Source organism: Prunus persica, chromosome G5 (genome assembly GCF_000346465.2).
Source record: "Prunus persica cultivar Lovell chromosome G5, Prunus_persica_NCBIv2, whole genome shotgun sequence".
Classification (NCBI taxonomy): Eukaryota; Viridiplantae; Streptophyta; class Magnoliopsida; order Rosales; family Rosaceae; genus Prunus; species Prunus persica.
The window spans coordinates 14,893,326-14,957,971 of record NC_034013.1 but is presented as its reverse complement, the minus strand read 5'-3'; the positions used below and the strand labels follow the sequence as shown (position 1 = coordinate 14,957,971).

Sequence of the window (64,646 nt, the reverse complement as noted above, 5' to 3'; positions counted from 1 at the left end):
TAAAGATTGGTCTCCCTAGCATGACCCTTTTAAAATAAGCCCCTGCATGCGGATAAACATAAGACTAGGCCCACAAATTTTGTGTTGGGTCAAAAAAATTTAATTGGATTGCTACGTGTATCGAAAAAGTGCCACGATTGTGGTCTCTATATTAATCAACAAGTTACCTTTCAATTGTCATATTCATCCTAGCATTATTATATTATCACCAACAAAGAAATTGAAAATTCTTAGCCTTGAGGACCATGATGAGGCTCAAGGATTTCAACACAAGCAATTGCTTAAGAAACAATAAAATTCTAATGTTGGTAAAATCCTAAAAACACCCCATCTACCTATTGAAACACACACAAAAAACAAATTATGTGGTGTTTTAAAAAATTATATAAAATAACAGAATGTTCATATCACGTCAACAACTCAACTGTTTTATTAAAGAAATTGACGGAATGAGATCACATGATATACAAAATGCAAATATAAGAGAGAAAACAGCACATGAAGCGTATCAATAATTGATGACAGAATAATTACTTATGTGCATGTTGTTTATAATTAATATATATAATATTTATAATGTATCAACCGTTAACAGTCATCGTAGAGAAAATTCCATTTCGGAAATTGAGTAAAGAACCCTAAGAAGCAAAATGAGCTGTGAGCCAGCCAATGATTAACAGCTGTATAAAGCACCTCAAACGCGTAGATCAATTTGACTAGACAGGAAACAATCGAAATGGAAAGATAATTAGAGGGTTTTTTCCTTTTTCGTTTATTTGGTTTGGATATTGATAATTAGTGTTTTAGTGGGCAACCACTTTTATTTTGGTGGGAGAACGGACAATGCACGCGGCTGCTCGACCACGTAATTCTCCTTTTGTCACGGTGTCACCCATCTCGATAAGATCAGTTATTTTTTTTAATTCTCTCTTTTTACTGTTTCACTTTTGTTCCGTTATGCTTTCACACCTTCTCGCTTACCGCCATTTTGAATGGTGGGAAAATATCCACGCGCGGGTAAGTCGGTGCATCAGGCGTGGAAATTTCACATGGACGACACCGTATGGTTGTGGAAAATCATTTCTACTCGACACGCTGTGATACTCGTGACATCCAAAAAAACTTTGGCTAAATTAAAAGGGCAGTCCTCGTATTTAAATTGTTTTTCGCTTGGATCCCTACGACTGTAATTTATTTATTTTTCAATGGAGCTCATGTGGTTGGTTAGTAAAAATTGCAATTAAGGTTAAAATACAATTTTCATCGAGTAAAACATTATCCATGCTATTATTAAAACGTTATCCATGCAATTATCAACAAGTTTGTTTGGAAGTAATTTTGGGAAGACCAGATCACTTATTGTAAGAAGTATCTCCCACGCGTTTTTTTTCTATAAAATCACTCTAAAACGAGATGAAAAAATTATACAAATTGTGTCATCAATATAATTTTTCACTGAGTTATTTTCTTTTACAGTTAATTTAATATTCAATTTAAAATTAGATTATGATAGGCTTGCTTCATGGCATAAATTTCAAAGCCAAAAAGGGATCCACAATTGACATAGACTATAGAGAGAGCTACCAACAAACCAAGGACTATAGAGAGCGCTACCAACAAACCAAGCTTAGTCAATTATATGTGCAACTTAATTAACAAGACAAAATTATGTTCAAAATTCAAACTTAATTGGAGCTCAATCAAACAATACATGCATGTGCGTCTTGGACTTGGTTGTTGACAAATTCAAGTGGCTTTGGCCTTGCTTGGTTGATTAGTCTTCCTAAGTTTATACTTAGGTCAAACCCCATAATTAAGTTACATTCCTAATTGAATATGTTAATCAACACATGAATACTTTCTAGACATGTTACGAAGTCATGTTGTTGACAAAAAACAAAAAAGAGTAATCAGTAAAAGATAAATTATTTTTTAGTGTTATCCTAACGTCATCATGCCGTGTTTAGAATTTATAAAAATTTATCCGTTCAGCAAAAAGTTGTAATTTTTATTTTATTACGTTGAAGCTTATCAAGTTTCAGCCTTGGATGAAAGGGTAACTTCAGGTAGAATAAGGAGGCAGTGGCATAAGGATGTAATTAAGAGAAAGCAGAGGTCCACCCTGGAGTTGCGCAAATCAATGCGGATAAAATCTAGGAGACAAAGATCTTTTCAATACCACTCTCTCTCTCTCTCTCTCTCTCTCTCTCTCTCACACACAGAGCTAGTGAAGCTTTTTCCCTCATCCTATTTTATCCTATCCATTCCTGTTCCTATTTGGATTTGGACCCATTCCCACCAGCTTCCAGCACGGCATTTTTCATCAATCCCATTCCATTCCGGCATGCCAAACTTTTCCAACCCTATTTCTTCTTCTTCCTTCCTTCGATTTCTCATTCTCGTACGGGCTTTTCACACTCGGAGACCGATTCCTCCGTTTGGACGAGGTACTTTGACATTTTATTTTCCACGTGGTGCACACTTGCTGCCTTGTGGTTGGTTCTACTTGGGGCCCACTTCACCCCCCAACTAAGATTTTTCCTCAGAGCCAGAGCCAGCCACCGACCTGCTTAATCTTACGTGGAATATTTTGGATTCAATTGTGTGGATGTATGTTTTTTTTTATATTTTAATAGAGAATTGTGTGGATATGTGTTTATAATATATACAGGTGTACTACTAACTAATTGCGGGGTCCTTAACCATTCACCTCTAACTTCTTTAATCTCATTAACTCATGTGGGGGAGGAGAAAAGCCAACTTTAATCCGTGAATTCAAGGATAATCACGGATAGATTTAGAATTTCAAAATGAGGTAGGTTACTTTATGGTGGGATGTTAGATTTTGGGATAGGTTAAATCTTAAAATCTTTATATTGATAGGAAAATATTGCTAATGTGAGTTAGATCAATTAACAAAAGTTTGTCCTCTAGCACTAGATTAAAGGCTCGTTTGAGAGTGCTTCTTTCCGAAGCGCTTATGTCAGTATCGCTTATGCCAGTAAAAGTGTTTTCCCAAAATATTATAATAAACATAAAAAATAAAAATTCACAGGATTTCAAAATAAAAACACGACTTAAAAAAGTTGTGAAATGTAAAGATAGTGATGGATTAATAGAAGTTTAAAGGTTTCCATGGGTGTTTTGGCATCTATTGGCCTTTTCGTGGGTAGAGTTTTGGTTTTAATAAGAGAGCAAAAAAAAAGAAGAAAGAAAGGGGATCTTGGCATTAAAAAATAAATAAATATGGATATTTTTGGCATTTAAAAAGTTTCATTAAAGGGAGCAAAATACTTCCCTTGTTTTTATCCTGCAGCGTTTTTAAGAAGAAACACCTCTTAAGTGCTTCTTCAAAAACCACTCCAAGTGCTTTTGGATCTCGCCAAAACACTTATGAATTTTGGCCAAATACCATTTTTAAAAGACAGAAGCACTTTTACTCATTTGAAAACGCTTTTTACTACTCCAAAAGCACTCCTAAACGAGCCTAATTTAGAGTAATCATATAATTGATGAAAGAAAGAGAACATTCATAAACTAGATTTTGATACATTGATTCATAAGATTGACTTGGTCATTACAATGGACTGGGACTCTATGAGAGAACATCCATATCTTTTTTCATTTATTGACGCTGAGAATATTCAGATTAAGAAGCAAATATATTTATAAAAAAACACAACTATAAACAAATATTATCCGTAGCCGAAAAATAAAAGACGGAAAGGAAAGATAGATTATCTCCAAAATAAATTGAATAAAACAACTGTATTATTGTATTGTAATATGGGAGAAGGAAGAGGATGATGGGGCCCGCGTTATCTGGTGGTCCCGGTGGCCGAGGAGTGTCGTGTCGTGTCGTGTCGAAGGGGAGGGAAGTGAATGCGTGTGGAGAAAGGGGGAGTGGGGAGGGTCTCCCTCTGCCTCGCAGTCCTTATCCGTTAAAAGACCGAAAAGTTGACAAACCCATGGGTCCCACCGGAGCCCCAAGCCCCATGGTAACTTCCCTTTCCAATCCCAAATCTTATCCTCTCTTTCCGGCTGACGTTGCCAAACTCTGGACACCTTTCTTGCTGACGTTTTCCTCTTTATTTATTCCACGTTGTTAAAAAGAAGAAGAAGAAAGTGGCATTTGGAGGTAATTAAAGAGATTAGAAAAATCAAACAAGACCAGCCCCAAGATAGGTATTGCTTCTCTTAACAACTTATCTCTTTATTTTCAGTAACACTCTTTTTATTTTTTTATTTTTTATTTTTTGTTTTAAAGGACTAGACAGTAGAGAGACTAACTTGGGGGTGGGGGTGGGGGTGCGGGTGGAGGTGGATTTGTCGGCTCAAGCATTGGGCTAGACAAAGTCAATGTGTTGGGCTAAATGACCCAACAGATTTTGACCTACATACAAGTTTGGGGACTTCTAATAAGTCTAGAAACAAGAACTCGAAAAAAGAAAAAGAAGAAAAAAAGGCACGTGTGTTGGCACGAACACGAGTTATTAAAATTTAAAGTGGTTCAAGATATTCAAGGTTTTGCCGTATTAACTTTAGAATAGATCATTCGGACATGGCACGACAAAATTGTTAAACGAGTGGGAAATTAATTTATATAACCTAGAGCATAAGTGGATCGGATTGAAGTTAATTGAGTCCACACATTAACACATTAGGAAACGGGAATGGTTGTTAGGAAACAGATAAATGAAATGAACAAGGAAATAAAAAGTAATTATCTTCTAGTGTTTTGACCTTGTCAAGTCTCCTCTCCATCCACCTAACTAGATCTAGATTATAGCCTTGTAGCAATAGCTACCTACCTATTTCATCGTTGACAACATCAACAACAAACAACAACAACAACAAAAAAAGTAGCCCCAATCATAACGCTCATAGAAAGGAATTGGGCTTAAAGTAAAGCAAATGTTTTCCGACTTTTCTTCCTTCAATGGAAGAAGACTTGTGAAATCAATCCGATTTGAGGGATGTTTGGCTTGGTTTGCTAACCTACGGGCGTTTGGTTCTTCATGGGGGTGATTGGTGGTTTGTCTATCTACAGTCATGGAGTTTCTCTTTACTGGTGGCGGCTCGGAGTTTCTCTTTGGTTGTGGCGAACATGTTTCCTGTGTTTTATTTTATGTATTTTATGTTTAATGTGGGCTTTATGCCTCTGTGGGCGTAATGCCTCTGTAGGCTATGTGGGCTATATATGCCTTTATGTGGGCTAAATGCCTTTTTGTTGGCTTATGACGTTTTAGTTTTTGGCTCAGGAACATGATCTTCATGCTATACTGTACTAGTGTTAGCTATATTTGTTCATGTTTGTTTCCTGTTTGTTTTCTAGCCGGTGCTTTTGTCCGGCTTTGTTTGTACTATTTTCTACCCTTTTTGGAGTTTGCAATGAATTGAAACTTCGACCCAAAAAAAAAAAAAAAAACCCTTTCCAAGTTGGAGAGGAGAGTTCCCTCCATGACCACATCAAAAGCCCAAAATCTCAAAAATCCAAAAGCCCAAAGCCCTCACTTGTTGGAACGTAATAACAACATTAACCGTCTCTCATTCCTCAATAAACACTTGAGTTAATGAAACTCAAAAGCTCAAACTCTCATTACTAATGAGCTTTTAGCTGACATGGATTTTGGGGCAAACAAGGAGCTCTTAATCTCAGCTTTGAGCTCCTCAGAGGACCCAAAACCCAGGTGGTGCAGCCATGCCAGGCCCTGGTCCGCACCTCCTGTACGCCATGGGAACTGGCCTGGCTCTGACCACTCTCAGCAATGGCAGGTTCAGCCCCCACCACACCCTCTTCTACACCATCAACGCCTTCTTTGGCCCTGACATCGGATCCTTCTCTGAGTGGCTCGACTCCACCCTCGGCTTCGGCTTCGGCTCCAAGCTAGCCGACTTAATCCACCATCCCTTTTACTATGTTCTCTTTCCGGGTCTTCCTCTGTGTTTGCTGTACTCTTTGGTCTCTAGAGTTTTGCTTCAAAGACGGCTTCTTGATTCGTTTTCTCGGGTGAGTAAGTTGTCTGTTTCTTCTCCTTTGTCTGGTTGCTGACACAAAGTATGGAAATGGAAAGAGTTTTTGATCTTGTATCTTTTGGGGTTTCTATTTTTGGAGTTTTGTCTGGACACTCATGAAATCATAAGAGCACCTTAATAAGGAAGATGGCTTCTATTCATTGTTGTTTTCCACCTGATATATATAGATCTTAGAAGAAAATCAAAGTAATGTTGTTTAATTATAAGTTTAATAATTAAAATATCCTTTGTTTCCTTATTGGGATTCTGCATCTGATTTTGAATTATGTAATTTATATGATCAAGCTAGTGTATAGTTAGTTTAGTGTAATGTGTTTGAGTTTATTAGCTGGAACCTGGAAGACCACCTGAAAAAGTGGTCATACACTTGATACTGGGGGAATTAGGTTGTCTTGTTAAGTGAGATTTGTTTTGGTTGTTTAAAATTATATGCTTTTAAGCAACTTCTTTATTGTAAAAGTATCATGAACATTGCGAAACTAAAACTTTGTTTTGATCATGAAACATAGCACAACTATTACTGAATGCGGTTTCGTAATTTATTGTGTTTTATGTTTCAGGTGCCCCTTACTAGGAAGCAGTGCTGGTTCTTGGTGTCAGCTGGTTCTTTTTCACACTTTTTCCTTGACCACTTGTTTGAGGTAATATAGAGACGTTAATGAGCTATTCTGCTGCTCAACGTTCCTTTCCATGCTTGGTATTGTGGTATGCTAGCTAGACTCTTGTTTTAGAATTAGAAAAGGTAAGAATGATTTTTCTTTGAAGGTTGTTCAATGGAGAAGCATTGAGCTTGGGATGATTAAGGGATTGATATTGCCATAGAGTATGTTTAGAGTCGTAGTTTAACATCCACTAGATAGATATGAAATATATAGGATGAGTGGATGTTTAAGAGTTGGCCCTATATGCAAGAATAGGTATATATATGAAGGCAAGTTCTTTTAGTTTTAGTTTTTGCATTTTTTCCCCACAGCTTGTATTTTGGATATGAGATTTCTTTTTTGTGAGAGTTAAGAATGATCGAATTGATGGACCATGTACGCCCTCTAAACTTCACAGGAGAATGGGCATTCAAAAATGTATACTTGGATTTTGAGCACTGGTTGGTGGAAGGGCCGGGCACCGGTTAACCCAGATGCTGTTGTTGTAGTTGGCCTTTTATGCATTTTCTTAATCGGCGGCTTTATTTACATCAACAGGTGTTTATTTGAGGCACTCTACATTTTGTTTCCTATTTCCCTAGCATTTTGCCGGTCCTAGACATTTATGTTGATCGATAGTTTTGGCATGCAGGGTTAAGCCTCACAAGTCTATTAATAAGCAATCATATCAATCAGTGACACTGATTTCCATTGTAGCAATCCTGTATTGCTTATGGTGTGCAAGCCAAATACACTGGGTTAATCCTCGTCGGCCAGCAGTTGGTGAAGAGGCTGATCTTGGGGTTCTTGTATTTCTAGCCATTTACTTCTTTCTTCCTCACCTTTTGTGTATATTGTCCATGCACCCTATAGATCTTCAAGCAGAGCAACTTCCACTGTAACAGTAACCATATTACTAAACAGAACATCCCACTTTTGCTGCCCAATAGTCGCGATTCACAACGAACGTTTTGGTCCTGTATGACACAAAGATTCTCAGGTCTTGCCACGGCGGTTAGTTTTGTTACATAGCTTTCTACTTTCATGTGTTGGGTTTTTTCAAAATTTGTATCTTATTACTATCTTGTATACTGTTATACATATAGAATTTGGAAGCGGCTATTGACTGTAGTTGTACCTTCATTTGTTTCTTTCGTTGATAGCCCTTTTGCATTAAATACTTGTTGAAGAAGTGAGTATTTAAATTTTTGGATATTTGGTAAAAACGAAACCCCATGAATCTACAGAAATGTATGGTTTTTCATTAGAATTATAGATCATACAAAGAGGGAAAAAGAAATGAATCAATTTCAGTTTATTTTGGTGTCCAATTGAGACCGTGTTCGATTCAAAGCAGAACTGACAGTCAGATGCGCCTGCATCACAGACGACATACAGGAGCTATCCTTGATTTCCTAGAGCCTTGTCTACAAAACAAGGCACTTGGAAGGCAGCGTTGTGCTTCTGCAAGAGTGAAAACAGAGGAAAGCAAATCCATTAGGGACCCAATAAAGCATCCAAAACAACAGAGAATAGGCCAAAACACAGTTACACAGTTATGGAAAGTAAAAATCAGCAGTACTTGTGTGTTGTAGAATTTTGGAGGTACCTTTAGCCACACCGTGGTTTTCCGAGTTTAACTGATTGATGGGATGTTTAAAGTCGACTGGTGGCACCCTTCGGTGGTGCACAGCGTGAACCCCATTACCACCATGAAATGCATCAGCAATAGTATAAAATAACCAGCCAAGTTCTAATTGCAAAGGACCTCTTGCCTTTCATATGCAGGAATTGTTGTCCAGGCATAGTTGACAGAGCCCTTAAATATTTTTCGGCAGTTTGCTATGGTATCTGCACAGTGAACAAAGTCTTTATGCCAGAAGCTGTCTGCCGGGGTAGACATAACATCCCCGGGGCGAAGAGCCCTTGCTCAGAAAGTTCTTTTGATGTAGGACCTGTGTGGCATTGAGCATAATGAATGCTTTGGGGATCTTCGAGTTGTGTTATTTTGAATATGATGGAAGTTCAATAATGAGAAAAGAGAAAATACCCATGTTTTGGAAAGCATCAAGCATGATGGCATCATATGTGCCCTGAGGAACAGTATTCATGAACTCAACTCCTGCACGTTTGTTAAAATTAAATAATCAAGCTCCATATAAAACAAGTAACAGAGACTCATCGGCAGGCCAAAAAATCAATGTCTTACCCATTTGATATGTGTACTTGCACTCTGGGATCCTCATATCCCACTGCTACCTCAGGGAGAAAGCGCGTATAAACCTGAAACATCATGAAAATCCCACAAGCAAGCTATAGACTATATATAGAGGATGTAACTATAAATCAAAATTATGAAATATGCCAGCCCGGCAAACAAGGAGGGATAAAAATATGAGTTTATTAGAAGAAATTTAGCTTGCTAACATCAATGATCATTATGTCTGTTTCACATATATGCCGAGATATTTCTCTCAAAATGCTACCCCTCCAACAAGCAACACCTGAAGAAAAAACCACAAATAAGTATGGAGCAAAATTGAGCAAATATATGGGCGTTAGTAAACTTAATAGTTGGTGTAAAAAATATAATGACATATATATGAGTTGAAGAAAACATTTCCTGGTAAACAAATTAATTCATCCCTCTCTGCTGTGGGTTGAAGAAAACCATCCAAGATAGCTACCTTGCCATGGTCTGAGAGGACTATAACCAAAAGAGACTACACAAATATACATATCACATTAGGAACCAATGTTATAAATACTTGATATTGTCAAGGAAAAACCTTTAATAATAATTTAAGGGTGGGGGTGGAGGTGGTGGTGGGTGGAGGTGGGGATGGAGGTGGTGGTGGGTGGAGGTGGAGATGGAGGTGGTGGTGGTGGTAGCCAATGTCATTTTTAAAAATTAATGATAGTATTATTATGATTAAAAAATATCATTCAAGGCTCATCTCTTTTTTTTTTTTTTTTTTAAAAGCAGCTTTGAAAAGCAATCTAGATGATGCTTTTAAAAGCTATTGTTAAACGGCCATCACTTTTAAAATAATCATGATATTTTATTTTCACCAAACAATTTAAAACCGCTTAACTTTAAAATGAAGCAAATTTTTAACCAAAAAAAGCAATCTAAAACGGTGCCTTCGTCCATATCTTTACAAGTTCGTTTGGCGTGTGAACTGGTTGATTACAATTCGCAAAGCTTCTTAAGAAAAGAAAGTTTTAAAATTTTGTAACCCAAAAAATAACTTTACCCTTTCAATAAAGTCTAATATGACTTTAAGGGCCAAGGGATCCCTAGAAAGGGGTTAAAAGGAAAAACTTTACCTATTGTTGGATACCTGAAACTGAAACATCTTTCGATCTATTCGATAAAAAAGAAGAAGAAAAAGAAACATCTTTTGATATGTGGCCAAATTACATGAAGAAAGAAATTGAGAAATTGAATATATAATTTGGCATTTAGAAATGTAGAGCAAACAATGAATGAATCGAGCAGACAAATGAACCCCACAAAAGCAAATCATGCATAAAGTTTGGAATTACAATCAAATTACACAATCATGATATGTGTTTGAGTTGGGAGAGATTTTGTTGTTGGGGGGCATGGAATTGCAAATGGATGGTGGAATAAAAAAATAATTCTAGTGATCGATAATATCGTCTTCTTCTTGAATATTCACTTGTTGTTTTGTGCCCTCATCATCAGCTGAAATCGTACCAACTCCATTGCTGCTCACTTTACACCCATTATTATTTTTATTATTATTCATCCCCTTCTTTGCAAACGATGGCAAACAAAATGCAGCAAAGTGCACCTGAAATTAATATATATGTAGAGAGAGAGAGAGGGGTTAATTAACTAAAATGAATAGAAATATTATAGTTATAAATTCAAGAGGTCACCTCTGGGTTGTAAAATTTCAAGGGTTCTTTTGCTACCCCATAACTATTGTTGTTGGGGTCTAATGGGTTGACCGGATTTCTGAAGTCAACGAATTGTCCCTCTGTGGAGCAAAGCAAGAAGCCAATCACCCCACTGAAATCAATTGAAATAGTAATTAATTAGGAAGTTAATATTTCAAATATCTATTAATATAATACTACTTAATTAACGAATAAAATAATAATTATATATGCATGCATAGCATGCCTTGGATATGCAGGAACAATGGTCCATGCATAATCAACAGAGCCTTTGAATTTCTGGCGACACTTTGCCGTCAGATGTTCAACGTCTAAGGAAGGAAACCATATGCTCTCTGCTTGGATGCACATCACTCCGCCCGGTCGGAGAGCTTTCGCCACCAACTCAAAGAAAGGACCTTCATGAAGCTCATGATCGGGCCCTGCATGCATGCATTGCAGATCATGCATATATAAATTATTATACATTATATTCATATATAAATATATAAACATGGTAAAATCACTCCCAAACAAGCGCTCGAGATCGAGAAAAAAATAAGAAATTAAGGGAAGTATGTACGTACTTATTGGATCAAATGCATCCACGATTATCGCATCATATGTTCCTTCTGGTACAGACTTGATAAATGCATTCCCTGGAAATTTAAGTTGATCATGATTAGAAAACATATTTAAAAGGATTGCTTATCAAAGAAACCCAATAATCACAGACTAGTTGTAGCCAACTTGCCATCTTTAACGTGAAGGGTCACACGAGGGTCCTCATATCCAATAGCAATACCAGGAAAATATTTCTTGTAGACCTGAAAAATTATTGGATTATACAAAATATTAAGTACTCACATTCATTCATTAAAGGCTATAATAAAATAATATGCATTTCCATAATTAAATTTTAGTGAAAAATTGCATATTCTTTTTTTACTCACATCAATCAACATAGTGTCTATTTCGCAAATATCGATTTGTTGAACAGAAGAGTGTCGAGAAATTTCCCTTAAGATACCGCCATCTCCACCCCCAATGAGTAATACCTGATCAAGTACACATAATTTGGGGGGCAAAATAATTGCTATTAGTTGAGTTTAATTATCTAGCAAAAGCACTTGTAATTTATTTATTATTGTTGTAATTAACTTCACCGGGACACATGTGAATGGGAATTATGTCATGAAATGTGTAAGATTGACACTTTTGCTTCTTTCTTTGACATGAGATTTTATGACACATGTTTAATTAATTACCTTGTTTGGATTTTGAATGGAGCAAAGAGGAAGATGGGTGATCATTTCTTGGTAAGCACACTCATCTTTCTCAGTCAGTTGGAGTGCTCCATCTAGAACAAAAACCTTGCCATATGCCGATGACTGCAAATTAGAAATCAACCATATTTGTAACGTAGGTGACATGTTATATTGTCAAACTGTTAATTTGAGGTCATATATTATTCAAACAGAAATGTTAATTTACCTGAAATACCATCATACTTTGGTACTCAGACCTTCCTTGAAATAAGATTTTTTCTACCTTCAGAAAGTGTGCTTGCCCTACAAAACAAATTCAAAGAAAGTTAATTTCACACATGTAATTAAATACTTAGCCGGCCTGAAGTAAACAATGAGGCAGCATTTGCTTTTGAACTAAACATTTCTACTTTGTGTGTGTTTACATTGAAGTGTAGAATAAAAGAAAGTTAAATCTGGACTGGACTGGACTGATTTCACATGCAACAAACGTTTAACACATTTCAGAAAACCTCAAGTCAAATATAATGGAAACCCACCTGGCCATATGGGACAATGCTCAGAAAACCATCCAGGAACCTTAGGATGATCAACAAGATCATCATCATCCTCATCATGATCTGCCGCAGACTTGAGAGGATAATTGACAGTCTTCTTCTCCATTTTGACGTCGTTTTGCCCTCAACACCTTTGATTTGTGGTTGGTTGTCAAAACTGCTCCCTGTCAATCTGTGAGGTGGCTGGCTCAGCTTGACAAATAAACAAACAACCTATAGATTTAGTGTTTCTGTGAGGTGGCCATATATTTGCATATTTATATACTAGCAAAATTCTTTTGCAAGGGAACTTATGTATGTATGACGTGGCTTTATCTCAGTGAAGATGAAAAGCCAATATGAACTCCTAATCTACTTTGAGAAAGTTGTGTAGAAAAGAGCAAAAGTAAAAATAAGTGATTTGGTAGAGTGGAAAAATATTAATATTTAGTTACTTATAGACGACCAAATTAGCCCATTGGGCCACGCTTCATTTTAACAAACTGACTTTTATAGTTTTTAATTGCTTTTTTCTTAATAACTATTTTAACCTTGTCATCTTCTACTTAACCTTTTTTTTTTTTTTTTAATGAACAAAAGTTTAGGGGAGGGGAGGCTACCCATTGCAAGGTTAGGGCATATTAAGATCTTTTTGAGGACTTACAGAGGGGATTTTAGTCCTTTTTTTGGTTTTTATAGATTACCCACTAAGAGGGACTGTTGGCAGCGGGACTCAAACCTATGCCTGGATAGTAAAGAGAACAATCTTTACCAACTCAACCAACTCTCATTGGCTATCTTCTACCTAACATTATGGTTAACCAAACGGGATCCTTGTCATCTTTACCAACTTATAATAACTCTACTTGTTCCCTCAGACAAGGTTTTGGTGTTCGAGTCCTAGCATCCATGTATTGTGTGAGTTTAGTATACTATTGCTCATCTCAATAACAAAAAAAACAAAAAAACTATTTGTACAATTTGTGAAATTCAAATATTAATAGCGTTAAATACTTTCAATTATCTCAATCACTACCTATTATGCTCGTCATCACCTAGATTGTCTTAGTTTCATTTGTCTCGTATAAATATTTGACTTTGGCACGTGGAGTCGTGTAAAAAAATGTGATAGAACTTATATTTTGGTGACTATCATATTGATAAGCTTAAGATAAGCAACCAAAAAGAAAAACAAATATCATAAGTTCCCCAACTCTGATCATAAAAGTTATTTAAAAAAAAGCAGAACATAAAATGGAAAAATAAAATAAAAATAAAATTTTGCCGCGCTTTTTCCGTCAATGGGATAACGGTCATGGGAACCCGAAAGCTCAGCCCTTCCTCTGCTGCTTCTTCTTCTTCTCCCCACATATCTCTCAAATTAATCTCTCCCTGATGGCCAAACCCCAAAAAGACAAAAACGCCCCAAAATGGTTAACACATTCCACCCGTACGCCGCCGCCTCCGCCCGCATCCGCAACATCTCGACCCCCTTCTCGATCCGGAAGGAGATCCCCTGGTGGTCCCAGATCCAAGACCCGGGATCCGAACGCGTGACCCTCTGGAACCACATCTTCTTCGTCATCTGCATCATGGGCCTCTTCCTCGACCCCATCTACTTCTTCCTCCCCAGCATCGGCGGCTCCTCCTGCATGAAAATCGACATGGGCCTCGGCATCATCGTCACCTTCCTCCGTACCGTCTTCGACTTCTTCTACATCTGCCATGTCGCCGTCAAGTTCCGGACTGCTTTCGTTGCTCCCGGGTCTCGGGTTTTCGGGCGAGGCCAGCTCGTCATGGACCCCCGGGCAATCGCCCTCCGCTACCTCAAATCCGACTTCTCTATCGACCTCGCCGCCTCCCTCCCTCTCCCACAGGTAACAATAATATTACATATATTTCTCTCTCTATTTTTATTTTAGGTAAATAGTCACTTTTCATCCTGGTAGTTTGACGACATTTTCACTCTTGTTCATGTGATTTTAATTATAACAATTTGACCCTTGGAATTTTGAATAGAATTAGATGAAAATTTGGATGTGTAGAATCAAACTACAATGGTTAAATTGACAAAATTAAAATTACAGGGACTAAACTAGAAAAACCGGCTAACTTCATGGACAAAAAGTGATATTTTTATATATATTACTAATTCCTATTATTTATGCAATTACTGTAATTGGAAATTTGTAATTTTGAATTTTTTTTAAAATTATTGTTGCAGATTATGATTTGGTTCATAATTCCAGCAGTGAAAACCCGAACAGCTGCCCATGCTAACCATACCCTTTCTCTGATTGTTCTGCTTCAATATGTTCCTAGATTTATTCAAATTTTCCCGCTAAACCGGCGGATTACTAAACGTACCGGTGTTGTAGCCAAGACTGCTTGGTCAGGGGCTGCATACAATCTCGTTCTGTTTTGTCTAATTGCACATGTAAGAATCCACCTAGCTGAGTTTTGGCCTTTTTAACTAATTCGTATTGTGTTACGTTGTTAGACTGTTAATTTAAATATCATTGGTTCAGTTAGCTCCGATTCGAATATTGCGTGGAGGGTGCCAAATTCATAGTCTGACAACGTATCATGCTAGTGCGCGTTGTTTAATTTGATGTGATTGCTATTATCGGTGTTGTTCTTCAGTGCAGATTGTTGGGTCTACGTGGTATGTGTTGTCCATTCGACGGCAGTATGAGTGCTGGAAGGGTGAATGCAGCAAGGAAATTAATAAAACACATTCTCCATCCTGTAAAATTTCGTTTCTTGATTGTAGCAGTGAAGGCAACCCCGAACGCGATGCTTGGCTCAAGATCTCAAAGGTGGCAGAAAGTTGCGATGCTAATGATGACAAAGATTTTGATTTTGGAATGTTTGCTGAGGCTTTCACTAACGAGGTTGCTGGTGCAGTGTTTATTGAAAAATACTTCTATTGCCTCTGGTGGGGTATGAGAAATTTATGGTATGCTTTGGTCTCACCTGTTCGTTTAAATTACTTAGCTCAAGCTCATATTAAGCTGTTTGTGCTAATTCGTTTCAACAATTGATATGCAGTTCATATGGACAAGATATTGAGACAAGCACTTCCGCCAGTGAAACCTCATTATGCATTCTCATTTCCATTCTTGGTCTCGTTCTCTTCTCACATCTCATGAGCCAGATGCAGGTATACATAATTTGCTTTTGCCATGTTTAAAGGCATCTGCAGCATACAGAGACAATTGTCTTCATTCATTAATCTAGTTGTAGTTTTTCCTTCACATAATTTGCATTTCTTAATTACTGTAACTCTGTTGGGGGGGGCATGGTGTTGACATAAATTTCTGATGATTTCTTCAAGACCTATCTGCAATCTGCAACGATTAGACTTGAAGAATGGAGGGTTAGAAAAAGAGACACAGAGGAGTGGATGAGGCATCGTCAACTCCCTCCAGAATTGCAAGAACGTGTTCGTCGTTTTGTTCAATATAAGTGGATTGCCACAAGAGGGGTAGATGAGAAAAACATTCTGGAGGCTTTGCCTACGGATCTCCGCCGTCAAATTCAAAGGCATTTGTGTCTTGCCCTTGTCCGCCGTGTAAGTGTTCAGTCTTAACTACTGATCAGATATCTGGTGACACTTCCTTAAATGCGCAATGCAGCTGAGTTTATAAGTTGGCATCAAATCATGTACTGATTGAAATCCATGAGATTAAAAGGTGGTTGAATTAAAATTCAATTCCAGGTACCCTTTTTCGCACAAATGGATGATCAGCTTCTGGATGCCATATGTGAACGCCTCGAGTCATCCTTGAATACCAGGAACACATACATCATCAGGGAAGGTGATCCTGTGAATGAGATGCTTTTCATCATCAGAGGGCAACTTGAGAGCTCCACAACTGATGGTGGAAGGACAGGGTTCTTCAACTCAATAACCCTCAGAGCCGGTGACTTCTGCGGCGAAGAGTTGCTTACATGGGCCTTGATGCCTACATCAAGCCTCAACCTTCCATGCTCAACTCGAACGGTGAAGTCTCTAACAGAAGTTGAGGCATTTGCACTGAGAGCTGAAGATCTCAAGTATGTTGCAAATCAATTCAAGCGCCTTCACAGTAAGAAACTGCAGCATGCTTTTAGGTACTATTCACACCAGTGGAGAACATGGGGGGCTTGTTTTATACAAGTTGCTTGGAGGAGGTTTAGGAAGAGAAAGTTGGCAATGGAATTGGCAAAGGAGGAGGAGTATTATTACACACATGTTTTGGACCAAGAAGAGCTTGGCAACAGCAATTCAGAATCAAGAATAGGAGGTGGCAGTACAGATTATGAGGGTAGAGGTGCTGAGAGATCATCATCAGTGGGAAATATTCTGCATAATATTCCACTTGGGCCTGCAATTTTGGCATCCAAATTTGCGGCAAACACCAGAAGAGGGATTCAGAAGGTGGCATCAGTACTTCACCACGATGAAAGCAGCTCCAGCATGCCCAAAAAACTGTTCAAGCCAGATGAGCCTGATTTTTCAGCAGACACTTGAGCTTATAATGATAATCATAGTCATTTTATTGCAACATTTTTGTTATTATTTTTTTGTAATCTATTCTATGTTGGCCATGTGATGTGCCTTCCTGTGCCTGCAATAATAACTTTTTATTTTGCATTTAATTTTACCATGGTAAGTTGGAACCAAACTAAAATTGAATTGACCCCAATTTTACATGAACATGATGAAGCGTGGAGATGATCCAAAGGATGCAGACCAGATTGATCAACAACCACAACTTTATACAACGAATTCGTCAAGCAATAATAAAATATGGGGTTTTTTGGGCACCAAAGCAAACCTTCATAATCAAAACTCAAAAGCAAGATGATTAATGCCCAGAGACCTTACAATGAATGCATGATGAAGTTTACTTAACTATCAAAGCATAATGTATTTCAAACTTGAAGCTTGAAACTTATCAATTCCTAAGGAATGACTTTTTCTGTTTTCGGCGATTCTCAGAAGAAAATAACTACCAATATAGTTTAGAAAATCAAGCAAATGAATTCAATTTCAAGCTTATGGTTATAATAGATTTACATTGAATGCATGAAGATAGCTTGGTGAAAACAATCAATGTGAGTCCAGCAGCTGTGAGGCATGTTAGTTATAACTTATAACTAAATGAGAAGAACAGAATCTGTCCAAAGTTGTACAAAACTGAAGAATGCTCGGATACAAGGGCTAGTGACTGCTTCAAAGCTTGCAATGGAGATGACAGAAGCTTCTCTTTTCCAAGGCTCTATTCTTCGAGAACAGAATCTGTCTTAGGTAAAGCGTAGAGCCGCGCGGCTCTAAATCCGAGTATAGCCGATCAGCTATACTATTTTTTTAAAAAGAGGGACCAGCCTGGTGCCTAGCGCCCATTTCGCCACGTGTCAAAATAGCGGTATAGCCGCTTGGCTATACTATTTTTATTATATTAAAAATCGGAGTACCGCCGGGCGGCTATACGTTTTTTATAATAAAAAAATCCGAGTAGAGCCGAGCGGCTATACTATTTTTGAATATTAAAACCCGTAGTATAGCCGCGCGGCTATACTATTGTTATTATAAAAATAGTGTAGTGCCGCGCGGCTGTACTATTTTGTCAAAAAAGGGACCACCTGTCGCCTAGGTCGCATTTTGCCACGTGTCAACAATAGTATAGCCGAACGGCTATACTACTTTTAAAATAAAAAAACATAGCCGCGCGGCGATACTATTTTTTCCTAATAAAAAATCACATAAAAAAGAAAAACGCGTCTCTGCAAAATATGCTCTACTTTTACCCCGCAAGCAATCCGATAAAAGAGAATCAACAGAGATCATTTGCAAGTTGAAGAGCTTCATCTTCTAAACTAAAAGTTTCGAGACAGAAAAAAGCACAGGTCCAAGAATTATGTCAAGGCATATGTTCGCAAGATTGGAAGGATAAACAGCATCTCACAGTCACTGATTTAGACCACAACCACCCTTGGGGCTGCTTGCTTATGAGGGTAGAGGTGCTGAGAGATCATCATCAGTGGGAAATATTCTGCATAATATTCCACTTGGGACTGCAATTTTAGCCTCCAAATTTGCAGCATAACACCAGAAGAGGGATTCAGAAGGTAACATCAGCACCTCACCCCATGATGAAAGCAGCTCCACCATGACCAAAAAAATATTCCAAGCCAGATGAGCCTGATTTTTCCGCAGACACTTAGAGTTTTATAACGATTATCAGAGTTATTAGGCCACAAGAAATACTAGATAGAGTGACCATTATTAGTTAGGACCAAGGCTTGTAACAAAGACTGACCAAGGCCCAAAGAATTCTTTTCTCCTCTTTTTTTTTCTTTTTATTTTTTTAAAATAATAATTCTGATAGTCTTTCTCATAAGATGAGGTATTGAAAAGGCAATGCCACCACCACCGCCAATCCATTTGGATGAGGTATTGAATGTTGTGGTGGAAATTTGGGCTCCAAATTCCTTTGAATTGTATCTTGATGAAGAAATATGAAGGTGGCATTGGCATTATATTTGTGTATGGTCATTAGTCGCTGGGGTTTTAAGTTTGACCAACAATTTACATTGAAAGTTTGGCAACGCCAACACCCTGATTCGAAAGGCATTGACTCACTGAGATTGATTGTATGCATTTGTGAATTGCTTCCATGTCTTTATTTTTCAAATCTAGTGGGTTGCGGGCTCTAAATCTCTAACTTTTCACACTTTTCTGCAACTCGCAAATGAGAAATTCATGAAATAATTTAATACTGATTTAAGAGTGCTAAAATCATCACCCATATTCAAAAACACTAATCAATTTCCCCAAAAAGAAAACATCTTAATTTACATATTTTACTTCCAAACAAAATTGATAAGATGAGACAACTTGAAGAAAACATTACCAAGAATGAATAGAAAGGTAATCATGGCTAGTGCCATTTCCATGTAAACAACAAAACAAGATATGCGTTTGATATATCAACCAACTATCCACCAAATGACAATGACGTTCTAAATAAAAGGATCTTTGGGGCCTACTCACTCATTCTTATCTTGGGGACCTACTCACTCATTCTTCTTGGAGATCCTTTACCTGAATATCCCTATATATTGAGGGAAAGAGTAATTGACAGTAACCCACCACCAATTTTTTATTATTTTAAATATAAACTAAGGAGAGTGAGTTTCTCACATACATAATTAATGTGCCATGAAGTTCAATTTTGAGTCCTGTTAACTATTGATATTAAGTAGTTAGTAAGTTAGGTGTGCGAGGGCACGTGAGTTGTTAGTAGAGTTAGTTAGACAACTGGATTGGTTACACGATTAAGCCTTACTTAACAGGTATAAAGTGTAATAGTGCTGTAGCTTAAAACAGATTAAGCAATACAAAAATCAAGATTTGCAATTTCTCTATGTTTCTATTTCCTTCTTCTTCCTCAGATATCTTCTTCATACTTCTCTGAATATGTTGGTTAACAAGCCCATTAGTCTGCAAGTCCCTTTACATTGATGACATGTTTACTATTCCATAATTGGATTAGGTGGAATTGAATTGAGGAGGAGTTGGATTGAGGAGAATTAGATTCTAAATTCCTATTGAAGTTGTTTACTAAATCATATGGAATTAGAGTAGGAGTAGTACTAATTACTAAAATGTCCTCGTTGTTAGGTTAAAATAGATAACAAATTTTAAAATTTTAAAATTGTGTGAGGATATAATTGGTAAAAAAGATAAATTCATAATGGGTTAGTTCTCTAGAAATTAATATACCACCTCCCACTTAAAAATTGAATTCCTTCAAAATTAAGAATTCAATTCCTAATTTTGTGTGGGCCCTACTTACTTTTCAATTCCTTAATGTGAAGTAAACGTATGAATCTTCCATAAATAAAATTCAATTTCTAATGAGAATTCCAATTCCTGCTTAATAAACGCACTGTGAGTTAGACCGTTAACACCAATCAGTTTTTTGTCACCATGGTAAAAGTTTTCCTTTCTAGTAGTGTGTTGATAATTTTCAGGTCATTCATTGTGAACGTCCCATCTCATAATACAAATCATTTTACGCACCTTTTCATTTTTTGAAAAAGGAAAGGCAAAAGAAATTTTTTTACTTTTTTTATTTGCAAAACAAAAAGTGTAATGCGTAAAGGCAAGGTGACAAATGTAGCCCATATAGAAGTTGGTACTAAAAAAAATATACAAAAGGGTAAGAGTTGGCAGTCGGGAAGGATAGTTGGCTGCATGATACTCCAAGTGACGATGAACCCAAGAGAAGAATATTTATTTTATATATAGGCCAATCAACTTTGATCCACAAAAATCGTGTATGGGAAAAGATAATCAATATACAAATTAAGAATCATTTATTTTCTGACATATGAACTGATTATTTCGTGTGTTTCTGGTTTTTGTTGAGAAGTCCATCTTGGGTGCTTGGCTTGGCTGGCTCATTATCTTTAGGAGGGTGGCATTTCAGATTTGTTTTTCAAGAAAGTTGGAAAGATATGTTAAAATATCAGTCCTTTTTTTTTTTTTTTTATAAATTTTTTTCAATTCATTTGGTATATAACGCCAGAGGGCCCTCGTGTCAGTCACTTGGTGTGAGAGAGAGAGAGAGAGAGAGAGAGAGAGTTGTTTGGGCTCTGAGAACTTTTCAGCCAGAACAGACGACTCTGTTTTATCACAAAGGAATATACAGGATAAGGGTTTGAGTTTGAGGTAGTCTTAGCTCTGTGGATATGGCAGCTAGGAGACTCTCTTGCTTACTCTCTCGTTCTCTCTCTGCTTCTTCTGCTGCTGCTGCTGCTTCTTCTTCTTCTTCTGGGTCTGCTTCTCTGCTTCTCTCTCAAGGTGACACCACCACCCCCACCTTTGTCCTTTTGTACTTTTTATTTTTTTTCAAGTATGTTTCATTTAGTCTTCTGTTTAGATTTCATCATTTCAGGGGTTTTCTTCGTTCTCTGCCATGGTGTTCATTAATTGTCATGCACTACTTTAGCCTCTTTGTCTGTTTTTATATGCTTTCATGGTTTTCATTCTTTGGATTTCTATGATAAGCTCGTTTAGCTGACTGATATAGTGCTACATGAAGCTGGATTTTGATCTGATACTTTCTTCTACCTTTCTCTCTTTTTGTTTCTTTCAATCATATAGGAAGTGATTATCAGATTCCAAAATTTGATCTTTTGTTAATCTTGTTTTTCTCTGGCACCAAAAATTTGATCTTTTGTGCAATTATACATTTATATGACTAGCAACTGGAATCTTTATAAAAGTTGAATCCCCCAGAAATGAAAAGTCAATGATATAAAATCCTCCTGATGAAAAAAAAGAAGATGTTATTACACCCAACTGGATATGCAACTTTAACTGAAATCATATAAGTTGTTCAATAAAAAAAATAGAAAAGAAAGAAGAGATCATGTAAATAAAATTCTGTCTTTTATTTGCTCTCTCTCTCTCTCTCTCTCTCGTGCTTTTTTCATGGATGGCTTTCTTCTTATGTTGTAGTATGGTGGAAACTGAATGACATGAAACGCTTATCGTATGACTCAACTTACAATGTACAGAATGCAAAATATATGATTCATGGGATTATGGAATTTGATGCAAGATTGATATTTTCAAATACCACCATATGCATATAGCCAAAGATGCATTAAGTCTTTAATTTTCTTTTATTTAATATGATGAAAACTATTCTTCATATGATCTTCAGGGAGAAGGGTCAACAGATTTAGCACTGCTGCAGCAACTGAGGAATTAATCATTCCACCTGTTCAAATAAGTCACACTCAGCATCTAATCAATGGCCAATTTGTTGATGCTGCATCAGGTAATATTTTTCTTCATTTAACAAAAATTTGCAGTCCATCCCTTTGTTTTTCAGGAAGTGTTGTACTAATTGGTACTTACAAAAAACATGTAATCGAGCTAATGTTTGAAAATTCTTTTGTTCAGGAAAAACATTTCCAACATACGATCCTCGTACAGGAGAAGTGATTGCTCATGTGGCTGAGGGTGATGCAGAAGATATTAATCGTGCAGTAGCTGCTGCTCGTAAGGCATTCGATGAGGGACCATGGCCAAAGATGAGCGCTTATGTAAGAACTATTTTACATTAGATCAGTCTAAAGTTTGTAAGTACATTAATCTGTTGTGATTTAGCCAATGATTGGTATAAGTGGTGTATATGTCAAGATATTGATTTGCTTTTCCACTGGGACTTGTTTTCTGTTTTTTTCAGGAAAGATCACGGATACTATTACGCTTTGCTGATTTGGTTGAGAAACATAGTGAAGAACTTGCAGCTCTTGAGACATGGAATAATGGGAAGCCTTATGAACAGGCCTTGCATGCCGAAATACCAATGTTGGCTCGTCTATTTCACTACTATGCTGGTGAGAACACTGTAATCAAATGATTTGTTTGCCATTTTCATTCTTTGAGTCGATTTCACTAACAAGTTTTTCCTCGAATTGAGCAGGGTGGGCAGACAAAATCCATGGTTTAACTGTTCCGGCTGATGGAAAGTATCATATTCAAACCCTGCATGAACCAATTGGTGTTGCAGGGCAGATAATTCCGTGGAACTTTCCTCTGCTCATGTTTGCGTGGAAAGTTGGGCCGGCACTGGCTTGTGGTAATACTATTGTCCTAAAGACCGCAGAGCAGACGCCCCTGACTGCACTCTATGTGGCAAAGCTATTCCAAGAGGTAGGCCTGTTGAGCTCAATTATAATTCTTTATTTCTAAATCAACATGAAGTGTGGACCTGTTTTTTTTTTTTTTTTTTTTTTTTGGTCTTAGTTCATGTTCTAATCTACTCAGCATCCTCTGTGACAGGCTGGTCTTCCTCCTGGTGTCTTAAATGTAGTTTCTGGAGATGGGCCAACAGCTGGTGCTCCTCTTGCCAGTCATATGGATGTGGACAAGGTAATTTTGGAGCACATATGCCCTCCTCTTGACTTTCATGAAGTTACAGTTTATACTCATGTTTTTCAATTTTTCATATTGTCATGCATTATCTTAAAACAATACCACCTTCTTTTTCAGGTAGCTTTCACCGGATCAACTGATACCGGTAAGATTATTCTTGAGTTGGCTGCAAGAAGTAATCTTAAGCCAGTAACATTGGAGCTTGGAGGGAAATCACCTTTCATAATATGTGAGGATGCTGACATTGATCATGCTGTAGAGCTTGCACACTTTGCTCTCTTCTTTAATCAGGTTGGTTCAATTATTTTTATACAAAGCCAGATTTGTGTGATCTGAACACGTTAGTAACAGATGAATGCTGGATTACATACAGGGGCAATGTTGCTGTGCTGGGTCTCGTACTTTTGTTCATGAGCGTGTGTATGATGAGTTCATAGAGAAAGCAAAGGCACGTGCTGTGAAACGTGTCGTTGGTGATCCCTTTAAGAAGGGTGTTGAACAAGGCCCTCAGGTACTCTCTCTCTCTCTCTCTCTCTCCCCCTCCCCAACATGATCAGGAAGTAGAATTTTTTTTTTTCATTTCAACAATGCTGGTCTATCGTATGAATACATTTTTGAAGGTCCTTGTGTATGACAAAAACAAGGAAAATTTATGTGATGCTTCTTATCCTTGCAACGATTGACAGATCGATAACGAGCAGTTTGAGAAGGTCCTTCGATACATAAGAGCTGGCATTGACAGCGATGCTACACTTGAGTGTGGAGGTGGAAGATTGGGCTCTAAGGGATACTTCATCGAGCCAACTGTTTTCTCAAATGTTAAGGTATTATTCCTACCTCCTGTAAGTTGACCGCTAAAGCCAATGCACATGAACTCTCGTGTAACATGATTCTTATGATTTTTAATCAGGATGACATGTTGATAGCAAAGGATGAGATTTTCGGTCCAGTGCAATCAATTTTGAAATTCAAGTGAGTTAGAAACCTCACTCTCACACTGTATCTAGTTCTTGCATTCTGCAAAAGTTGCACCTTGACATGCCTAATAATTTCATACATTGTACCAGGGACCTTGATGAAGTAGTACGAAGGGCAAACGCGACGCGTTATGGTCTAGCTGCCGGTGTTTTCACCAGGAACATTGACACTGCAAACTACTTTACACGGGCGTTGAGGGCTGGGACAGTCTGGGTTAACTGCTTCGACGTCTTTGATGCTGCAATTCCTTTTGGTGGATACAAGATGAGTGGAATAGGCAGAGAGAAGGGAATCTACAGCCTTAATAACTACTTGCAGGTGAAGGCTGTTGTTACTCCTTTGAAGAATCCAGCATGGTTGTAAATCTCTCAGCCGCACCATACTCCGATATAATCTGTTTCAAAAATAAAATTACACAAGTGTGTGTATTGCAAAGAAAGTTGATGAATTTTTGGTATGGAAAATGATAACTGGTTTTTGGGACTGCTTCAAAGGCCTTCATCTTTTCAAATTTTAGTGAAATTTGAGCTTGTTTCCATGATAATCAAAATGATGTGCCACCCGAGAAAGTACTTGAACCTCTCTCATCTAATCACTCCCGATAAGAAACAGAAAATAGCAAATTATATACTTGATTATGCGTGTAACCTTAATTGCATGTTAACCCAACCCTTGGTCATGTCCCATATCCAAAAGAATAAAAACAAAGTAGGCAATTCCAGATCATAGATGTATGTGAGTTTCACAATAGAGTCCGTATGCATCAATAGCTATGGCAATGGATCAATATCGCGCCCACGTGAACGACTAATCTAGCATTCTCCAAGTTGTTTTTCAAAAACTACATTCTTTGAGACTTGGAGCAGGCTTTGTGGACTAAGACCATTCTTTACAAAACAGTGACGGGGAGGCTTGGCATCTCTCAGTGAACACAAACATTTTTCCTTGGAGAAAATCGTCCAGAGTAACTCACTGAGTTAGTGAAGAAGATGCCATAGTCCCAATCACACCGAACAAAGTAAAAACCAATGAATGCGCGTTATTTATCATCTCCAAAAATTATTGCAATGCCAAGGAAACAGGCGCGTTCGATTTGTCATGAAATGGTTGGTCCACCCATCAAATCTGCCATCCACCTCTTGTCAACATCATTATATTGTTGTATTTATTTTAGATGAAGAAAAAAGAAGCAAATTACAAATTAATTACAAGGATTTGTGGCCACGTAGAAGAACATGATTGGTGGAACACTCCCAAATACTTGATGCCTCAGATGAATATCATCCGCCTATTAGATAAGCATCTGAAAATGACCCATGTCACGTGTCTTCCTATTACACGGTTTACATGGTTAAAACAAATTAAAAAAATGCATGGTTTTTAGTCTCACCCTTCTTGACTGTTTATTCATGACTTTCTCAGATGCCTATCAATTAATAATTTTTATGTTGGCAACTTCCTCTTGAGGAGAAGTTTTAGTATGCGATCGTCGTACAACTAGGCAGTGTTTTATTAACATAAAAATATACGTATATAATATAAATAGATATGTAACATCACATACTAGTATGACCGCATCACGTAATAACGATTGTTTTGCATAAGTCTATATGAAACAATTTTGTTTGTTGTTGTTGTTTGTACGCCAAAAAGAACTTAATTGAACATACTGATCCAGCCAAAACACAAAAGGGGTGAAATCCCCTCCCTTTTAAAAACACTGTTTAAGATAAGATTTTTCCATTCATTCATTAAGAAAATTGATTAAAATAGTCATTAATTTTCCCATCAATAATCTTATCCAAACTTGAAGCATTTTGATGTAAATGCACATGATTTTTCATTTGAATTTGCATCTTTTTTGTAGCCCAAGTTAAGAGTGTAATGATATTATTTCCTTTTAATATTATTATTAGCAGCAAAGCAAAACCCATAGAATTAACGAAATTAATTCAATCGTTAATTGAAAAAATAATTTAAAATACAAGACTAGCTTCGCTTCAAATCAAAATTAAAAACCCATTTGACTAAATAAACCACAGAAAAGACACGTGTGTTGCCTTTGTGTTCCCCATTGCCACCGTAACACGTCGGTCAGCTGGCTTGTCCACGTGTCATAGTCGGTCTGTGGGACCCGTAAAAATCACTCCTGCCAACGACAAACTGTCCGTATACACGAAACAGTACGTGAATCAACATTGACCAAAGATCCAAGAAGCCGCAGGTATCCAACCACACCTCCCCACGTGTCCAGGGAGGCCTATCCAGTTGAGGGCAATCCCAGTCAACGTAGAAACGTGGCAGCACAGATGCCTGCCACGTCCGGGTAAGATTTTATAAACAGCGAAAGCTTGTACCTTTCTCCCTATATTGCTGCAACTCTGCCACTCCTTCCCCAATAGCAATTCTAATATGCACCAAAACAGAACTCTCATTCTCTTATGAGTCTTCTTCCACACCAATTCTATGTACAAAATCAGAGCTCCTCTGTTCTCTCCCACACTATTGCTTCAATGGCTCAGAAATTCGATGGCTGCGACCGCCGGATTCTGACGTTCCCGGCTGTACGCCCTTGTGAGTCCATCTCTCTGGCGACCCTTCTCAGCTCTCTGATCCCTCTCTCCCGCAACATATGCAATTTCCAATCCAAACACTTTGCAACGCAACGGAGAAATAGCCGAGAAATAATCCGCCAAGTTAGTATTCTTCTCATGTTCTTTGAGGAAATTCGTGACTGCAATTCTGTTCTTTCACATTCTGTGATCCTCTGCCTGTCCGAGCTTCACCTGAGCTTTCAAAAAATTCTGTTTTTATTGGAAGATTGCACGAGGGATGGCGCTCGGATTTGGATGCTGACAAAATGCGAGTTTCTTGCAAGTCATGTCCGGATGATAATTCGAGCTTTGGCCACCGCCCTTGATGTTTTGCCATTGAGTTTGATCGATGTGGATTTTGAAATCAAGGAGCTGGTTGAATTAGTGTTGAGGCAATCAAGGAAGGCAGAATTTGAGCCTGACCCAGATGACAAATTGGCTTCGAAAAGATTGCTTGCGATATTGAGTCAATTCGAAAAGGGAATTGAACCGGATTTGAATGGCGTAAAGAGGGTTCTTGATTACCTTCAAATCAAAAGCTGGAGTGAATGTAACATGGAGATTAAATTCTTAGAAGAAGAAATTGCTTTTTCCGAGAGTTCGAATTGCGACGAAACAGAGGTTCCTTTTCTCAGTAGCTTGGTGGGGTTCATGAGCTACAGCAGGGGAGTGATTTTCGAAGCACTGGATGATCAAAACTCCGCGAATCGAGTCGATGCTAGGTGCAGCACGGAGACGCACTTTAGTTGCTTAAACCCTGAAGATTTTAGGTGCCCAATTTCTCTTGAGCTGATGCTTGATCCGGTGACTGTATCTACAGGTCAGACTTACGATCGGTCTTCGATTCAGAAATGGCTCAAAGCTGGAAACAAGCTCTGTCCCAAAACAGGAGAGAGGCTCACAAGCACAGAGTTGGTACCTAATTCGATTCTGCGAAAGGTAATCAAAAAGTTTTATGCCAACAATGGCATTTCTCTTAGCAAGTCAGAAAGACAAAGCCGCGACATAAGTCGAACCGCTGCGCCTGGCAGCCCGGCAGCTGCTGAAGCTATGAAGTTCCTTTCAAGATTTCTCAGCAGCAGGCTTGCTTTCGGTACAAATCAACAGAAAAACAAGGCTGCTTATGAGATTCGATTGCTCGCGAAATCGAACATTTTCAATAGGTCTTGTTTGATCAAGGCTGGCTCTGTCCCTCCTCTCCTGAAACTATTGTGTTCCACTGATGCATCCACACAAGAGAACGCAATTGCAGCCTTGTTGAAGCTCTCAAAATATGCAAGCGGCAAGAAATTGATAATGGCACGTGGAGGACTGCCATCAGTTCTTGCTGTTCTTGAACATGGATTGAGTTTAGAAGCCAGGCAAAGTGCAGCTGCAACAATATTCTACCTCTCCTCAGTGAAGGAGTATCGAAAAGTGATCGGGGAAACAGCTGAGGCCATCCCCGCTCTTGTGGAGCTGATCAAGGAAGGGACAACTTGTGGGAAGAAGAATGCTGTGGTTGCGATTTTCGGGCTGCTCCTCTTGCCCGAAAATCACCAAAAGGTGCTTGAAGCAGGTACTGTTCCACTGCTCGTTGAGAGATTGGCTTCATCAGAAAATACTGAACAACTTATCAATGACACACTGGCAGTTCTTGCAATGCTGGCTGAGAATGTTGAAGGAGCACTTGCAATCCTGCACACCACGGCATTGCATCTGATCACCGCCATTCTTCAAACTTCATCATCCCAAACCGCGAAAGAGTACTGCGCTTCAACATTGCTGTCGTTGTGCATCAATGGTGGGGTGGAGGTTGTTGCTGTTTTGGCAAAGGACTCATCTCTGATGCCTAGACTCTTTTCGCTCCTGACGGATGGAACCGCTCATGCGAGCAAGAAAGCGCGATCGCTCATCAAAATTATGCATAACTTCCATGAAACTAGCTCTTTGAGATGGATGAGTTCTGCAGCTCCAAGAGCACAATGCATTCAGGAACGGTGATTCATCTCAAATTCTTTCTGACAATTCAATGTAAATACATACATTTAGCTGGTGTGAATACACAAATTTTGTGAATTTTTCATTGCTTTTCTACCCTTTGTTTGCCAAGAAATTAGCTCGGATTTTTTGCAGGAGCTATATATGTCACTATGTTACGTGTATAAATACAATTTATATTTGATTTTTTTGGTATAGTGGTTCTGAAATACATGTTTTTTTTGTAGTAGTATGCAAATGTCTGTGACAGAAAGCTAGGAGTTATATGCGATGCAGAACATTTTGGGGATGGTATCTATATTTTGTGCAAAAAGATGGAGCAAAAGTGTCTAATTTTTCTTGAACCAAAACTAAAAGTGAGAAGAGCAGTTATTCTAGAATTGAAGTGCTAACAATTTTATCTGCCTTCACCTGGAAATTCTATTTTGCAGATTGGAAACATCACGTAACATGATAGATATAGTATATTGACTCGTTCACTAATCGTATTAATTACGATATTGTAAAAGATTGTCAGATACTAGTAGAACCGAGAAAAAAAGAAACACCTAATTCTACAAGGTTTTGTGTACTAAGCAAATAGCTTACCTTAACTTTTAATTTGTGTTGTGTTTGAGTAAAACATTGCACCTCTTCTAAACAAACAAACACGCGCGTATCTACTACGTCATAGTCCATCTGGAAACGACGAAAGAAAACGTGTCGTTCGACGTGGTTTGGAACTTGAAGGGAACACCTGAAAGGCTGAAACCGACTATCCCCCAAACGCCGCCGTTTTACTCTTCTTCGTCTTTAACTCTCGGACTGTTGCTTTGAAGCTTTCCCGTATAAACCAGAAGGTTCTAGCCCGAGAGGATCACCATTCCCACCTAAAATTCCTTAATCTCAGTTTTCTGCTTCTCCAATCTCTCTATCTCTGTAAGTTCTACTTCTCATTACATTTTCTTTCTCACACTCCAATTAGAAAAGTTAGGTTTTTTAATTTGGGGCTGAAGTTCAATTTTCAATTTCTTCTTTTGTGAAAATTTGATATGCAAATTTCTGTTTTCAGAAGAAAGACAAACACCTTATCGAATATTTCTGTGTGTATTTATCCTGGTTTTATGGAATTTGAAAGCTGAAACGGCTTTTGTTGTGTTAGTGTGCGCTTTGAGGATTGAGATGGCGACGGAGCCCAAGCCAGTGACAGAGGTCGCGAAGATGGATCTGTTCGAAGACGACGACGAGTTCGAAGAGTTTGATATGAATGAAGGTATGCAATTGCACTTCAATACCTGCTTGAATCGCTGCTACAGTCTCAGCTCTGCTATTTCATTGTTAGGGTTTCAATTTGATTATTTTGTTTGGAAATTGTTGATTTTGATTGTTATGCATGCCCTTGTGAATTGGAATTTAGTGTATGAATAAAATTCCTCTTAGTTTTATCATCTAGAATGCTAAAATTGGTGAAATTTAGGGATTTGATGATGAATTCAAATGGGTAATTTTTGTTGAGGCCTTTTGGTGCTCATGCTTCTCAAATTTTAGTTCACCACCTTGTAGATTTACTTCGTGTAAACATGGTGCTCCTCTGCATAACACTGGTTAGAGTGCTTGCTTTTTTGTTTTTCTTATGGTCCATAGCAATTGATCGGTGTTAGTCCATTGTCTATGGTTGCCATGCTGCCTCATTCTAACTTGTTTGCATTTCGTTCTTTGAATGATGGCAGAATGGGAGGACAAAGAGGAAGGCAAGGAAGTGGCACAGCAGTGGGAAGATGACTGGGACGACGACGACGTCAACGATGATTTCTCTCTGCAGCTGAGGAGGGAGCTGGAGAACAACACTGAGAAGAGCTCAGCTTAATGGGTTCTTTGCATTATGACCTAGTTAGTTGAAGCTGAGATGGGTTTTCTTGTTAGTTTTCGTTTCGAAACACCCGCTACCTTTGCAATGTACTTTTGTGTTTAAGCCTCAGGATTTGTGAGCTGAATTTGAGTTTTGTGTTGGATGCGAAATCAAGACTGCATTGCATTTTATGCTTCCCCAAGAGAGAAATTAGAAGGGATTTACGTGTTGACATGACATCCAAAAATTTAGAAGCCAACAACAAATCCATCAGAGGAAAAAGGGTCACATGGGTTTACAGCTGATCTTAAAATTATTCTAAGAGGACGACGACTTCGAAATCGAACAACAAAAGTAAAAAACCCTATGCAAGAAAAACCTCAAAAGTTTGCAGTCTAATGTGGATTCAAATCTCTATCTAATTATTGGTGAAACAAAATATCTTTTTTGAAAAATAATCATTTGAGATATGATTATATTAAGTAGAACGAGAATTGAATTCATTTGGGAAAAGCAAGCAAGAACATCATTATTCACAATTAATGGAAAACAGTGTGTGTGGAAGCTAATGGCTGCAAGGTAACCTTCATTCTATGTCAATTCAATTCGATAATCACCTGCAACACTACTTTCCTCTCCCAAACTCACATCAATCTTCGGAGTTTTAGCACAAGTTCGACACACCGGGCAAACCGGCGTCTTCAACAACCATGTGTCTATGCATTGAGCATGGAAGTTGTGCCTGCAATTAGGCAACTGTCTGCACCTCTCCCCTGCCTTGAAATTTTCCAAGCAAACTGCACAATCCACAAGGCTAGTCCCTTTCTCTCCTGCCATGTAGTCAAAGCAAGGAAGCATATTTAGTTCCTCATTGGTCATCCTTTTGATCCCAACGCTGCTTCTTGGAACAATATCAACACTTTGGTTGCCACTGTTGAAAGTTATCCTAACAATACAAACATGAATTACTATTAAAACAGCAATACCCACAAACAGCAGTATCACAGAGATAATAATCTCCATAACCATAACCTATGAAACCCAGATAAGAGTTTCTTTTTCTTTTTTCTCAAGGCACTAAAGATTTCCCAGCTCTCACAAAATTCGGAACAAAACCCAGAAGATTTTCTCAACTTTTCTGATCATAAGCGTCCCAAGTTACCTCAAGTCTTATCAGATACTTATTAAACACTAAAGCCAAGCTGGAAGCTTTTTGGCCACCTCATGCATCAAAACCATCGATCTTATCTGGGCCCGGTTGGTGCAGACTGCTTCAGGTGGCAAGAAGAAGCTGAAGCAGAACAAGCTTGAGGAAAGAGCAGAACCTTAAAGGGTTCCTTGGGGTTTGAGTTTGGTTGAATGTGGCAGTTTTGTTACAAGTGGTGAGCTGCTTCTGTCCCTTTCTTTTTATGTCAATAAAATTACAGAAAGAGCATCCCGACCTTATCAATAATTTGTTTATAAATTAAGGGAAAACGACACATTGGACCATTGAGATTTGAGGCATTAACATTTCATTCAAAGTTGAGACTAATCCATGAGGCTGCTCAGCCCCAAAAAAAAAGAAAAAAAGAAGTAAAGATGGAAAATTTGGTAAAGCTCTGTGAGTGAGAGAGAGAGAGAGAGAGAGAGAGAGAGAGAGAGAGAGAGAGAGAGAGAACAACACAAAAGTTGAGGCCCTTGAGGGCCCTGCGGTTTGCCCTTGCCTTGACTAGGAAACTTACAAAGTGATCGATGATATGATTGAATTCAGACAAAGGCTCCTTCAAAATATGATATCTTTTGAGTTTCTTGCCTAATTGCTTAGAAATTTCTATTACAAGACGAGAGTTTGGCTAATTAGCTTAATGAATTAGACTAAAGATAAGGCATTTTGAAGTTCATTTAACAATCATATTCTTGAGAATCTCTGGATTCAGCTAATCATATTATTACCAGTATGGTTAATTTAGGTGAACTGAACATCATTACATGAGTTAAGATATGTCAACCTCCAGAATCTATTCTGTGGAATTTATTCATAATATACAGCACGTCAAATGATTTTGTCCTCACACCTACATATATAAAAATATTCATCCAAGTGGTTTGAGTCATGCCACTTTGCTAGCTAGCCCAACTTCTTCTCAAAAACAATAATTTAGATGGTTGTGGTTGGAGATTTATACACCCATCTTACTGTTTATTTTATTTTTTAATTTTACGTGGCATTTTTCAAAAGGTCGGATTGAATCATGATTCATGCAGGACGTATCAAAACTATAAAACATCCATATAGCAGATTTTGATAGCAACATGCAAAATCAAAAGTTTGACAAGGATCAATAAATAAAATATATATTACATATCAAGTTTTGAGCATTAACCTAAAGTTGGCTAAACATGTAACATGGTTGCAAACCAAGCAGATAGGATTGGGCGCGGATGATCATTTGATCTAATGACATTTAAAATTTTACTTCATTAGATAGTGAGGAGATGAGTCACCGCCATACGCACTCCACTACTAATTTGACGGTGAATAACTAAGAAGAATGAAGCGACACAACAAAATATTAATTGAGGATGATTGGAAAATTCAGGACTAGATTTAAGTCAATAGAAACATAGTTATTTGTGGAAGCCTCCAATTTTAGTCGATGACATTTTGTTTATGTTCTTTTTTATACAAGCGGACGACATTTTGTTTTGAACCAATGATCCTGCATCCATCAATTCATAGGAAGCTTGAAGCTTTAAATAAATGAACATTTGATTCATTCAAGTAGTAAGGTAGTCTCTAAATTAACCTAAAAATGGTGGACACAGGCACAATCCGAATGGTTGTTGGCATTATCGGTCAGTGATTAATCTATTTGGTGTTTTCTTTTGCCTCTTAATTAGTTTCAATTTTCTCAATTTTGAATTTGGCATTACCAGACGTTCGAAGGTTGTGATTAATCGTTTGCTTTCTGTGAGATGCATGCATGCATGCATGAACACTGGAACCATTAAGGAAGAAATTTCTAATATTTTTCTTGCATGCAGGTAATGTCATCTCTTTGGGCTTGTTTCTCTCCCCAATGTAATCTCTCTCTCTCTCTCTCTCTCTCTCTCTCTCTCTACGTGCAATGACAAATTAAACTAATCTAATTTGTGTTAATTAAACATTCCAGCCCGACATTTTGTAGAATAATAAAACTAAAAACAGTAGCAGATTTCAAGCCGGACCCTTATGTAGCAACATTGCTCAATTGTGCTATGTGGGTTTTCTATGGCATGCCCTTTGTCCATCCCGACAGCATTCTCGTCATCACAATCAATGGCGCTGGATTTTTCATTGAATTAATCTATATTACCATCTTTATAATCTACTCTCCGGGCTCAAAACGCGTAAGTATTATTAATTAGTGATATTTTTCTTTTTAAGGTGTTGGAAAGATACTTGGCTAACCTCCTTTAAATTCAATTTTCGTTGCCTGCAACTCTTCACTTTTTGTTCCTATAAACGATACCCAATTGTTATTAGTAAAAACCCATGACTAGGATCCAACTCATCAAGTTACCTTATCAAGCTCCAGATATGATTTATTATAATTTTTAGATTCCCAAAATACCCCTATTTAAAATTCAATATGTTATGTGATGGTGTTTTAATTTTAAATCCCCAATTTATTGTGGTGATTCCCTCCAAAATTTTATCTATAAATCAATCATCATTAACTATCGGTTTATAATGGGGTTGATTTGCATATTTTATTATAGGTTTTGATTGTGAGTTTAACCGTTTGGGTCATGCTGGCAAAAAGAAGAAACCTTTGGATCATATTCATATATTCTTTTATTCAATGTACCTATTTTTTAATATAGAAATAATGAAAAATAGGCATGTTAATTTTTAAATCTGTTTTTAATTTATAAAAAGTGTACAAAATTTTCTATTACAAAGTAACATACCTATTTTCTTACATAATAGGTACCAAAAAATTCATTTATCCGAGCTATGTATTTTTTTACCTTTTTTTTTTGTAAATATTTTTTTAATTTATAAATAGTGTACGAATTTTTTTTTATAACCTATTTTTGTAAATATGTTTCACTTAAACATTGTATAATTTGTGGATTTGTAAGGACTTATTTTAGTATGACCCTTTTTTCTTTTCTTCTTTCAGAAAAAGATCTTCATTGCACTTGTGACTGAAGTTATCTTCTTTGTTATTGTGGTTTTTGTGGTAATGTATTGTTTCCATACTACGAAACGCCGGTCTTTGATAGTTGGGATCATCTGTATTGTCTTCAACATCCTTATGTATGCATCACCATTGACAATCATGGTATGTATAACTTTCTATTATTTAATACCCTCAATTAAATATTAAATCTCCTGATTGAGCTACGAGAAACTAAAGGCTTGTTTAGGAGTGATCCTTCTGAGGAGAAGCACCTACCACGTGCTTTTCCATGTAATCACTTTAAGTGATTATATGAAGAAGTGATACTCCATAAAAGTACTTTTTGGCTTATTTAGAATCATTCCTAAACAAGCCCTAAATTACATATATTAATCTTACTTGTTTTTTGGGTGGCAGAAAATTGTCATCAAGACAAAGAGTGTAAAGTACATGCCATTTTATCTCTCGCTTGCTAGCCTCTTAAATGGAGTTGTCTGGGTGGTCTACGCACTTCTTAAATTTGATATTAATATTCTGGTACTTCTCTAAAACAAAGTTTAAATTCGAATTAAGTGCTCATCACCAAGTAGTAAAGAAATAAAAACTCTTTTTTGTTTTGTTAACCCATTTGCTTGTATAATTTTGGTAGATTCCAAATGGTTTGGGAGCGATTTCCGGCGTAGTACAACTCATCCTGTACGCCACCTTCTACAGAACCACCCGATGGGATGATGACGACGACGAAATGAATTCGAGATCGAAGGTCCAAATGTCCAATGTCTAGGGAAGACTTGACAGAGTTTCTTGCACCAATAGTTCTCTTGAGCTTTCTTTCTTTTAAATTTGTAGCCAACTAGTTATTGAGCCATTTTGATTTCTCAATTTGTGCAGGTCTTTGTCTCAATTGTAAGTTGTAATTAGTCACTAGATAGAATAATTTGTTTCTTAATTTACTATTTCAGTTGAGGCAGTGCAATTTGCGTAAGAAATGGTTCTATTTGAACCCTCAACTTTGCTCCGTTCGTCGTCCTTTTCTTAAACAACTTTCTATTCAAATCTAACCGACAAAATTGTAATGAAGAAAAAACCTTGTAACTCTTTTTGGTCAAATATATTGTAACTCTTTGTACAACAAAATTCTCATCTCTATATGTGAGAAGTGAAGAAGTGATCAGCAAAATCGAGTTCAATTTAACGAGAGTGATTACGAGTAAATCTTTTGCCATAACCACTCTTTTAAGTCTTAAAAATGGATTATAATCATCGAAATAATAATTAGAATGACTTGGTATTTTGATCAAACTAGTATGCATCTTTACAAAAAGAAGAAGAGTAATTACTCACTATAATCATAAAATTTATATTTCACTAGATCCAATCTCAAAGTCCACATCGCTAGCTGTAAGTTCACGCGCACAAACTTCTTCCTTAAACTCACCTTGACCAGCAGCTTCTACTTGACTCTCCCTGGTATTGTCTTGAAAATTTTCTCCTTCTTTAGTACTTATCGAATCATCAATGAATTGACGTTCTTGAGATTCCTTCTTCTTCGAACAAATATTGATCATGTTAAATTTATCCCCATAATGGCACATGGATGATGCTCTATGGCTTCGAAACGACGATCCATGTTGGTTAGAGTTTCCAGTATTAGAGCAAGCCGATCAGGGTCCATCTCTGGCCGGTCATTCTTACCAGTCTTCGTTGGAGCCATACACACGTGCAGAAAAAAAGACTCGAAATTTTCAAAACCCTAAAATTTTCAAGCCCTAGGAAAACAAACCGATAACCTGGTCTGATGCCAAATTTAATGCAGGATATGGGTAAATTTAGTGTTTAGGTAATTTAGTGAAAGCGAAAATAAAACAAATTTCAACTCCAAGAATTTTGGTTTCACACCAGAACTCCTCGACCAAACTAATATTGGGTTAAATGATATATTAAAGTGGGGGAAGATGGAGAAGATGAAAGTGAAATAGCTGTGAACATGATTAGCCACGAGTCGTGCAGTGACTACATTGACTAATTAGACACAGTATCGAACATGTGAGTGAGGAATGAAAATACAGATTAAAAATCACATGGAAAGTAGTAGAGAACAAAAGTGGAGTGTAGGTGGTCTGGTAGCTCCGGCACGAGTCATAGCTGCAGGGACACTGTTAACATTAACTGAGAAAAGCTCACCTTTCTCAGTAACGACAAGAAACTGACCTCTAAGATAAATTACATCCGCTAATGTCGTCCTTGTATCTATGTGAGTCCAAGTGTTATTCACTGCCTTAAAAAATGGGCTACTGGGGTTCCTACTGAATAAAGTTCATGGTAGAGTATCAGCGCTTCAAAATAATTAGGAAACAAGCAAGGGTCCGCAGACAATACAACCTTGGCAATGAACAAATCATGCACATAATTCAGTTCCAGGCGTTCTTGTCTCCATTTTGGGGCTTCTTTGTATGGTGGAAGGCGAACGGAACGCCCAGTAAAAGGGTTAAAGAGGGTTAGGACCAAATAGTTATCATCCAAATAAACCAACCAACCATGGGAAGAACCACAGAAATAGCACCTCCTCTTGTTGTAATGATAATTAGGGCAATCCTGCAAGTCAAAGCTGTAATCCTTGCCTTGTGTGACACCGTACAACTTACAAGGCACTGCTTCCACCGCTGTTTTTTTATGTCAGTAACAATCACCATAGGAAGCTGTTTGTGACATGATGATTTGAGGCGCAGAGGCTTCTGAACCAAAGCTACAGATTGCCAATACTTGCAAACTGCGCCCAACCGGATAAAGTCGGAGGTTGATATCAACTTTTCTAGTATCAAATCTAGAATGTCGCCAATTATTGGTTGAGCTTTGGACTTGCTTAGAGCAACTCCACCCATTTGCCCTTAGCCATGGCAAGGGGGGAGCTAGGGCAGCCACTATTCACGTGAATAGTGGTTGCCCTTGCAAATAGTATTTTGAGTTTCCACCCATTGCCATGGCTAAGGGCAATTACTATTCATTTTTTTGTTTTTTCACAACTTTTTTTTACTTAAATAATTAATTTGGATAATATTTTCGGATAAGATTTTTGGGTTCCTACGTGTCAATACTATTCATATCGGATAAGATTTTATTTTATTAGTTGTATTGGTTGGTATTCATTAAAAAAAAAATGAGGATTTGGTGTTAAAAGTGAAGAGTATTGGTTGGTATTTATAGACACGGGCGGACCCATAATTTTTTTAGCGGAGGTGCAATATTGGCTAAGTATGAAAAATGGTTTTTCGGAATAATTATTTTCTCAAGATAATTTTTGGCGGCTTTTATTCCTTACACATCAAATAAGAAAACTTGATTTTATGGGATTTTAATATGAAGTATATATTGACTTAATGAGCCATCATTTTTAGCCTAAATCGTATTTTGCACTAAAACCGATTTTTCATATTTTGATTTGGTGGGAATTTGATTTTCTAGTATTTTTATTTGAATCCAAATGGGGGGTACTTCCTTATTTACATTGTAAACTTAAGTAAATGGAGTAATATAAAAATAAATTAAAGTAAAAGGACAAAGACATTTACTTAAATGTTGAAAATGGAAATAAGGTATAGAGGAAAATGTTGAATAAAGAGTGAATAATAGTAGAAGTATAATGAAATGTATGAGGATTGGTGTTGAAAGTGAAGGGTATTGATAGGTATTTATAGAAAAAAAATATCAGAATTTTTTAGAATTTTTTAAAAAAATTTACGATTTTTTTTCATATTTTTATTGCCCAAAAAAGCCTCAGCCGTTGGATTAATTTGGAGAAGCAGATCGGAAGGCTGGGGAGGCGACACGTGGCAGCGCACTTTGGACCTAGCGCACTGACGTCAGCGTGACGCGAGGCTGACGTCAGCAACACGCGAGTTGGACCTCGGGCTGGTCTCGCCTTCGGGCTGGCCCGAGTTGGTGGGTCCCACACCACCCCCGGGCCTGGGCTGTACGCTGGAGCGACTTTTTTTTTTTTTCCTGCCCTCGCCTCGGGCTGGGCTCCCTCGCTGGAGCTGCTCTTAGCCAATTATTGGGTCATGTATATACAAAACTACATGTATACATATATATATACACACACAATTGTTATCACCCATCTCCCAGATTTTCCATTAACAGCAATGCCTATATGAAAATACAAATAGAAAAAACAATAGCTCCAAAAAAAAAAGAGTCAAAAAATGTTTCTGTTATGGGAGTAAAACCAATTAGAAAATGACTGGTGTCTAGTTTTGAGTTTGGAGTTTTCCTCTCTAAATAGGCTCTATGTGAGTAATTGTATAATATATCGATACTAAAATGGGCTTATTGCTAAAAACCTAAAAACGAAGGGCTTTTCATATCTTAAGCAAACTTAGGAGCCATGGAACCAAAATATCTCATTAATTCTATGTGATATTCGAACAGGTATTGTACAACCATAAAACAGATAATATTTACTTCCCCCCGCCCCCCGCCATTTAATGTAACAACAACTAACAGAAATATGACCTTTGAGGCAGGTCACTTACACCACATCTGTGTCATGTTTTGTTTTCTAAGGTCCGTTTGATAATTATTTTTATTTTTATTTTTATTTTTTGTGCTAGAGTATAGAAGAAAAAGAGGGAGAATGGAAGTGAGAATGAGATTAGAGATAAGATTGAGAGGGAATGATGAGAAGGAGGAATAATAAAAGTGAAAACAAAAATTAAAAACAAAAATCTATTTGAAATTGTTTTCACTTTTTAAGTTTTTGTTTTCACTTTTGTTACTCATCCCTCCTATCCTCCCCTCTCATCTCTCTCTCTCAATCTCATCCTCACTCTCTATTCTCGCTCTCATTTTCCTTTATACTCTAGCACAAAAAATGAAATGGTTATCAAACGGACCCTAAATTTGTGGATATGACTAAAAATAAACCTGTAATCCGAAAAGCTGGGCCATTTAAACAACTCCAAGTTTTCAATCTAATCCTCATAAATACACCAACTAGTAACTTGTGGTTCGTATCCTCTTGCTCTTCTTTTTCCGTACCAGTAAAGACCGGCCTATGATAATTGGCATCTTGTGTATTATCTTCAACATCATTATGTATGCCTCACCCTTGACAGTCATGAGTTATTTGCATGAATTATTTATTAGATGTCTTAAACAAGTTTGGGTGGCAGAAAATGGTCATCAAGACAGAGTGTCGAGTACATGCCATTTGCCCTGTCACTTGCTAACTTCTGCAATGGAATTGTCTGGCTCATATATGCACTCCTTAAATTTGATCCATACATTCTGGTAATTCTCTAAACATTTTTGTTATTGTTTTGAGTACACATTTATTTATTTATTTATTTTTCAAAAGAAGAGTGAATGACCTTTTTCTTTGAACGATTTTGGTAGGTTTCCAACGGTGGGTTCAATTTCTGGTTGGTGCAGCTCATCCATCCTATATGCCACCTACCACAAGACAACCAACTGAAATGAAGATGATGAAAAACCAAAATAAAGAGTTTCTTGCTTCAATTCTTGGGTTTAACCAATTTTTGAGATTTATTCTGTTTTGCAACCCAACTCAATTGGGGCATTGTATATTTGCCTGAATTTTCATATGCAACGTTGGTCATAAGAAAGATTCATTTGTTTTACTTCTCTTTTCTTTTCTTTTGGGTCAGAGCATCCGACTGTTTAAATATCATAAAAATAAAAATAAAAATAAAAACCTTACCAAAGAAAATAACCAAAAATTGGTATATCACAGAAAGACCATGTCACATCAGACGAATGGGCACACACCAAATGAATAAATATAAACATAAGGTCAACTTAATCATAACAATAATACTAGTATATAATGGATCTTACAAGGAACTGGTGGTGCAAGCCACACACTGACCAGCAAGTCAAATAAATACACATTCATTTAAAGGAAGAAAAGAAAAAAGGAACAATAATTAATAAAAGCTTTACATCCTCAAACAAAATGAGAAATAGCATTGCTCATCAAATGTATACCCCAACCACCTTCTGTTCATCTTCTTTTGATATCTCAAATTCTTTTTGTCTGTTGCTATCATAAGTACAAATTGGACTCTTTGATCTTAAAAACAATCATCCCAGTTGTTCTTTTAATGAATAAATCTTCAAGGCCCTCTCATCTTGCGAAAGCAAAAACAACCCTGAGACTGATCTTGAGGGATCATACCTCCACCTTTCGACGTGTCGATAGCCTCCAACATTGAGACTACCTCATCCATCTCCGGCCGCTTGTCTGGGTTAGCATCCCAGCATCGCTTCATTACATTTGCTAGGGAACTTGGACAACATCTTGGTATCTCTGGTCTCAAATTCTGTGATTGCAAGCACAGGAAAAGAATTAGTTTCATGGAACTTTTAATAAAAACTTTAGGAAGCAATACAAAAGGATAACATGGGCCAACGGTGGAGATAGGAGAATAGTTTACCTGGCGAACCACAGCTGAAGTCACTTCCGAGAAGCTAAGGTCAGGATATGGCATGTCACAGCAATATATCTCCCATAGACAGATGCCAAAGCTGTACACATCACATTTCCTATTATATGGGTTGCCATTGAGAACCTGTAACCCACCCAATTTGGCAAGTCATTATACATCGAATAAGCAATTCTTTATATCAGCAAAACTGTCCTCTTTTCATCAAGGTAATAAGGTTTGGAAGTGCCAATAATGTCTTTTTCATGCAATTAGAGAAGTCATATTCAAAAATACAAACACATGTGATTACCATCCCCCAGATTTCCATTAACAACATTGCCTATAAAGATACATAAAGAAAACTCCAGTAGATACAGGAAAAGTTTCTGGTATGCTAGTGAAGTCCTAGCCAGAATATCTTAAGCAAATAGATTAGACCAAATACCTCAGGAGCCATGTAACCAAGTGTGCCAGTCTCCCCAGTCATGTCATTAGGATTTGAAGCTTCAACTCGAGCAACCCCAAAATCTGCAATCTTGACTACACGTGTCTTATCCAGCAGCATGTTCTCTGTCTTTACATCTCTGTGAACAATCTTCTGTGAGTGTAGGTAGCTCAACCTGCAAAATATAGTACAAGTACAGTCTAAATACGTGGCTGGAACAAAACACAAGCTGGAGGTTGTTCTATATCTGCCGAATTACAACGCTCTGAAGAAAGAAAAGGAGATTACAAATATCAAAAGAAATACTGGAAAGGGATACCCTCTAGCAAGATCTAGTGCCAGCTGGACAACGACCTTAAAAGCCAACTTCTTTCTCCTATTCTTAATGAGGTACGATTTCAGAGCACCCCCAGGAAGATATTCCACGACGACACAACAGATATTACTCGGCATGCCAATTTGACCATTTTCAGTCTGTATTTGTAGTTCGGATGAACCCATTGTCGCCCCTATAAACTGGACATTAATAGACCACAAATTTTTAGTGAGAAACAATTTAGAAGCAAAACTACCATAAAGTGATTGCAAGGTGTAAGAATTTAATGAATTGAAGAAGCATTTAAGCACACAGAATTGTTGTATGTATGACGTCCCGACAAAAGAAAAGGTAATATATATTTCCTACTGTACAAATCATTTTAAAACTCACAGTTTAACTTCTTTGCAATATATCTGAAACTACTCGATAAATTCTGAAATTTCAGGATACAATAACTCTTGCCTTTACCTCACTAAGGTGGTGAGGGATGCAACTTAGCATATCAAAGAAAATGAAGACAACTTTCTCGGCTATAAGTACAACCTTAAGCTGTGATACATCATGGAGAATATTGATGTGTTGACTGGAGAGCAATTGTATTACTAGAGAAACTTAGAACTCTGTTGACACGCTATAGATGAAGCCAGAAAAACCAACGCCCAGTGCCGTGAGGTAGTGAATGTCCTTAACATTGCATATTCTAGAAGCTTTCTTAAAACAATGAAATTTGGGCCCCAATATTCTTAACCGCAAAAGTTAGAAAACCCAACCAAAACCAAATGAGACTTGCAAAAATCTTAACAAAGAGAATAAATTGCAAAGACAGAAAGTTACCTTAGTAACATTAGGATGATCTAGTTTATGCCAGACAGCAACTTCTTGAGTAAAAGCTGCCCTTAGAGAAGAAATCTCAGCTTCTGTCCGGTGACCCTCTTCACCCCAGTCAAGTAATTTAACTGATGTTAAGAAAGGAGCCGTTAGTAGAATTGTAAAATTCGCAACCCGATTTTGTATCATCATAAACCAATAAATAAAAAAGGAAGACCAAATACAAAGAACCTAAAAGGTCATAATTTGATTGGATTAGATAATGATGAGGATAGTGACTACAATAACATAATGGCAACTAAGGATCTTAGTTTTGCTTAATATGGATATGTATTTATGAGCAGTGTTCCTATTCAGCTGTTGAATATATTTCAACTAACAGGTGGAGGGATCACATGAAAGTTCAGAAATACAACAACATTATCCAAGTTGTTGCTCTCAACAGGAAATTCAACACAAACCCGTGTAAGAGTCACGGAAACCATAAGAGCACGTTACAGTGGACAATCGGCAACCCTTCATTACAGTCCATTGGATATGCGTTTGGAATTTTGCTACAAATATATATATTACACCTAAATGTATATATAAATAAAGCAGCAAACTTTTAATGACTTGCAAGAACAACCACAGAGTTCACCTAATCCAATATTGTACTGACCAAAATAAAGTAAAGCACTGTAAAACAACACCAATTCAACCTTGCTTTTGCACATCAACTACATTTCACCACTGGAAACCAAATCTCCAATTATCTCCAAACTTTAAATTAAATTAAAGCAAAAAAACCAAATGGGTATTGATAATTAATAAAAACAACCATAACATACAGCAGAAAACAATTAATAACAAAAGATTAAATTTCTAAAAATGGGTATCGAAATCGAAAGAGAAAGATGGGATTTTTGAGAAGAAAATCACGAAAGTGAGAAACTTGAAAGGACCCCAAAAGAAAGAAGAAGAAGAGGGTAAAATGACAGGAGTGTGAAGGGGGGATACCGGCGACATCCTGACCGTCGTACATGCCACGGTGGACGGTGCCGAAGGTGCCACGTGCAATGACGGATTTGATGATGAGCTTGGCGGGGTCGATCTCCCAGTCCTGCCTGTGGCGCTTGGGAATGGAGAGGGTCATGGCAGAAGTGGAGGTGGTGGAATTGGAGGTGGAGAGGTTGATGCTGTTGCTGTTGGTTTCTGGGTCTCTCATGATCTTGCTCTTCTCCAAAGTCAAGACCCTGTTGAGGTGCCTCTCCAGCTGCTCATCCAAGCTCTTCAGATCAATCTGATCTGCCCTCACAAACCCATCACTGCTCTCCTTCATCTTTCCAAATTTCGACTCTCAAAAACTCAAAATTGAATCAGAGAGGGCCAGCCAGAGTATAGTCGTTTTTATGGCTTTGGTGTTTCGTTTATTTGGACTGGTGGTTTGCCTGTGACGTTTTATTTGTGTAATTGGGGCCTGGGGGAGTTGTCTTCTTCTCTTTTGTGTTTGTTGTATGACTGAGAGAGTTTTGACTGAGACTCAATGATGGATGAGAGGCTAACAGAGAGAGAGAGAGAGAGAGAGAGGAAAAGGGTAAAAGGAGTAAGCTATGAATGAAATGAAGGCATATGAAGAGGGGCAGGGGCAGGGCAGGCATGTGACATGTGAGCACATGGTGTTGCCTACAATCAACGTGTGCTTCTGAGTCTTCTGACCCACTTTGGTCTCCTTCCCCTTCCCCTTCCCCTTCCCCTCCCGCTCTCTTTTTATTTACCCCCTTCTCTTTATTTATTTTCATTTTTACTTCTTATATATATATATATATATATTCAGAATCCAGTTTTACTTCTTATATAAAAGTCATATATGGAAAAATACTTCTTCACTTTTGACCTTTCTAGGCTATTTTATTTTATTTTAATACTGATTTGTTCGATGTAACAACTTAAAAATAATATTATCTTATATCGACTAAAAATGAGCACATGTTTTTTTTTTTTTTTGAAAAATAAATTAGTTAATTGAAAAAGAAAACAAAAAAGTTAGGTGCAAAGAATGGAAATGTTTATACATAATTTGGACCGTGGAGCAAAATTATTGAGTACGTTGTTCAACTTTTAATTTTATGGTTTATTAGTCTAAACTATAAGTGGGAGATGATTTCTCACACACACACACATTACCATAGTGTTGTGGGTGTTCGAACCTGAGACCACTATATGCAAATCAATATTCTTTTTTATTAAATTATATCTCATTATAAATATATATATATATATGTTATAATACACGGCGTTATTTTCCCCTTTTTCTGTTAGCTGAATTATACTTTTTCTTTTCTTTTTGAAAAATGCTAGAAATAACTTATTAGTAATTACAATACGAAACTAGTGGAGCAAGTAATTAATATTCCCAAGACGTGTGAAACTGTCGTGTGATTAATTATTAAAAAAAAGGGGACAATTTTGACGTTTGGGCTTTGATTACTCAACGCAGCACATCACCCCGGAAGAATTAGAAAAAATGAAAATGACTTTCTTTCTATAATCTAATCTTTCGATTGGAGACTCAAACCAAACCAATCTTTTTTCAGTCTTTCAGTCTTGAGATTGATTTTTCATCTCCAATTATGCGCCGTTTACTTCTTGTCTTGGAACTTTCACTTTGGAAGGTCACAACTCAGAAAATCAGAATCCAAAAAACGTATAGAAGTTGAAATCTACTTTTAGCTCAAGTCATATTCATGAACTTCGTTGAAACTGGACCACCACTACCGATTGGTCTACCTAGCAACTGCTCCAAACAAGAACCAAATTCGTACTTGCCAACGTCGTATGATTTAAGTGGGCTGGGCCTCATCATGTACATGATTTTAGGTCCAGCTCAGCTCGTAAGGTCGACACACTTGGGCTGGACATCGGCGTCGCCTAATTGATTGCCTCACATCACAGTTCAGCCCATTAGCTTGTTCGATCGTATACAAATGCATATTTAGTGTCTATTATTTAGAAAAATCATGTAGATAATTATAATCTTAGAATCACCTAACATCTGTTGATTAACATGATAATACCAAGTTTGCATTCTTAGGTGTGATTCAACAGATTACTGCTCTGAAAAAGTAGATACAAGGCCAAGAGATATACATATAGCCCAAAAATATCTTGCATGCAGCTCTCTCATTTAAAAGAGAGACGAGGACATAATATTGAATGATAAGAATATGATCATCTCCAGGGGGACGATATAATCTGTACATACAAAATATATTGTTCTTGGTTTTGTGCTTTCACATGCCATCCCCATTCTCCACCGACCACCGATTTGCAGCCAAAGACTGAACCATCCTAGCTACTTCTAATTGACACCCTCTAACTCTAAGGATAAGGAAGGGCCTCTCCACACCCACTTCATTTAATCTAGCAGCATCACATTCATGGTCTGTTTACTAATCAAGAATTGGAATTCTCATCATGAATTGAATTCTACCTATGAAGGATTCATGTGTTTACTACACATCAAGGAATTGAAAAGTAAATGGGGCTCACACAAAATTAGGAATTGAATTCATGATTTTGGAGAAATTCAATTCTTGGGTGGGATGTGGTATTCTAATTCCTGGATAATTAACATATTAGGAATTCATCTTTTTTACCCATTATATCCTCACACAATTTTCAAATATGCCATATACTTTAACCCAACAATAAGGACATTTTAGTAATTAGTACCACTCCTACCCCAATTCCATATGGTTTAGTAAACAACCTAAATAGAAATCCGAAATCTAACTCCCCTCAATTTATATGGTTTAGTAAACAACTTTATCAAGAAGCCGAAATCTAATTCTCCTCAATCCAACTCCTCCTCAATTCAATTCCTCCTAATCCAATTACGGATTAATAAACATGCCATCATTAAAGTGCTTGATAGGAATTATGATGGAGACTTCATCATAGTCATTCACATTTGCCTCTACATACCACCACTCGAGTCATTACATCCGACACTAAAAACAAGTATGTGAGAGTCGCCACGAATATTGAATTAGCTCACAAGATCCTATGTTAGTGTCGAGCACAGTGTTCAGCTGCAGCATATAAAAGGAAACTCGCATAATAGTGTGAACTACACCAAAAAACAAAAAAAAAACCTTTATTTGCCTAGGTAGCAGCACATGCAACTGAATTATAAGTACCTGAGTTAAAATTAGGCTAAAAGTTACTTTTGGTCCCTGTAGTTTGGTAATTTAACCACTTTTGACCATGTAGTTTCTGATTTGTAGCAATTCAAGGACAAGTTAGTATTCCTGTCAATTTTTTTGACGGTGCAAGGAGCAATTTCGTCAACCCAAAATCCTTGAGCATAAAAGCTCGTATGAAACTCCCCTAATTTCATATTAGGGCTCGAAATTGGTCATTTGGGTTTAGGGTTCTTCAAAAATTGAGATTAGTAGTTGAATTTCGAACCCTAATATGAAATAGGGAGAATTTTAAACAAGCTTTTACGCTCAAGGATTTTTGGTTGACGAAATTGTCCCTTGCATCGTTAAAGAAATTGACAAAAATACTAACATATCCTTAAATTGCTACAAATACGAAACTACAATGGCAAAATTGACAGAATTGAAACTACAGAGTCAAAAGTGATTGAAGTGTCAAACTATAGGGACTAAAAGTGATTTTGGCCTTAAAATTATAGGTATAATATATCCTGATATGTAAAGTATATATGTTGGGAAGAAGGCATTGAATTGATTCCTTATATGTGAGATGGCAACGGATAAGAGGCAACAATGTTGTTTTCCAAGTAGTAAAGTCAAATTGTATTGCAACAATGTCGTCTCCAAGTAGCAGAGTCTCCCAAAATATATTGACTTCATTATTTTGGTGCCTTTGTAGTAAGTGAACTGCCCTTTCGTGGAAGTAACCTGTATCCCCCAACTAATAAATTTGAATTCGGCCAAATGGTATATCCCACTGAAAAAGGATATTGATTTACAAACTTGTGGTTTCATTTCATGTTCAAATTTTTATGGCACTTTGACATTATTATTTGTATAATAAATAAATTTGAATTAAAAACAAAAAACAAAAAACAAAACAAAACCTTGCAGCCCCAAAGGTTAAATTTGATTCCTAAAAAAAAAAATTAACACAAGATAAAGGCCAATTTAATCGTATCGAAATTGGGTTAAAAGCTTGTAACCAAAAAATTGGGTTAAAAGCCCAATTCATTAACATGAGGCCTAGAAGAGATATTCCACACCGACTTGCCATGCATTTAGGTCCCTTCAAATATTATGCCTAAAGGAGGGGAGCATCAAGCATAAAAAAGTATATATATTGATTGCAATTTGATTTCAATGGTAATATTCTTTGAGTACTGCTAAACGAACTCTAAAATTAACTGAGAACATCCCATTACCAAGTTATTTATTGAATTACTAATTTATCCTAATATAAAATGACCAAAAAGAATATATTGAATTGTGAAACAAATGCAATTTTAATAAGTACACTCTACTTACTATATTCAACCATAATAAAAAATCCTACTTCCAAGAAACTTAGAATAAACTTCAACAATTTATTTCATCGTTATTTAGTAAATACAATTTATATCTTATATATGCCGACGAAAGCACTAATCATGCAAATTTGTTACAAAATCAATTATGTTCCATGTACCACCTAATTTGTAGACAAAGATGGTTTGTGCACAATTTTTCATGTCAAGATATGAACACATGCTTATAAATTATGGTTTTTAGACACCCAAAGGAAAAATCTTCCCAAGTTTCATAGCACCCCATAAATACAAATCCTTAAAGGAAGGCAATTATTGTTGGAAGTCATTATTTCAGTTTCCAGTATATGTTCTTAGCATCAACTACAAAAAATTGACCCACAATTTGCACGAATTTTTCCTTAAGAATTTTGAAACATACCTAAATCATAATTCAACTATCCCATATAATTGATCACACTCAACGGAATCATTTGGAATGGAAAGTGGTAAATTAAAGCTGAAATTTCATGCAACATTGACACACAGATTCCAAATTTATGAGGCAAACAATCCAAAATTCAACAACAACAAAAAAACTAAAATTAAGAAGGGAAAATGAATTTATAAGCAGGATAATTATGACTAGGTTTGGTGTTGTGTGATAGTGTATTAGGTGTACCATGGGTATTTTTGGTAGTTAAATAAGGTGTACTTAGTTAATTTTACATTTTGATTTAAATATTAGATCATATGATGTACTCAGTTAATTTTAGGGTTCGTTTAGTATCACTCTATTCTTTTAGTAAATAAAGTGAAGTTAGCGTTTTATGTTGTCATATTATGAACCTGAATTATACTTTTTAACGAGCATCTAGAGTTTAGGGTTTAGAGACCTGAAAATGAGGTCATGTGAGGACCAAATTCATCTCAACCCTAAAGCATCTACTCACTTAAGGACCTGAAAATGAGGTCATGTGAGGACCAAATTCATCTCAACCACATGATTATATTAAATTAGATCCCCTAAAACCTTTTACAACTTAAAATACCCAACTTAGTATCTTTTCGCTCTACATATTAGTATCTCCTCAATTTCCTTCCGTTTATTTCTAACATCAAATCTCTTCTGAATAATACTTAAATTTGTTTGTGTTTTGCGTAATTTTTTAAAAATTACAAAATTGAAGAAAAGCTTTATACTATTTTTTTTTCCTCTATTGAAGAAAAGCATTAATTCAGATTCATGCCATTTTACATGTACTGGCTTTACTCTTGTGCCATGGTGGAAAATAAAGGGTTTCAAAATGTCTATACCCAACATCAAATCATCATTTTACCCTTAAAAAGGAAATGTGTTTGCTTGGCTTGGAAAGCACTCTAATCTCGTAGTGTAGCTTAGAAATTATACAATCTTTGATCGCCATGTGAACACACACTGAGCAGCCAAGCCGCAATCTGCATTTCTTGGTAGCTTCAATCCTCAGACTTAAAATTTTAGTCCTCAACCTACCTGCCGAAACCAGGACCTAGCCAATACCGTACATCCTGCATCACAAAAACCCTTCCATGAAGATTGATTTGCGTCGTGGAATGAAATGGGTCAAGAGTCGTAACCCGCGTCAAGGGGGGGTTCATGGAACTAACAACATATTCATGTAGAGAAAGGAAAAAAAAAAAAACCAAATGAAGCTGTTCATCTGGATTAAAGCTAATAAGCTATATTGATTCTTTGGGTGGCTGAACACATTAATTTTCATGAACATGGCATTATTAATTCTACATTTTACAACAAGAACATTATCTTCTGTTTTCCAGAGCCAATTGCTAGCAACTGATGACTGATCAGTAAATCAAATCCTGCAGTCTCTGCCACACAGTTGAAGTCTCAACACCAACCCTAGAAATTTTGACCTACAAGGATCATATAATGAAGTCAATTTCATGAGGAATTAATTGTTAAGAAAACGATTAAATTAACATAATTAATTAATTTAATACTGTGTTTTAGTACCTGAGCATGGAGCGAGTGGAAAACCTTATCTCCTATAGTGGAAAAGCTAGCGCTGATAACTTCTGCTCCTTCCTCCTCAAGAACACTAATCACTTCATATAACATGAAGTTCTTGTTCAACCCACTGATCAGCATCACTTCTATAATTGAACCTGAGTCTCTTAATTCAAGAACTGGCAATTTTGATCTCACCATCATAGCATTATCGGCATCGATAGTACTATTAGCATCTATCCCTAATTGTGACCTCATTGCTTTCTCCTTCCTCTCCTTCAAATTCTCTATTCTCTCTCTCAGTTGCTTTATGTAGGAGGACGCAAGATCGAACTGATTTTGCTGCGACAACGTGTCCTGATCAACCGGAAAAAGCACCACTCAAATTAGTGTTATTCTCATATGTATGATATGTTACATTGTTCACACCACAAGATGAGGACATTTTAAAAGGCAGCTAGAGAGAGTGACAAGTATATATACCTTGGAGTTGGAGGGTTTGGAGTGTTGGGGAGGAATAAGGGAAGCAAGCTTGAAGCAGAGATCTTTCATGTGGATTCTTCTGTTCCTCTCCACTGTCTTCCTGTCCAGTTTGGAAGAAGACTCACCGCTGGACTTCTTCATCCTCAATTATCAACTGATCAGGGACCCTCAAAGGCTAGAACCTTTATATTCTCAGCCTCTCTCTCTCTCTCTCTCTCTCTCTCTCTCTCTCTCTCTCTCTCAAATAATGAAGGAAAGAAAGAAAGAAAACCCACACAACCCAAAAGCCAAAAAGCCTGAAAAGCAGGAAAGAGAAGAGAAAAATAGAGAGAGAGAGAGAGAGAGAGAGTTTGGAAATAGTAGGAGCTTGAGTTGTATTGTATGCATATGTATGTATATATATATATAGTCGCAAGGGGTTGCTTACGTCTGCATGCGTGGATAATAGAATCTTGAATGAAGTCATATTAAAAACGGGTGAAGGGAACCATACAGTGAAACTTCAAACCTGGCCCACCGTAGCAGAAGTTAAGAACACTTGTGAAGATCTTAAGTTTGTGGGATCCATCCGGATAGATCTGGGATCGTTGGATGGAATATGTTTCTCCATCTCCTTCAAATTCGTAAGTCATACTAAACGGACGGGCCGTTAATTAAATAGTTCGACGGCTGGTCCGACACGGCTCCTTTGGCAACTAGAGTTGTCAAATGACTCTAGCCGAGAGTGGCGTGAGAGAGAGAGAGAGGAATTCCGCTAGGGTTTTTGGAACTACCTCATTTTGTGTAGTTATGTATTTATAATCTTTTTATTTGGCTAGGGTTTGAAGAATAATTTTTATTTAATTGGAATTATTCTTACTTAAAAAGATAATAGGAATTAATCAAATAGATTTTCGGGAAATTGGTTCCTTGAGATTTAGGGAGATACTCCTATCTTAAATTAAAGATAATTCCCTAATTAAATATGATTTAATTAGAGTAATTAGTTAACCTAAAGAATACCCCATTTTTCTACATGTCATCTTCTTATTGGATGTGCTGTGAAAATAATCGCTATCAGATCTGCTATGAGAGAAATTAGCTGTAAGAGAAAGTAGTTTAGCGTTTGATAAACTTTTTGTTAAAAGTGTTGTTGGTACTGTTTCCCGAATAATCAGAAAATGATTCCCGCATAATCATCAAACCCAACGCCTCTTCAAAACTGATTCCTGCATAATCAAAAAATGAAAGCACCTTATTAGCTGTTTTTCCTTATAGCTTTCTCTCACAGTAATTTTTAACAATAAGTAATTTTCTCATAATTTACCAAACGGGCTAAGCTTCTCAAAATTTTAAAAAAATCACTTATTACCCCAAATAAACAATGCCAAACGGGCACTAAATCAACGTCTGATAATGATTTTAACCAACACAGAGGAAAAGAGGTTAGAAGAAAACGGAATGAAAGATAGGGATAACATACTATGAAGGAAATATTGATTAGAGCCCTCAAAAGAAAAGTAGAAGAAAATCATATGATGCCTTTCAGTTTTCAGAGATGGACGAGAGAGAAGATGAGGAAAGTGATAAAGTCTATAGCTATGGGTTGGAATTAAAATATTGACAGTTATTTGATTTAATTTAATATAATCATGACCTCAGTTTTAGGTTTTTAGGTGAGTCGCAGGACTCTATTCAACAATTAATTTTTCCATGCAACTTGCAAGGGAGCAGATGACCATCAAGTTCAATTCAAGTGCCTTTTTGTTTCCTAAATCTGTTAATGCATCAAATTAAATCATTTTATCCTAAAGAGGAAATGTGTTTACTGGGCTTGGAAATTACACAATCTTTCATCGCCATGTGAACACACACTGAGCAGCCAAGCCGCAATCTAAATTTTCTTGGTAGCTTCAGTCTTCAGACTTAAAATTTTTGTCCTCGACCCACCTCTGGAAATCAACACCTAGCCAATACCGTACATGCAAGCATGTGTAATATGATAACTTTTAGAAAACCAAAGCGCCAACCCTCCAATCAACTCACAAATAATCACACGTAAATTCAAATATAATATAATCATATTCACATCTACATATTATTATGATCTTTAAAATTCATTTGTTGACTAGCTTTAAAAAAGCTTAAGCCAAGCGTGTTAGTTGATTTCATTTGACTCTCAAGTCTCGACCTATATATGTTCATGCATGGTGCCGTACTATCATCTTAAAAAACTCCAACTTGGTAGAAAGGAAAAATAGTGGGGTCTTTATAAGTGTGGAAGTCTCACATTTTATAAATGGAAATTGGGCTAAGTGGAAGTCAATTGAGCTTCAAAATTGATTTGGGCATTGAATATTATATAAATAACACATAATATTTAATTATAAAAAAGATAGGCCTTGAGCCTTGGGGCACTTGGACACTTCAGATTTAAATTGATTTTTTAGTTTCGAATGAAGATTAGTGACGCTTGATTTTTCCTTTTGCCGGTGTTGTTTTGGTTTTTATTTTATTTTGGTGTAGTTTGTTCAATAAATTCAAGAAACTCTTTGAGTTTTTTTGTGTTTTTTCTATTATGATTCCAAAAACTTAGTTGAGTTTTGCTGGGTGTTCTCGGTCTCTCTAGGAGAGTCATGCTGGTTAGTGGCTAGTTTTTGTCCTTAATGTCATTGGACTAGATTCGAGGAAATTATAATGGCTGAGAGGATTATAGAAAAGTTATTTTCCAGAGTTATTTTCGGCTGGCTCAGGTCACTGGAGAAGTTTTACCCATGTTTGCCATATTGTTATTGGGATGACTCCCTTTACAATATGTATCTTTTGTATTGTTATTCCTATTGATCTAATAAAATTCTATCACCTTTTTTATAAATAAATAAAAAGTGCATTGCATTAAGTATACAAATTTGCATCAGTAGTGTGTTTTTTATAAGTATATATATATTCTCTTTATTCTGACGTATGGATTTGGGCAAAGGCTGATCATGGCAATAAGGATCTTATTTTTTGGACTGCCATGCGCACATATATGCTATTGTAAATTTCAAACTGCCTTTGTGATTCTCACTTCGTCTTGATTTTTGTTGTTGTTGTTGTTGTTGTTGTCAAAATCTTGATTCCTTTGGTTTATGGCATTTTGTTTCCAGAAGTTTGTGGATAAAGGGCAATAACCAAATGAACTAACAATAAATTCATGTATAGAAAGGGAAAAACAATATATATTAATTCTACATTAATTTTCAAGAACATGGCATTGTTAAAGCTATATTATATATATTAATTCTACATTTTACAACAAGAACATTATCTTCTGTTTTACAACAAGAACATCATCTTCTGTTTTCCAGATCCAATTGCTAGCTACTGATCAGTAAATCAAATACTGCAGTCTCTGCCACACAGTTGAAGTCTCTACACCAACCCTAGAAATTTTGACCTACAAGGATCATATAATGAAGTCAATTTCATGAAGAATTAATTGTTAAGAAAACGATTAAATTAACATAATTAATTAATTTAATACTGTGTTTTAGTACCTGAGCATGGAGCGAGTGGAAAATCTTATCACCTACAGTGGAAAAGCTAGCGCTGACAACTTCTGCTCCCTCTTCCTCAAGAACACTAATCACTTCAAATAACATGAAGTTCTTGTTCAACCCACTGATCAGCATCACTTCTATGATTGAACCTGAGTCTCTTAATTCAAGAACTGGCAATCTTGATCTCACCATCATAGCATTATCGGCATCGATAGTACTATTAGCATCTATCCCTAATTGTGACCTCATTGCTTTCTCCTTCCTCTCCTTCAAATTCTCTATTCTCTCTCTCAGTTGCTTTATGTAGGAGGACGCAAGATCGAGCTGCTTTTGCTGCGACAACGTGTCCTGATCAATCGGAAAAAGCACCACTCAAATTAGTGTTATTCTCATATGTACGATGTGTTATATTGTTAGACTCTTTAATCACACCACAAATTTCCGACAAGATGAGGACATTTTAAAAGGCAGCTACTGGCTATAGAGAGTGACAAGTTATATACCTTGGAGTTGGAGGCTTTGGAGTGTTGGGGAGGAACAAGGGAAGCAAGCTTGAAGCAGAGACCTTTCATGTGGATTCTTCTGTTCCTCTCCACTGTCTTCCTGTCCAGTTTGGAAGAAGACTCACCCCTGCACTTCTTCATCCTCAATTATCAACTGATCAATGACCCTCAAAGGCTAGAACCCCAAAAGCCAAAAGCATGAAGAGAGAGAGAGAGAGAGAGAGAGAGAGAGACGGAGAGTTTGGAAATAGAAAGAGCTTGAGTTGTATGCATATGTATGTATAGAATCTTGAATGGAGTCATATAAAAAACGAGTGAAGGGAACCATACAGTGAAACTTCCCTTGTCGCTACCCCGTACAAGAACCTGGCCCACGGTAGCAGAAGTTAAGAACACCTGTGAAGATCTTAAGTTTGTGGGACCCATCTGAATATATCTGGAATCGTTGGATGAGTTAAGTCATACTAAGGTGTGCGCAGAGGCGGGCTAATGTGCTGACTCTTGACCTTTTGACTCCCGCGCTTTCACTTCACCGTCCACTTTATCATTTGTTTTTTTGTTTTGGTAACAGAGAGGGCTAAGATACCTGTCTCTGTTGCAGGGGGTTCCTTTCAAATCTCCGGCCACCAGGAAAACAGAAGTTCAACTTTGTTTTTCCTTTTCCTTTTCCTTTTTTGATTCAATAATCTGAATATGTCTTCTTTAATTATGATCGAATTCTGATCATGAGTGTGAAAATGAATGTGACGCGCTACTTAAATTATAATCTAATTTGAACGATATAAGCTTCTTCTCATATAAAATAACTGCTTGTATAACTCACATTTTTCAATTTTATATAGCTCCATTTGCACTAGGGATTGACCTGCCTAACAAAATTGGTTATATATACATATATATTGACTATAACTTCTATGGACGATGAAGTTAGTGATTATAACAACATTAATAAGTCTAATATTGTTTCCGTGTATGACTTCTTTATTTTAATGAAGTCAATGTGAGATAACTATATAAACAAGAACAAGATTGTTATTATAAGTGAAGCAACTCTCTGATATTATTATTTTTGGGGAGAAAAATGGAATTGAGTTGTGCTCAGTTGAAATAAAGGTTGTTACGAGATAGGTCCTTGTAACTCTTATATCATAGACATAAACTCATCTAGTTTTAAACTATTATCAAAAATCCAAATTTGAGTATAGGTTAATAGTTGTGCTAATATTACAAGATATTTACATATTGTGCCATCAACCTTACCTGTCAAATCCCTTATGTTTAACATTTATATTTAATTCTTTTTAATTTGGCACCTATTTAATATTGAAACGTTTTGATAAAAATAAATCAAGGATACATAAATAATAATGTAATACAAAATGTAACACTAATATACTACCTAAATAATAACAATATTTTTTTTTTTGATAAAAAGCGATAGTAGTTTTATTGATAACACATTAAAAAGTACAGAGTAGTCGCAATGCCAAATATGAGTACAACATCTCCAGTGACCAAACAAAAAGATAAATTGGTTTGATCTGGAGAGAATTACATATGCCAGAAAAACTTAAAAACTCCAATTTGGCAGACAAGAACTATCTGTACTTAAACCTACAATACAAATCCACCGCGCAACGGCAGTAACGACGAATCTGCATCGAAAAGTCGAACATGAAATACATACAATAGCAAACTCCTATTGAGTTTCTGAGAATTATTAGACTAAAAAAAACACAGAAACAAGGACACCGCACCACTTCCTCTCTAGCAAACCAAAGAGACTCGTAGCACCGACATGGCTAAACCTCTTATTTTGCACAGGCTAAACCCGATCCCACACAAACCAGGAACAATCACTTTTCCAACTCCAAACACTAAATTGGATCGAATTCCATATGCGTGGACCAAAAGCTGCAACAAAATCATGGCGTCTACGGTGGATTGCAATACTTGCGTAAAAAACACAACGAAAACCAAAGAGAAAAGCTAGGTCGACAACACCACAACGCAACCATCCCAATGACAGCAAGACACATCCATGAACAACAAAAATCACCAAGGACCTACAACAGAAAACACACAAACAAACAAACAAAAGACAAGATCCAGATAGATCTGGGCAAAAGGACCCAAAATCCAGACAAATCTAGGGAGAGAATAGAAGAGGGGAAGAAAACTAGGAAAGGAGAAAGGGAGATGAGGAGAGAAAGATAGAAGATGGGGAAGCCGCCCACCCCCAAGGGGGGGATGGGAGGGCGTTGTGCGGCGGCTGCAAAACTTCAGAGAGAGTCAAATAATAACAATAATAACAATATTAAACAATGATAATATATACCTAAAACAAATTAATCTTTTTTGTCTAAAAGAATATTGATTAGGTAATTGTATATTGGAAAATTATGGTGATACATGCAAGGAAATAATTTACCTACATATCTAATACAGATAGGTAAATAGATAGATACATACTTATGTAAATAAATAAAAAATAAAGGTACAATAATTTACCTACATATTAGATAGACAATTCAAATAATTTATAAATTTGTATTAGGTACATTATTTTTTTCCTTGCAAAACAATTTTTACATATCTCGGTACATTATCTTGTAGAAAAATATAGGTACATTATATTTTTTTCTCACAAAACAAATTTACATGTACATTATCTATAAACAAAATATAGGTACATTATTCTTAAGGAAAATTTGGTACATTATTACGTTATCCTATTAGATGGACAATTCGAAGAATTTATACATTTGTATTAGGTGCATTATCTTATTATTGCATAATAGGTACAATTTTTATAGAAAAAAAAAAAGGACTGTAATTCGATGATAAATAAATAATTTGCGTAAGGCACATAGGAATATTTGTGTGTGCATTACTTACCCAAAAATATATATGTGTGTGTGCATTAAATGTATAGACAATAACGTTTAATACTAATGGGATTGTGTGTACAAAATATTTTGAAATTAAAACAATTAATGTGTGAGTAGTCAAATTTGTAATAAATTCCTAATTTAGGAGGGAAAAAAATCAACTCAATAAATTGCGAAAGTAACATTTAATATAGCCACATAATAGGGTAAACTCTAATTAGGGGTACTTTTGGAATATGAAAAGTACAATAAATAAGATTTTAAGCTTAATTAGGTAACTTGCTGAGTTGAATCATATTCATCGGGTTTTACTTATAATAAATTGGGTTTTCTTCACAAAAAAAATAAGACAATGGGTTGTAGTTACAAAAAAAATAGTTTGAAGGGAGAAAGCCACATTTACTAAATAAGGACAATAAGGTGGGTTCTTAATACAAAATGACAAAGTGTAACAAGTAAAGGAACAATTAGAAGCAAAATACCTACGAAAACAACAAAATTCGAAAAATATCTTTAAAACATTGGAAAAAAATGTTATTTAGCTTAAAAGAAACGATGCATTTGACTCATCTTACCATTCTGAGCATATCATTAGCCCAAATTGAAACTCGAAACCCAAATCTACAAAAGTCAAACTTTGTTGTTTCTGAACTTACATTTATCAAGATGCTTCTCGATCATCTCTGTGATCTATTATACATGAAACAATTAAGCGAAGGGGAAACTTCACATTGGATCCAATGGTGCATGTTAAAAGGGTCTAGGGTCAAGGGCATCCCGATGCCAGAGACAATACAGAAGGAGATTTGTGTCGTAGACGTATAATCTCCCAATATCAAGAAACGGTCGTGATCATGGTCTGTAATCTTAAAGGACGTACGTGATTCACACCAATATGGCCAAAAGCATGCATGCAGGCAGGCAGGAACAAAAAGTATTGCGAGCCGCCTCTAAAAATATGTGAATACACGAGCTACTTTCACTGTAGTACGCAAAACACGGCACTCATTGCCACCAAATTGCCGCCGTTATTCATTACAACATTCATTGTCGTTTGGTTGGCCCATCTAATTAAGGGTCACATAAAGGTATTAGCCAAATAAATAAATAAAGTTATGAGCTAATCTAAGACCTAGCCTGACATAAACATAAGATGTTTCGCCTATGGGGGTATAGATTAATAGTAAATGACTTTGATTTGTAAATTAATAGGTCTCAAGTTATCTATAACACTTTAATAGTGTTTGTGTGAGAAATTCCTTTCAGTTTAGACTATCACTTATGCTTCGCGTTCAATGACGGAGTCAGGATGTCATGTGTGTAAAAGCCTCTTAAAAATATATATAATAAAAAACTCAAACTCACAATACATTCCAAATATGAACATTCTGAGTTCAAATAGCCGTTTAATTTGATTGATGGTGACATGACATGAGCTATGTTTCACTATAATCCTCCCTCCATTTTCGCTTCCATACCAAAAACGCATATATCTCTAAAAAAATAAAGGGAAAAAGAAGAATGAAAAGTTTTCTGCTTACATACGAGGTGACACAAGCAATGATACTTTTCTTCGTTCCTTTTCATTTTTAACTTTTCTAGGTCGGTGTAGTTCCTTAACGAGCATTGCAATTGCATAGAGAAACAAATATGTCGTGACGTTGTCATTTTCTGAATTCCTACGACATCAGAGCATTTACAATGAACTCTCTAAATCATCTTTTTAGAAAAATTTGAGGATGGATTTAGAAAAATATAACTCAAACTATGTTCTCTATCCACCTCCTAAAATAGAGAGACCTCTAGGAGCTCCTAAATCTGATGAGAAAGAAATGACTCCTAGTGACTTTCTATAATTTAATGTTCCTTTATTTTATGAGTATTTTAAATCTTCAATTAATGCTAATTATTTTTTTATAGGCTTAAATGTTAAAATGGTCCATGTGTTTTATTCATTTGGCCAATTTAGTCCCCATATTTTTAATTTGGTCGATTTAGTCCTTGTGTTTTACTCCGTTAGTCAACGTTGTCCATTCCGTTAAATTTGTTGTTTAAAAAATTCATAAAAGTTATTTAAACTAATTAAAAATCTCTAATTATTTAATAAAAAATTAAATTAAAATTTAAAAATAAAAGACCAGCCACCACATTCCAGGGGGGAAGTGGCTGGGTGGGATCGCTCATGGTGGTTTGGTGTTGGCTGCTGGAGAGAAGAAGAGGGTTTAGAGGTTGGGTTTCCAAATTTTTTTTATTTTGTTAATCTTTTTGTTAAGAGAAACAAAAATAAGCACAAGGCAGTGCAGCAGTAGGCTAGCAGGTAAGCTTAATAAGATTAAGAATAAGCATGATTGCAAGAGCCAACAATCCATTTGTTCTTGTTCATCCTTCTTTTCATGGCTGTCGAGGCCCTTTTACTCTTAATAATGTTTTTATCCACCCCATGGATTGTATTAGAAGAGACTGGTGGTGTTGATGCAAATCGGAGAACTTTTTATTAGAGGGTTGAATCGGTGGTGATCAATTGGAGAATTTGAGGCTTGTAGGCCTTTATTTTGTTAATCATTAAAGTGAACTTGTAATTTTTTTTATTTATTTGAAACAATTACAGTTTTTATTAATTTTTAAAACTTTAATGAACTTTTCTAATAATAATTTAACGGAATGGACAATATTAGCTAATGGAGGAAAACACAAGGACTAAATTGGGCAAATTAAAAACACAAGGATTAAATTGGCCAAATGGTTAAAACACAGGGACTATTTTGACATTTAAGCCTTTTTTATATTATGTTTTTAATAGAGATGGGCTAATTAAAAAAGAGTTAAAGCATTTATGAGTCCCTAAACTAGAGAGCATGATTGTCGTTAAAATTTTATAGAAGTTCCTAAAATAGCTTTCATATGTTTTTAACTACAAATTTGAGAGCATACTTGTAGATGCTCTCATAGTTGTGTATGTGTGTGAGAAATCTCCCTCCCTTTTAGTTTAGAAATGTCATCATATTCTAATATAAAACAGCACGATGAAAATGCTTCGATGATTAATTATTTAAATAGGATAGCTTTGACACAAATATTGTAATAAAATCGTGCACGATTTGAGTTGATTATTTGCTTTAGTTTTGTTGCTGGTACAGGGGACTATGAATTTGAAGGTCAATATATTATGTTCTGTTCTTAGGCCATAGTTCAAAACAGAGTCTCAAATTTCAACACAATTCAAAACCAGTGACTGCACTATTTGACTGTTGGTACGTTTGGTTTGAAACTTGGAACTGAGACTTTTCCCTATTGACATTCTTGACCAACTATTGGTATAGCTTTCTCTCCCTTGTGTTCAGCATGGTTTATTCTCTCAAATCTACAAATTATGTTCACATGTTTAATTCAGCTGGCTCATGATTTTATGAGAAAAGTTTGTGTTTGACTAGTACTTCCATTGATTTATAGGGAGTAATTATGTGAGTACATGTTAGGAGAAGTTCAAGCGTGTTTTGTGTTATGCTCGAGCTGGCCCATTAGGGTTTAGGGTCCGCCACTGGTCCTATCATGCCAAATTATCTTTAAATAATCCATGTTCATGTTGAATTTAAGGCGATTTATTTCGTTTTGCATTTGTCCTGTCGAATTAAGAGAACTTTATATGATGATATTTATATAGAGTAAAAGACATGAGAATTTAATTTATTATGGACATTCCATTTGGAAGAAACTCATGATTTTAATGTTTATAAAGTTTCTTTGCTTACAGAGTACGGTGTTTACAAAACCTTAGAATGTACAAAAATCAGATGGTTTTATATTGTCAAGGATCATTAATACATCATTAAATTACCAGCTAGCTCTGCTATAAAAAATTGAAAACAAAAAACCAGCTAGCTGTGGTTGGTGGCCCATTTAATAATTGGATCCCGACCCTTCCAACAGGCAAAGGCAAGGATGATTTCCAAATTCCAAGCTGTCTGCTAATGCCAGTAGAAAATCGAACAATTGCACGTTCTGGAAGTTGATCAGATCTCATAAATTTTTCTTTTTCTTTGCTTGTCTCTATCCGGCGGCGGGACCCATCAGTTAGTGGGCCATGCCTGGCTGGTCCTATCATATCATGCCACAAAGGGCAAAGGTCACCTTCAGCACTTTGGCTTGCATGCTTGATGGACGGTGAATGAACAGTGCAGGATGATGATGATGATGATGACGACGATGACGATGGTGCAGTTTTCTATGGGTGTACAGTACTCAACTCAAAAGCCAAAGCTGCAAAAATTAGCTTGCATGCCGCGAAATGTCTGCTTTCACTTTCACTGCAACACGCGCCGTACTTGGGACTAACCAACTTTACTTGAATGATTCACCAGTAGGAGGAGAGTGGTGCATGGATGGCAATGGGTCGAATGGGTCGAATGGGTCGAATGGGGTGGATATATATTAATTTAATTGTTATTACACATTTTAATAATATAGCACCACTATCACACATTTTAATAATATATTTATATCAATTTATATATATAATTTAAACGATGAGGGTTCTGTAAGAACCTTTAATATATATAGATATATATATATTTAATAATAAGAAATTTTCTTATTTAAATATTTATTGTTAAGACTTATGTGTTATTAAATTTTAAGTTTAGAACATCTCCACTCATAAAGGCTAAGTCTAGGGTAAGAGTAAGTAAGGGCTGCCACTATTCACGTGAATAATGTCAGGTTTGCCACCATTTACGGTTCCATCTATGAGGGCTAAGTCTATGGCAAGTCTAAGACAATTACTATTCACTTAAATTTATTTTTTATTTTTTATTTTTTATACTTAAACCATTGATTTTGATAAGTTTTTCGGATAAGATTTTCAATTCCCAAGTGTTAATATTTATCATCAAATCCTCACCTAAAAATCAAGATAACATTTTCGGATAAAATTTTGAAATTAAATTGGTGTGGAAAGTGAATAATATTGGTAGGTATGTATAGAAAAATTTCCATAATTTTTTGAATTTTTTTTAAATTTTTTTAAGCCAAAAATTGGACAACCGTTGGATTGTGCAAGATTTTTTGATCGAAGGCTCCAGGAGAAGCCACATGGCTTGTAACCATTGGGCAATGTGGGATGGTGGGTCCAACAGTAAAAAAAAATTTGAAAATCAGCTGCTGACGTCATGCTAACGTCAGCAACCCGAGGGCAACAGGTCAGGCAGGATTAGCCCGTGGGCTTGCCCAGGCTGGTGGGACCCACCATTTGCCCTGGCTCATTATTGCTCGCTGGAGCTGGAATGGGCTGCCGGGGGGGCCTTTTGCCCAGGTTTGTTGCAGCAGTAGGGGTGGGCACTCAAATCAGCGAATCGAAAATCCAAGCTGAACCACACCGAACCAAACCGAAAAAAAATCAAGTTGACCAAAAAGTCAAAAATCGAACCGGACCGGTTTGGACCGGTTCCGGATCCAGTTCCATGTCTTCAAAAACCGAACCGATGAAACTAAAAATATATATAATTTCAATATATATTTATATTTAATGCTATATTTTTAATTTCACTAAAAAAAAAATTAATATTTATTCAAGTTCAATGTCAAAATATCTCTCTTTTCTCACTTTAATATTTATTTTTTATATGAAATTGAATAATTTGTTAATTTTCAAGTAAAATAATAATATTTCCGTTGAGAATTGTATTAAAAAATAATTTTTATAATCCGGTTCAAAATCAAACCGAAATCAAAACCGGACCGAAATCGATTCAAACCGAACTGGATAGTTTTTGAAATTTTTTTTATTAAAACCGAACCGAACCAAACCTAATAAATAGTATCGGATCGGTTCTAATTTGAGGCAAAAACCGGTCCAAACCGAACCGTGCCCACCTTATGCAGCGGTGGACATGCTCTTAGTATGAGATTATCCCTTTAGTTAAAAGATGACACATTCTTGTTTTTCATGTGTAGAGACTTAGAATTAGGTTTAATCAAATCATCATTTCTATGCCACCTTACATGCTAGTAACAAGTGATGTTGTGATATCATTGGGTAAAGGTGAATGACTCACATTATTCCTTACATTTCTATCTTATCTTTTGGAGGTGGTGTTGTGATATCATTGGCCAAATGTGGATGACTCACATTATTCCTTTATATTTTTATCTTATCTTTTGGAGGTGGTGTTGTGATATCATTGGCCAAAGGTGGATGACTCACATTATTCCTTTATATTTCTATCTTATCTTTTGGAGGTGGTGTTGTGATATCATTGGCCAAAAGGGGATGAGTCATATTATTCCTTTTCTATCTTATCTTTTTGTGGTTTAAAATATTGTATATATAAATATTATTTGGGTGCCTCCATAGCCTCTCCTATAAGTATCATGCTTCCATACTTCAATCATTCATTCCAATGTGTGTGTGTGTGTGTGTGTGTGTGTGTGAGAGAGAGAGAGAGAGAGAGAGAGAGAGAGAGAGAGAGAGAGAGAGAGAGAGAGAGAGATAAGGAAGAAAAAGAAAACAAGATGAAGAGCGTGTGTGTTTGTCTTATTGCAATATTTCATACTTATCATGGTGAGTGAGTTATGTAATATGTTCTAAAAGTTCTTATTTTGTGATAAATGTGAAAATCATAGGTTTATTCTATTTACAAATCTCTCTTTATTTTCAAGTCAAACATGTCTAATTTATGCAATATTTCACACAACATATATTATTTGGAGTTTTTGTGAAGTATGTATTATTCATGGAACATGAGAACTTCAGTTATGGGGTATCCGAAGGATAAATGTACCATATGGGGACATAGGGAAATGAGGCCGATAGGGGTCACGTTCTGGGTATAATTTGTGAAGGATAACTA

General features: G+C 36.5%; 10 protein-coding genes and 2 long non-coding RNA genes across 14 annotated transcripts; 6 read left to right on the top strand and 6 right to left on the bottom strand.

Annotated features, from left to right (window-relative positions):
* Positions 5,557-7,828, top strand: LOC18776859. The gene is made up of 4 exons (XM_007209428.2): positions 5,557-6,010; positions 6,597-6,677; positions 7,096-7,235; positions 7,330-7,828. Exons 1-4 carry the CDS (start codon positions 5,702-5,704, stop codon positions 7,577-7,579), a joined length of 780 nt encoding a protein of 259 aa, XP_007209490.1. The 5' UTR covers positions 5,557-5,701; the 3' UTR covers positions 7,580-7,828.
* LOC109949281 lies at positions 7,921-8,988 on the bottom strand. Of its 2 annotated transcripts, XR_002271853.1 has the most exons (4): positions 8,887-8,988; positions 8,728-8,799; positions 8,287-8,632; positions 7,921-8,141 (listed from the first exon to the last, which is right to left on the bottom strand). It is a non-coding gene; the product is annotated as an uncharacterized LOC109949281 (long non-coding RNA). The 2 variants fall into 2 exon arrangements; XR_002271852.1 differs by having other exon boundaries at positions 7,921-8,632.
* LOC18776857 (spermidine synthase 2) lies at positions 10,085-12,651 on the bottom strand. Of its 2 annotated transcripts, none has more exons than XM_020563807.1 (9): positions 12,394-12,651; positions 12,081-12,157; positions 11,855-11,977; positions 11,540-11,644; positions 11,341-11,413; positions 11,174-11,245; positions 10,834-11,029; positions 10,587-10,719; positions 10,085-10,498 (listed from the first exon to the last, which is right to left on the bottom strand). In XM_020563807.1, the coding sequence occupies exons 1-9, from the start codon at positions 12,515-12,517 to the stop codon at positions 10,325-10,327; spliced, it is 1,077 nt and encodes a 358-aa protein (XP_020419396.1). In that variant the 5' UTR covers positions 12,518-12,651; the 3' UTR covers positions 10,085-10,324. The 2 variants fall into 2 exon arrangements, with proteins under 2 accessions (XP_020419396.1, XP_020419397.1); XM_020563808.1 differs by having other exon boundaries at positions 11,855-11,959.
* On the top strand, positions 12,662-16,998 carry LOC18777380 (probable cyclic nucleotide-gated ion channel 16). The gene is made up of 6 exons (XM_007209972.2): positions 12,662-14,267; positions 14,615-14,827; positions 15,039-15,349; positions 15,442-15,553; positions 15,728-15,964; positions 16,112-16,998. Exons 1-6 carry the CDS (start codon positions 13,821-13,823, stop codon positions 16,904-16,906), a joined length of 2,115 nt encoding a protein of 704 aa, XP_007210034.1. The 5' UTR covers positions 12,662-13,820; the 3' UTR covers positions 16,907-16,998.
* LOC18777134 (aldehyde dehydrogenase family 2 member B4, mitochondrial) lies at positions 21,003-24,857 on the top strand. The gene is made up of 11 exons (XM_007210507.2): positions 21,003-21,247; positions 22,116-22,232; positions 22,358-22,500; positions 22,644-22,797; positions 22,884-23,113; positions 23,243-23,332; positions 23,453-23,626; positions 23,709-23,846; positions 24,022-24,159; positions 24,246-24,307; positions 24,403-24,857. The coding sequence occupies exons 1-11, from the start codon at positions 21,136-21,138 to the stop codon at positions 24,674-24,676; spliced, it is 1,632 nt and encodes a 543-aa protein (XP_007210569.1). The 5' UTR covers positions 21,003-21,135; the 3' UTR covers positions 24,677-24,857.
* Positions 26,699-29,082, top strand: LOC18777610 (U-box domain-containing protein 19). The gene has a single exon (XM_007210251.2). The coding sequence runs from the start codon at positions 26,755-26,757 to the stop codon at positions 28,888-28,890; it is 2,136 nt and encodes a 711-aa protein (XP_007210313.2). The 5' UTR covers positions 26,699-26,754; the 3' UTR covers positions 28,891-29,082.
* On the top strand, positions 29,545-30,947 carry LOC18776824 (protein DELETION OF SUV3 SUPPRESSOR 1(I)). Its single transcript, XM_007210739.2, has 3 exons — positions 29,545-29,805; positions 30,029-30,139; positions 30,597-30,947. Exons 2-3 carry the CDS (start codon positions 30,049-30,051, stop codon positions 30,731-30,733), a joined length of 228 nt encoding a protein of 75 aa, XP_007210801.2. The 5' UTR covers positions 29,545-29,805; positions 30,029-30,048; the 3' UTR covers positions 30,734-30,947.
* On the bottom strand, positions 31,159-32,481 carry LOC18776929. Its single transcript, XR_002271789.1, has 2 exons — positions 31,878-32,481; positions 31,159-31,661 (listed from the first exon to the last, which is right to left on the bottom strand). It is a non-coding gene; the product is annotated as an uncharacterized LOC18776929 (long non-coding RNA).
* On the top strand, positions 33,511-35,650 carry LOC18777328 (bidirectional sugar transporter SWEET5). The gene is made up of 6 exons (XM_020564339.1): positions 33,511-33,553; positions 33,743-33,779; positions 33,871-34,087; positions 34,867-35,028; positions 35,284-35,403; positions 35,516-35,650. The coding sequence occupies exons 1-6, from the start codon at positions 33,511-33,513 to the stop codon at positions 35,648-35,650; spliced, it is 714 nt and encodes a 237-aa protein (XP_020419928.1).
* On the bottom strand, positions 40,634-44,560 carry LOC18775766 (serine/threonine-protein kinase STY8). Its single transcript, XM_007210451.2, has 6 exons — positions 43,904-44,560; positions 42,911-43,032; positions 42,077-42,273; positions 41,758-41,932; positions 41,322-41,456; positions 40,634-41,207 (listed from the first exon to the last, which is right to left on the bottom strand). Exons 1-6 carry the CDS (start codon positions 44,223-44,225, stop codon positions 41,001-41,003), a joined length of 1,158 nt encoding a protein of 385 aa, XP_007210513.1. The 5' UTR covers positions 44,226-44,560; the 3' UTR covers positions 40,634-41,000.
* Positions 49,702-51,108, bottom strand: LOC18777808. The gene is made up of 3 exons (XM_007208828.2): positions 50,887-51,108; positions 50,410-50,760; positions 49,702-50,309 (listed from the first exon to the last, which is right to left on the bottom strand). The coding sequence occupies exons 1-3, from the start codon at positions 51,025-51,027 to the stop codon at positions 50,241-50,243; spliced, it is 561 nt and encodes a 186-aa protein (XP_007208890.1). The 5' UTR covers positions 51,028-51,108; the 3' UTR covers positions 49,702-50,240.
* Positions 54,069-55,178, bottom strand: LOC18777098 (transcription factor bHLH100). Its single transcript, XM_007210938.2, has 3 exons — positions 54,911-55,178; positions 54,405-54,755; positions 54,069-54,304 (listed from the first exon to the last, which is right to left on the bottom strand). The coding sequence occupies exons 1-3, from the start codon at positions 55,049-55,051 to the stop codon at positions 54,236-54,238; spliced, it is 561 nt and encodes a 186-aa protein (XP_007211000.1). The 5' UTR covers positions 55,052-55,178; the 3' UTR covers positions 54,069-54,235.

Coding starts and splice junctions, on each gene's coding strand:
- LOC18776859 (XM_007209428.2), top strand. CDS start 5,702: ATGCCAGGCCCTGGTCCGCACCTCCTGTACGCCATGGGAACTGGCCTG. Junction 6,011..6,596: donor TTCTTGATTCGTTTTCTCGG/GTGAGTAAGTTG, acceptor TTTATGTTTCAG/GTGCCCCTTACTAGGAAGCA. Junction 6,678..7,095: donor TCCTTGACCACTTGTTTGAG/GTAATATAGAGA, acceptor TAAACTTCACAG/GAGAATGGGCATTCAAAAAT.
- LOC18776857 (XM_020563807.1), bottom strand. CDS start 12,517: ATGGAGAAGAAGACTGTCAATTATCCTCTCAAGTCTGCGGCAGATCAT. Junction 12,158..12,393: donor GCATTGTCCCATATGGCCAG/GTGGGTTTCCAT, acceptor TTTGTTTTGTAG/GGCAAGCACACTTTCTGAAG. Junction 11,414..11,539: donor TAGACACTATGTTGATTGAT/GTGAGTAAAAAA, acceptor ATAATTTTTCAG/GTCTACAAGAAATATTTTCC.
- LOC18777380 (XM_007209972.2), top strand. CDS start 13,821: ATGGTTAACACATTCCACCCGTACGCCGCCGCCTCCGCCCGCATCCGC. Junction 14,828..15,038: donor TGTTTTGTCTAATTGCACAT/GTAAGAATCCAC, acceptor TCTTCAGTGCAG/ATTGTTGGGTCTACGTGGTA. Junction 15,965..16,111: donor GTCTTGCCCTTGTCCGCCGT/GTAAGTGTTCAG, acceptor ATTCAATTCCAG/GTACCCTTTTTCGCACAAAT.
- LOC18777134 (XM_007210507.2), top strand. CDS start 21,136: ATGGCAGCTAGGAGACTCTCTTGCTTACTCTCTCGTTCTCTCTCTGCT. Junction 22,233..22,357: donor ATTTGTTGATGCTGCATCAG/GTAATATTTTTC, acceptor TCTTTTGTTCAG/GAAAAACATTTCCAACATAC. Junction 24,160..24,245: donor CTGTTTTCTCAAATGTTAAG/GTATTATTCCTA, acceptor ATTTTTAATCAG/GATGACATGTTGATAGCAAA.
- LOC18777610 (XM_007210251.2), top strand. CDS start 26,755: ATGAGTCTTCTTCCACACCAATTCTATGTACAAAATCAGAGCTCCTCT.
- LOC18776824 (XM_007210739.2), top strand. CDS start 30,049: ATGGCGACGGAGCCCAAGCCAGTGACAGAGGTCGCGAAGATGGATCTG. Junction 30,140..30,596: donor AGAGTTTGATATGAATGAAG/GTATGCAATTGC, acceptor GAATGATGGCAG/AATGGGAGGACAAAGAGGAA.
- LOC18777328 (XM_020564339.1), top strand. CDS start 33,511: ATGGTGGACACAGGCACAATCCGAATGGTTGTTGGCATTATCG. Junction 33,780..33,870: donor GGCTTGTTTCTCTCCCCAAT/GTAATCTCTCTC, acceptor TAAACATTCCAG/CCCGACATTTTGTAGAATAA. Junction 34,088..34,866: donor ACTCTCCGGGCTCAAAACGC/GTAAGTATTATT, acceptor TTCTTCTTTCAG/AAAAAGATCTTCATTGCACT.
- LOC18775766 (XM_007210451.2), bottom strand. CDS start 44,225: ATGAAGGAGAGCAGTGATGGGTTTGTGAGGGCAGATCAGATTGATCTG. Junction 42,274..42,910: donor ATCATCCTAATGTTACTAAG/GTAACTTTCTGT, acceptor ATTAATGTCCAG/TTTATAGGGGCGACAATGGG. Junction 41,208..41,321: donor CTTCAGCTGTGGTTCGCCAG/GTAAACTATTCT, acceptor TTGCAATCACAG/AATTTGAGACCAGAGATACC.
- LOC18777808 (XM_007208828.2), bottom strand. CDS start 51,027: ATGAAGAAGTCCAGCGGTGAGTCTTCTTCCAAACTGGACAGGAAGACA. Junction 50,761..50,886: donor CCAAACCCTCCAACTCCAAG/GTATATATACTT, acceptor CCGGTTGATCAG/GACACGTTGTCGCAGCAAAA. Junction 50,310..50,409: donor TCCACTCGCTCCATGCTCAG/GTACTAAAACAC, acceptor TGATCCTTGTAG/GTCAAAATTTCTAGGGTTGG.
- LOC18777098 (XM_007210938.2), bottom strand. CDS start 55,051: ATGAAGAAGTGCAGGGGTGAGTCTTCTTCCAAACTGGACAGGAAGACA. Junction 54,756..54,910: donor CCAAAGCCTCCAACTCCAAG/GTATATAACTTG, acceptor CCGATTGATCAG/GACACGTTGTCGCAGCAAAA. Junction 54,305..54,404: donor TCCACTCGCTCCATGCTCAG/GTACTAAAACAC, acceptor TGATCCTTGTAG/GTCAAAATTTCTAGGGTTGG.